The 60,948-nt window shown below is 47.1% G+C and overlaps 1 pseudogene; it reads left to right on the forward strand.

The window, feature by feature from the left end:
* The first annotated feature begins 11,167 nt into the window (after positions 1-11,167).
* Positions 11,168-54,649, forward strand: LOC130338368 (oocyte zinc finger protein XlCOF7.1-like; annotated as a pseudogene).
* Positions 54,650-60,948: the final 6,299 nt, after the last annotated feature.

Raw genomic sequence — 60,948 nt, forward strand, 5'->3', positions numbered from 1 at the left:
CTCCGCCTCATCAGCATCATCTCCAGTCTTTTCATGGCGCCGCTGATCAATGGGATCAGCGGCACCAATACAAAACAAACGTTTTTCTTCACTTTTGGGAGTGTCCGTTATGCCCTTTGCTACCTCCGGCACTGAGTCACCCCCCTCTCCCACAGGGGAGCGAACTACAGCACCGGAGTCTGCCTCTCTGCCCACCGCTGGGCTGCCCTCACTGTACGGCCTTTCGGCCGATGCCTTCTCTGCTCCATCCCTGCTACTGCAAACAGGCATGGAGCTCTGCGCCCTTTTAGTATCTGTACTCTCCCCGCACCTTTGCACCGAGTCCACCACAGAACACGGGCTGGGCTGGGTAACGGGGCTTGCACAATGAGCTGACCCTGCGGCCGACTCAGGGTATACAGGGAGGGGGGTGTAGATGTAACTCACCACTTATTGCTGCTTTGGCTTGGTCTTCTTTTTCTTCTTACCCCCAGGTGCCTCATTTGGGAGCTCATCTCCAAACATCAGGTTCCAGCATGCGGATCTGGGCCATTAGCGCCCCTCCCTGGTAGCTGCTGTCACTGTCCTCCCCTGAGTCGGCAGGTGATACTGCTGGTTGCTGTGCAGGGGGCCCACTGTACGGGGCCTGCTGCTGTTGCCGCAGGCCACCAGGTGGATCTGGCTGTTGTTCTTCCTCCATCTCCTCCACATCATCCACCAGGCTCTCAGGTTGCAGCCCCATCAACCTTTTATTTTTATCTTCTTCTTTCACCCTGAAGCGCTCCTCATTTTCCAGTTTCTCTTTAAATGGACCACTCTTCTCCAATAATTCGGCTCTCCTCTCCTCCAAAACTTGTATTTCAGACATTAGTGTCTTTATCTGCCCCTGGATCTCCGTCTTTTTCTTTTTTGGAGTTACCTTAGCCCTGGCACGGGCACAGCGCAGTTCCTCTCGGAGCCTCCTGATGGCCTTACAGGCGTCTTCATACTCACGGAGGTGACTTTTTACCCGGGAGGTATAGGTGGAAATAGACTCCCGGGTCCTCAGCACTCCCCAGCCTTCCTCACTGAGGTCGGCTTCACCTCCGTGAGCACTCTGCCTTCTTCCTGATGAACCCAGCTTTCCGCTGGAAGCACCCAGCTTTCCCGAGGTGGATCCAGCCTTGGAGCTTCTCGCCTCTGTGGGGGGAGTTGGAGCAGCATTGCTGCGACTCCTGGTGGAACGCCTCACCCCCAAATCCTCCGATGTTCCGGCCGCTTGCTGGCTTCTACTGCTCCCCTGCGGCCTATTCCGAGGAGCAGAAGCCTGGGCCTCGCCTCCCTCACTCATGCCTGGAAACCCACTCCCTCCCTGGGGAGGAGGAAGCAGGCCCCAGGTGGAACAGATGGTAATTCCCTGGAGCTCAGGAGACACAGCAGACACACACAGCACAGCTGAAGCACGACCACACCCGCAACTAATTGGTCAGCACTCCAGAGCTGTACTCACTATTCTGCTGGTGAGGTCACTGTGTACATACATTACATTACTTATCCTGTACTGATCCTGAGTTATATCCTGTATTATACTCCAGAGCTGTACTCACTATTCTGCTGGTGAGATCACTGTGTACATACATTACATTACTTATCCTGTACTGATCCTGAGTTATATCCTGTATTATACCCCAGAGCTGTACTCACTATTCTGCTGGTGAGGTCACTGTGTACATACATTACATTACTTATCCTGTACTGATCCTGAGTTATATCCTGTATTATACCCCAGAGCTGTACTCACTATTCTGCTGGTGAGATCACTGTGTACATACATTACATTACTTATCCTGTACTGATCCTGAGTTATATCCTGTATTATACTCCAGAGCTGTACTCACTATTCTGCTGGTGGAGTCACTGTGTACATCCATTACATTACTTATCCTGTACTGATCCTGAGTTATATCCTGTATTATACTCCAGAGCTGTACTCACTATTCTGCTGGTGAGATCACTGTGTACATACATTACTTATCCTGTACTGATCCTTAGTTATATCCTGTATTATACTCCAGAGCTGTACTCACTATTCTGCTGGTGGGGGTCACTGTGTACATACATTACATTACTTATCCTGTACTGATCCTGAGTTATATCCTGTATTATACTCCAGAGCTGTACTCACTATTCTGCTGGTGAGGTCACTGTGTACATACATTACATTACTTATCCTGTACTGATCCTGAGTTATATCCTGTATTATACTCCAGAGCTGTACTCACTATTCTGCTGGTGAGGTCACTGTGTACATACATTACATTACTTATCCTGTACTGATCCTGAGTTATATCCTGTATTATACCCCAGAGCTGTACTCACTATTCTGCTGGTGAGATCACTGTGTACATACATTACATTACTTATCCTGTACTGATCCTGAGTTATATCCTGTATTATACTCCAGAGCTGTACTCACTATTCTGCTGGTGGAGTCACTGTGTACATACATTACATTACTTATCCTGTACTGATCCTGAGATATATCCTGTATTATACTCCAGAGCTGCACTCACTATTCTGCTGGTGAGGTCACTGTGTACATACATTACATTACTGATCCTGTACTGATCCTGAGTTATATCCTGTATTTTACTTCAGCGTACCTGTCTGATCAATGTTCTATGTTGCTCAATACCTTATCCTGATAAAGTACATTTACTTTTTATGTGTATACAACCTACATTTCTCTGAGAATTAGCTTTTTTTTCTGATATAACTTAATTTTGCCCAACAGAAGCAGGGGGGGGGGGGCGGGTCTCTCACTGTTATAACAACTCCCCCTCCTCCCCTCCCTTACTCTCCTCAGTCACCATGTGCCTACAGCTGTGTTTCTAACCATGATGCATCCAGATCTTGCAAAACTACAACTCCCAGCATGTCAGAAGGCTAACCGGGCATGCTGGGAGCTGTATTTTTGCAGAAAATGGAGGCACTGCAGACCTGTCAATCATGAGGCAAGTCCATGACATAGGTGCTGATGCAGGGACACAGCCCGGCTGGAATGTATCTTAGGAGGCAGGGGGCAGGTTTTGGATTTTTCACTATGAAATACTGAATTTTTTTAATGACAGCAATTACACAAGCATTTGATTTAGCATGCTTTACAACATCTCATACGTTTTTACATCTGACAGTGCCCATTTAGGAGCTGTACTCACTATTCTGCTGGTGAGTTCACTGTGTACATTTATTATTTTTAGGTAAGGCTGGGTTCACATATCATTGTTGGACATCACCGTTTCCCTCTAGCGCGCACTGGAGAGAAACAGTTCCAATAACTTATCCAATACGTCAGATATAAACCCAGCATAATGATCCGGACTTATTAATCTCAAAACGGACTCGTGACTTATCACAGATAAATTTATACCAAGAGGGGGAAATAATGAATCATGACATGAACTATTTTTGATCACACAAGAGAAAAAAAATTGTCCGTATTGTTTTCTGTCACTCCTGCTGTATCGCCAACTAAGGCTGGGTTCACATATGTCCGGAATAGGGGAACTCAGCCTAAATCTCAACACAATTGTTGTCAGAACAGGTGACAACTTGTCATCATTTGTGTGGCATCCGACATCCATTGATTATGGCCAATGAACAGGAGAATGCAGAAAGCTGCGTTCCCATGTCCAGTGCCCTCCGGCGTGTCCAACCATCCTGCTTAAAAATTGAGACGCCAGATGATTGTGAACTGTCTAAGGGTTCAATCACATATATCAGGCGTCAGGAGGGAAAGTGATGCTAGAACTGATCCCATTATTTTATATGGGACTGTTCACAATCATCCGGCGTCTCAATTTTGACGCCAGATAGTTGTACACGCCTGAGGACACTGGACATGGGAACACAGCTTGCTGCGTTCCCCTGTTCATTGCCCAGAATCAATGTATACCGGATGCCACACAGATGATGACAAGTTGTCATCAGTTGTGGTATAAGTTGTGTCGAGATTGCCGGACATATGTGAACCCAGCCTTATTGTGTGTTCTGAAATGGTTTAGACTTGTTTTTCCTAAATGATGATAGTCCAATAAAAAGGTATTACAAGATACTGCTACATGAAAAGATTGTGAATTTTGCATCACTGGACTAATAGGGCAACTCAAATATAGTTTATATATATATTTAGTATTTGTATGCAAACCAACCTGTATAGATCTGTGGTCGTCAAGAACCAAACAGCAAAATCCAAGTCAATATTAACCTGAAAAAATAGAATAACAAATATAAATATATATGTACATGTTTTTATCTGTCTCTCTGTTTCTCTCGGTATTTATTAAAAAAATTAATTATAGGTTTTTGAAAATCTTTCTCTAAATCCAACACAGGAAAATTATTTTCCAAAGATACTATGAAATATAATATAATAAAATAATAATAATACACAATTTACAGCACTGATATGATAAGTTACTAGACATTGTAAATATGGGTTAAGTTAGGAATTTTAATTTCCCTGGTTTTGTAGCATACATTTGTCTCAGAGTTTGTCTCAGTTGCTGTTATTAGACTAGTCATCGCAACGTTTGCTTTATAAGGGTTTTCACATGGAGTATACCAAGTCATGGTTACAATTGATATAATGCAGTGGTCATGAATTTATCATGTGAGACTTTATCATGTCAGTTAGTCGCACCTTTTGGCGCTACTTTGGTAACCTATGCGCAAATCTAAACCAGCACTGACTTGGCTTACAGAACTGTGGGTGGACCGCATTTATAAACTCATTCGGGGACATTTATCATCGTTGCTTTGATAAGCGAGTTCTGTAGTCATTTTTTTCTTGCTTTTGCTTATGTATGACATTTATCATACTATCACAGGGGGTGATAAGCAAAAACCAATTAATGACTACAGAACACCACTTTGAATCTTTTTTTAAAAAAAAGTGCTATATATATATATATACACACACACAAAACAAAAGGGAAGAAGCCGCACAACTCAGAGATGCCAGATGCAAGCCGGTACAGGCTTTTTGGTACGGATATCCAAAAATTTGAAATCCAGCAGCACACCAATATAGTCTTACTATGGGTGAATAAACTTCACAAACAGTTTTTCACTATATTGGTGAGCTGCTGGATTTCTCATTTTTGGATATATATATATATATATATATATATATATTCATGTGTGTGTGTGTTTAATACATTATTTTTAACACTGTTTTTTCTCCATAAATGTACTTATTTAAATTTTTTTTTTTTACTTCTTATTTCAGATGCGTGTATCCTGTGGACTCCTTCGGTGGACTACTTTTGAAGACCGGCGTTTTTCTTTGCTTGATGTTAATAAAATGGTTAACGAGGGCTTGCGGGGGGAGTGTTTTTTTGTAATAATTTTTTTTTTTTTAAACCTGTTGTTTTTTTAAATGTTACTTTACAGGCTTTGTAGGGGAAGCTGTCTTATAGACGGAGTCCATTACTAAGCCGGGGCTTAGCGTTAGGCACAAAAACAGCTAGCGCTAACCCCCAATTATTACCCCGGCACCCAACGCCACAGGGGTGCCGGGAAGAGCCGGTACCAACAGGCCCGTAGCGTCAAAATTTGCGCTCCTGGGACTAGGCGATAACATGCTGGCGTTATTTAGGCTGGGGAGGGCCAGTAACAATGGTCCTCGCCCACCCTGGTAACGTCAGGCTGTTACTGTTTGGTTGGTATTTGGCTAAGAATAAAAATAGGGGGGACCCTGTTACTGCCTAGGCCCAGGAGCGCCATTTTTGATGCTCCGGGCCTGTTGGTACCGGCTCTTCCCAGCACCCCTGTGGCGTTGGGTACCAGGGTAATAATTGGGGGTTAGCGCTAGCTGTTTTTGTGGCTAACGCTAAGCCTGGGTTAGTAATGGACTCCGTCTATAAGACAGCTTCCACTGCAAAGCTGTAAAGTAAAGTAAGAAAAAAACACAACAGGTTTAAAAAATTTATTACAAAAAAACACTCCCCCCCACAAGCCCTCGTTAACCATTTTATTAAAATCTAACAAAGATAAATGCTGTTCATCGAAGTAGTCCACCGAATCCGAACAAGTCCACAGGATACACAGATCTGAAATGAGAAGAAAATAAAAACCATGAAAAATGGGTTAGTAAAATGGTGGAGTAAATTTAGTCAATTTTTTAAGGTAGTTCCGACTTTTTATTGCGCAGTTGCGACTGTCACAGTTAATAAATAGCGGACTAAAGTAAATTCCTTTTGAAAAAAATACTACGTAAGCAAGTTGGAATTTTTAACTAGACCCTAATTCATCATTCTTTGACAAGTCGAGATAAGAAAGTATTCTGTAATGTTTCTTGCCATAAATTATCATTAGGTCAGTAGATTCTTTGACCATGACTCAGACTTGACAGAGTCTTCACTAGACATCCGGACATTAAAGGGTGTAGCCTTGTAGGTCAGGTTGTTTTTACACTATTTATTTTAGCATACATGAACAAACAGATGTAGGCACCCTGTACAGAAAACAATAATGTCTATTATATGTAGTATATTATTGTGTGCGTATATATATATATTCTTCTAGGTATACCTGCCATTATATATTTCCTAATACTGCGCCTAAGGCTGTTTCACAACTACAACTCCCAGCATTCAGTGATAGACAAAAGCTGTGATGTCATGCATGAAGTTGTAATGTCAAACAGCTGGAGGCACACGGTTTTGAAAACACTCATGTCATGGATATATACTATGTTTTATATCTATGCCCAGAGTGTTTTACTTAAAGTGTGTCTCCAGCTGTTTCACAATAAAAAAAATTCTGCATTGGCTAAACTATTGGCTATCCCTGAATGCTGGGAGTTGTAGTTGGGAAACATCATTAGGCGTCCTATTAGGAAATATATAATGGCAATAATATATAGGAAAATACATAGACATACAAACACACATATATACAAACACACATGCATATATACATATATATATATATATATATATATATATATATATATATATGTGTATTCTACTATATATTCCTGCCATGATACATTTCCTAATATTTCCCAACTACAATTCCCAGCATGCCATGATTGCCATTAGCTGTCAGGCCATGCTGAGAATTGTAGTTGTGAAACAGCTGGAGGCCCCCTATTAGATAACACTCATGCCAGATGTATATATAGTATATCATTACATACAAATATATCCAAATATATATATATGTATGTATGTATGTAATGATATACTATATATACATCTGGCATGAGTGTTATCTAATAGGGGGCCTCCAGCTGTTTCACAACTACAATTCTCAGCATGGCCTGACAGCTAATGGCAATCATGGCATGCTGGGAGTTGTAGTTGGCAAACTACAAGAAGAATCTTTGTAAATATTTTAATTGATGCCAGATCCCAAACAAAACAATTTCCGGCCGTAATTTGTAAAGTTTGTAAAGTAATATAAGACCTCAGATCAGACTTACCCATCCGGAGGATCAGCGCAGCAATGAGTGCGCGCGCTGCCTCCGGACAGGGTAACGGGGGCGTGTGGGGTTGCGCGCGAAGCCAGTGTAGCTGGCCAATGCGCGCAGCCCCAGCTATCAGCGTGCTCGCTCTCTGTTTGATTGACAGGCGGGAGCGAGCACCGCACTGAATTTCGACTCATTGCCAGGATTAAATGAGTCGAAATTCTGTAGTGATGTCACTGCCGAATGCATTCGGCCACTAGGAGGGCGACCCCTAGTGGCCGAATTTAAAAGTGATTTTAAACTGGTTTAAAATCACTTTTTTAAATTAAAGTATATTAGAGATATGTTGTAGTACTTAAGTACTACAACATATAAAACATTTTTTTCATGACAGCGCCCATTTAAGTGATATTTCATAGTATCACTGCTCCCCTCCCCCGGGACTATATAGATGGCTGCTTACTGTCTGGCCCCTAAGGATAGAATTGGCAGTGCTGTGCGCCACTTAACCCTAGCTAGACTGGTTGTTCTTATCCCAGCGAGTAAAGGGACAATAAGCAGCTATCTGTATAGTATGTGGCCCCAAAAAAGTTAAGTGGCAATGCATCACCACCATTTAACTCCTTCATGGCTGACTGGGCAGGAGGTATATAATGTATAGCCATGGGTCCAGCTCCGGAGCAGGAGACGCATCAAATCTGGCATATCTTCTGCTCTTGTGCAGGAAAACCCTTTCAGAGCAGGGACTCCTGTCATTAAAGTGATAAGATTTGGAAGGGAGGTAGGCTGCTGCCAGTCTATGACGCACAGTCAGGAATTCAGCACGATTCATAGTCCCTAGGTCCTACCTGCTATCAGCATCTGGGACTCATTGCTAATGCCGGACATCACCAATGCCAAAAATCTATTTCCGGTAGCTCAGTGGAGCTGATAAGGACACCTACAGTGAAATAGCGGGGTCCCGGTCAGCTGAGAGAACGGGTGGAGGTCCCTAACCTCGCTCCACGCTGTCTGAACGACGCTCCAATCCTGCAGGCAGCCTCAGCATCACAGCATTGATCAGTGTATGTAATCTATAGATTCCATGTAATAGTCTACTACGGGGACTAAAAAACTGGGAATAAGGTAAAAAGAACATTAACTTACTGTGAATAAGCCCCTCCCCTAATAAACGATTGAATCTTCCCCATTTACCAATTATTTTTAAAATAAAATAATGTAAACAAAAATAAATCTAAACATATGTGTAACCGCACGGTCAATGGCGTAAACGTAAAAAAATACAACTTCATGGACCAGAAAAAAATTCTTAAAAAGCGATCAAAAAGTCTCATCAAAACTAAAGTGGTTCCGATAAAAATTACAGATCACGGCGCAAAAAATGACTTTCATACATCCCCGTATACGGAATAATAAGAGAGTTATAGGGGACAAGGTAGGACAATCTGATACATAATCATTATTGTACAAAAAGTTCGAATTTTTTTTATATTTTAAAAGTGTTAAAATAAAACCTATATAAATCATTTATCATTGTAATTGTTTGGACCTACAGAATAAAGAGAATTATTACCGTAATGTGCACTGCGTCCAAACAGAAGAACCCAGATTAAAAAAATAACTTTCACCCAACAATTCATATTTTTTTGGCCCTTGTAGATTTTGAGGTAAAATGAGTGATGTCATTACAAAGTACAAATCTGTGGTGAAAAAAAACAACAACAACAAGAAGCCTCATATGGGTTTGTAAGGAGGAATTTGCAATCATTATGGCTATTAGAAGGGAAAAAAATTTAAAAAGAGAAATCACTGTGTCCTTAAGGGGTTAAAACTCAAAACTACCGAGTCCTGAAGGGGTTAATAGTTCAAAAACCCATCTGACAGCCTCCACATGTGACCACACACATACCTCCACCTGCAGAGCTGTACAGGAGCCACTTATAGGACCTGCATGATGTCACCGTCATGTGATCAGTCACATGGAGGAGGAGGAGTCACATGATCAGGGGCTGCAGCTCTAGGCTCATCTGCTCAGTGTATGCAGGACTCTGCTGTCACATGACCATTATCACAGGTCCTTCAACTACAATCTCTTCTATCCTGCACTTCTGAGCTCCGCCCACTCCTGTCACATGATCCACCCCACAGGTCCTTCAGCCACAGTCTCATCTATACTGCTAAACTTCGCCCCAAAATGTACTGGTCACATGATTGTGACATCATCACAGGTCCTACACCTCCAGCATGTAGCGGATACAGAGCAGGTCCTGGTGGGGCAGTCACTGCTGTTGTGTTGTGTGTGGAGATCTCTCAGAGCAGCAGCCCCGATCATGTGACTCCTCCATCTCCATGTGACTGATCACATGACGGTGACATCATCGCAGGTCCTGTAAGCACACGGCTCCTCTACAGATACAGGTATGTGTGTGCGGTCACCATCAGATCAGGATTATTGGGGATGTTTATTATTAACCCTTAAGGACACGATGTATATTTACATTCTGTGCCCCATATGGGACTTTGAGGTGAGCTCAGGAGCTATAAGCAGCCAGGACTCACCACTAATGACGCTCATCATCATTAACCCGTTAGATTCCATGATCAACATCGATTGCAGGATCTAATATTAGTAAAATGCAGTTGTTGGGGGGCGGAGTCTAGATCAGCTGAGATGACGGCCGGAGGACCCCTTACCGTGCTCTGTGCTCAGATCGGTGCTCTAAGTATACAGACACCTCCACAGCCTGTATAAGCCGAGCACCGATAACACTGATCACTATGGCAGAGCGTTATTCAGGGTTTGTAATAGAAGCCCCTCCCCTAATAAGTTTATATCCCATTTCTGTAATAAAATAATGTAGGTGGGCGTGGCTTAGACATGGCGCTGTACGGTTGTTTTTCTAGGGAGCGCCGTGCCGACCAGCGGTTGTTTGCCTGATTTCCTACCTATACTGCCCCCAGGGGATGTCTGGATGGTGAAGGTATCAGGTCACTTACCCGCCCATCCTGTCACCTGATCAGTCTCTTTTCTCCGGGTATCAGCCACTTCTTCCATACAGGACTATGTAAGCATCAGGTTTTTTAAGTTTCTCCCGCGCCCCTATTATTACTTAAGACAGTGTTTCCAAACCAGCGTGCCTCCAGCTGTTGTAAAACTACAACTCCCAGCATGCCCTGACAGCCAAATGCTGTAACAGCTGGAGGCACCCTGCTTGGGAAACACTGACTCCGGTGGTGGCCCAGACCCTGCGTGTGTAACGGTATATGATGCTCGGCCTCTGCTGCAGGTAATAGCAGGTTCTTCCGGGGGGACATATCACAATTCACATAAAATCCTGATGTAATTGTGATGTATATTGTGCCCCCTAGTGGACACATTTCACTATTCTTCATTGGACAATGTCATATTGAATCCCTCTATTCTTCTCCCTGCTCTGATGAAGACGTTCTGAATACACCGCAGCCTCAGAGATTAGGAGAAATGGATTCACAACGTCTTCAGCAGAGCAGGGAGAGCGACCTCAGAAGACCTGGAGGACCAGAGCGCCACCACTGGACGGGAGAGGGGAGTGCGCTCTAGTCTCTTATTTTACAGCCCTCGGACAATGGATTTTGTTTTATAGAGAAATGTGAAAACTCCTATAATGTCTCCTCAGATGTTTCCCCAGATTATCTCCAGGAAATGGATTTTATTTCTCCATAGAATCTGGTGCGGTTTATCATCGTCTCCTCTTCTTCCCTTCAGGTTTCTCCAATCCAGGATCCTCCGCTGATATCTTCTATATAAGAGAATTCTCCTGGATGACCCATCAACCATGGAGAGAGACAGGAACAAGATGGCCGACAGGATCATAAACCTCACCCTACAGATACTCTTCCGGCTTACTGGAGAGGTGAGGGATTCTGGGAGTGATGTCACATGACCTCATTCTTATCTATGTAATAACAGATGGATATGACTGGAGAGGTAAGGGATTCTGGAAGTGATGTCACATGACCCCATTCTTATCTGTGTAATAACAGATGGATATGACTGAAGAGGTGAGGGATTCTGGGAGTGATGTCACATGACCTCATTCTTATCTGTGTAATAACAGATGGATATGACTGGAGAGGTGAGGGATTCTGGGAGTGATGTCACATGACCTCATTCTTATCTATGTAATAACAGATGGATATGACTGGAGAGGTGAGGGATTCTGGGAGTGATGTCACATGACCTCATTCTTATCTATGTAATAACAGATGGATATGACTGGAGAGGTGAGGGATTCTGGGAGTGATGTCACATGACCTCATTCTTATCTGTGTAATAACAGATGGATATGACTGGAGAGGTGAGGGGTTCTGGGAGTGATGTCACATGACCTCATTCTTATCTATGGAATAACAGATGGATATGACCGGAGAGGTGAGGGATTCTGGGAGTGATGTCACATGACCTCATTCTTATCTATGTAATAACAGATGGATATGAGTGGAGAGGTGAGGGATTCTGGGAGTGATGTCACATGACCTCATTCTTATCTATGTGATAACAGATGGATATGACTGGAGAGGTGAGGGATTCTGGGAGTGATGTCACATGACCTCATTCTTATCTATGTAATAACAGATGGATATGACTGGAGAGGTGAGGGATTCTGGGAATGTATGTAGTGATATTAATGTGTCTCTCCATACACAGGATTACACAGTAGTGAAGAAGTCCTCTAGTGGGCGCTGTCGGGCCCCTGTGTGTGAAGGATGGGGAAGAACCCTGAGCCCAATCCCGGGGCCCCCACCTCACTCCCTGATACATGAGGAAATGGATGAACAGAAGATCCTAGAACTCATCAACAAGATGATGGAGCTGCTGACTGGAGAGGTGACCCTGCTGGGACATTATACAGTAATGGAGGGGTCTGGTGATGACTGGAGAGGTGACACTGCTGGGACATTATACAGTAATGGAGGGGTCTGGTGATGACTGTAGAGGTGACACTGCTGGGACATTATACAGTAATGGAGGGGTCTGGTGATGACTGGAGAGGTGACACTGCTGGGACATTATACAGTAATGGAGGGGTCTGGTGATGACTGGAGAGGTGACACTGCTGGGACATTATACAGTAATGGAGGGGTCTGGTGATGACTGGAGAGGTGACACTGCTGGGACATTATACAGTAATGGAGGGGTCTGGTGATGACTGGAGAGGTGACACTGCTGGGACATTATACAGTAATGGAGGGGTCTGGTGATGACTGGAGAGGTGACACTGCTGGGAATGCTGGGACATTATACAGTAATGGAGGGGTCTGGGGATGACTGGAGAGGTGACACTGCTGGGACATTATACAGTAATGGAGGGGTCTGGGGATGACTGGAGAGGTGACCCTGCTGGGAATGCTGGGACATTATACAGTAATGGAGGGGTCTGGTGATGACTGGAGAGGTGACACTGCTGGGACATTATACAGTAATGGAGGGGTCTGGTGATGACTGGAGAGGTGACCCTGCTGGGACATTATACAGTAATGGAGGGGTCTGGTGATGACTGGAGAGGTGACACTGCTGGGAATGCTGGGACATTATACAGTAATGGAGGGGTCTGGTGATGACTGGAGAGGTGACACTGCTGGGACATTATACAGTAATGGAGGGGTCTGGTGATGACTGGAGAGGTGACACTGCTGGGACATTATACAGTAATGGAGGGGTCTGGTGATGACTGGAGAGGTGACACTGCTGGGACATTATACAGTAATGGAGGGGTCTGGTGATGACTGGAGAGGTGACACTGCTGGGACATTATACAGTAATGGAGGGGTCTGGTGATGACTGGAGAGGTGACACTGCTGGGACATTATACAGTAATGGAGGGGTCTGGTGATGACTGGAGAGGTGACACTGCTGGGAATGCTGGGACATTATACAGTAATGGAGGGGTCTGGTGATGACTGGAGAGGTGACACTGCTGGGACATTATACAGTAATGGAGGGGTCTGGTGATGACTGGAGAGGTGACACTGCTGGGACATTATACAGTAATGGAGGGGTCTGGGGATGACTGGAGAGGTGACACTGCTGGGACATTATGCTGTAATGGAGGGGTCTGGTGATTACTGGAGAGGTGACACTGCTGGGAATGCTGGGACATTATACAGTAATGGAGGGGTCTGGTGATGACTGGAGAGGTGACACTGCTGGGACATTATACAGTAATGGAGGAATCTGGTGATGACTGGAGAGGTGACCCTGCTGGGACATTATACAGTAATGGAGGGGTCTGGTGATGACTGGAGAGGTGACACTGCTGGGAATGCTGGGACATTATACAGTAATGGAGGGGTCTGGTGATGACTGGAGAGGTGACACTGCTGGGACATTATACAGTAATGGAGGGGTCTGGTGATGACTGGAGAGGTGACACTGCTGGGACATTATACAGTAATGGAGGGGTCTGGTGATGACTAGAGAGGTGACACTGCTGGGACATTATACAGTAATGGAGGGGTCTGGTGATGACTGGAGAGGTGACCCTGCTGGGAATGCTGGGACATTATACAGTAATGGAGGGGTCTGGTGATGACTGGAGAGGTGACACTGCTGGGAATGCTGGGACATTATACAGTAATGGAGGGGTCTGGTGATGACTGGAGGGGTGACACTGCTGGGACATTATACAGTAATGGAGGGGTCTGGTGATGACTGGAGAGGTGACACTGCTGGGACATTATACAGTAATGGAGGGGTCTGGTGATGACTGGAGAGGTGACACTGCTGGGAATGCTGGGACATTATACAGTAATGGAGGGGTCTGGGGATGACTGGAGAGGTGACACTGCTGGGACATTATACAGTAATGGAGGGGTCTGGTGATGACTGGAGAGGTGACACTGCTGGGACATTATACAGTAATGGAGGGGTCTGGTGATGACTGGAGAGGTGACCCTGCTGGGACATTATACAGTAATGGAGGGGTCTGGTGATGACTGGAGAGGTGACACTGCTGGGACATTATATAGTAATGGAGAGGTCTGGTGATGACTGGAGAGGACACTGCTGGGACATTATACAGTAATGGAGGGGTCTGGTGATGACTGGAGAGGTGACCCTGCTGGGACATTATACAGTAATGGAGGGGTCTGGTGATGACTGGAGAGGTGACACTGCTGGGACATTATACAGTAATGGAGGGGTCTGGTGATGACTGGAGAGGTGACACTGCTGGGACATTATACAGTAATGGAGGGGTCTGGTGATGACTGGAGAGGTAACACTGCTGGGACATTATACAGTAATGGAGGAGTCTGGTGATGACTGGAGAGGTGACACTGCTGGGACATTATACAGTAATGGAGGGGTCTGGTGATGACTGGAGAGGTGACCCTGCTGGGACATTATACAGTAATGGAGGGGTCTGGTGATGACTGGAGAGGTGACACTGCTGGGACATTATACAGTAATGGAGGGGTCTGGTGATGACTGGAGAGGTGACACTGCTGGGAATGCTGGGACATTATACAGTAATGGAGGGGTCTGGTGATGACTGGAGAGGTGACACTGCTGGGACATTATACAGTAATGGAGGGGTCTGGTGATGACTGGAGAGGTGACACTGCTGGGACATTATACAGTAATGGAGGGGTCTGGGGATGACTGGAGAGGTGACACTGCTGGGACATTATACTGTAATGGAGGGGTCTGGTGATTACTGGAGAGGTGACACTGCTGGGAATGCTGGGACATTATACAGTAATGGAGGGGTCTGGTGATGACTGGAGAGGTGACACTGCTGGGACATTATACAGTAATGGAGGGGTCTGGTGATGACTGGAGAGGTGACACTGCTGGGACATTATACAGTAATGGAGGGGTCTGGTGATGACTGGAGAGGTGACACTGCTGGGAATGCTGGGACATTATACAGTAATGGAGGGGTCTGGTGATGACTGGAGAGGTGACACTGCTGGGACATTATACAGTAATGGAGGGGTCTGGTGATGACTGGAGAGGTGACACTGCTGGGACATTATACAGTAATGGAGGGGTCTGGTGATGACTGGAGAGGTGACACTGCTGGGACATTATACAGTAATGGAGGGGTCTGGTGATGACTGGAGAGGTGACACTGCTGGGACATTATACAGTAATGGAGGGGTCTGGTGATGACTGGAGAGGTGACACTGCTGGACATTATACAGTAATGGAGGGGTCTGGTGATGACTGGAGAGGTGACACTGCTGGGACATTATGCAGTAATGGAGGGGTCTGGTGATGACTGGAGAGGTGACACTGCTGGGACATTATACAGTAATGGAGGGGTCTGGTGATGACTAGAGAGGTGACACTGCTGGGACATTATACAGTAATGGAGGGGTCTGGTGATGACTGGAGAGGTGACCCTGCTGGGAATGCTGGGACATTATACAGTAATGGAGGGGTCTGGTGATGACTGGAGAGGTGACACTGCTGGGAATGCTGGGACATTATACAGTAATGGAGGGGTCTGGTGATGACTGGAGGGGTGACACTGCTGGGACATTATACAGTAATGGAGGGGTCTGGTGATGACTGGAGAGGTGACACTGCTGGGAATGCTGGGACATTATACAGTAATGGAGGGGTCTGGTGATGACTGGAGAGGTGACACTGCTGGGACATTATACAGTAATGGAGGGGTCAGGTGATGACTGGAGAGGTGACACTGCTGGGACATTATACAGTAATGGAAGGGTCTGGTGATGACTGGAGAGGTGACACTGCTGGGACATTATACAGTAATGGAGGGGTCAGGTGATGACTGGAGAGATGACACTGCTGGGACATTATACAGTAATGGAGGGGTCTGGTGATGACTGGAGAGGTGACACTGCTGGGACATTATACAGTAATGGAGGGGTCTGGTGATGACTGGAGAGGTGACACTGCTGGGACATTATACAGTAATGGAGGGGTCTGGTGATGACTGGAGAGGTGACACTGCTGGGACATTATACAGTAATGGAGGGGTCTGGTGATGACTGGAGAGGTGACACTGCTGGGACATTATACAGTAATGGAGGGGTCTGGTGATGACTGGAGAGGTGACACTGCTTGGACATTATACAGTAATGGAGGGGTCTGGTGATGACTGGAGAGGTGACACTGCTGGGACATTATACAGTAATGGAGGGGTCTGGTGATGACTGGAGAGGTGACACTGCTGGGACATTATACAGTAATGGAGGGGTCTGGTGATGACTGGAGAGGTGACACTGCTGGGACATTATACAGTAATGGAGGGGTCTGGTGATGACTGGAGAGGTGACACTGCTGGGAATGCTGGGACATTATACAGTAACACCACTGGAGGGGTCGGGGTGATGACTGTGTCATTATGTGTCAGGTTCCTATAAGGTGTCAGGACGTGGCGGTCTATTTCTTCATGGAGGAGTGGGAGTATGTAGAAGGACACAAGGATCAGTACAAGGATCAGGTGATGATGGAGGATCAGCAGCCCCTCACATCACCAGGTAATAGACATGACTATATACACACGTCCTCTCATTATTTGTATGTAAAGAATGAATTCAGTCTCTGTATGTGTCCCCTACAGTCAGATCCAGTAAGAGAACAGCACCAGAGAGGTGTCCCCGTCCTCTTCTTCCACAGGATGATCAGGTAGATGGAGATATTCCCTATGATCTGTAGAAGGGCTGTGAAGCTCTTGTGGTCAGTCCCCTCACCCTCCATGACTCCTCATCTCCTGCTCATCTATAACATCCCACGTGACTTATCCTACTGTCTAATGACGTTTACTATATTTCTTCCACATCTTATGAATCAGGGTGAAGATCTGAACAATATTAATGCTCCAGAGACAGATGTGAGCGGGGATGAGCAGTATAGGGAGGACATTCCAACAGGGAAAGATCTGAACAATATTAAGGCTACAGATATGAAGGAAGAAGAGACAGATGTGAGCTGTGATGAGCAGTATAAGGAGGACATTCTGACAGGAAAAGATCTGAACAATATTAATGCTACAGATATGAAGGAAGAAGAAGAGACAGATGTGAGCGGTAATGAGCAGTATAAGGAGGACATTTCAACAGGAAAAGATTTGAACAATATTAAGGCTACAGATATGAAGGAAGAAGAGACAGATGTGAGCTGTGATGAGCAGTATAAGGAGGACATTCTGACAGGAAAAGATCTGAACAATATTAATGCTACAGATATGAAGGAAGAAGAGACAGATGTGAGCGGTGATGAGCAGTATAAGGAGGACATTCCTACAGGGAAAGATCTGAACAAGATTAATGCTACAGATAGGGAGGAAGAAGAAGAGACAGATGTGAGTGGTGATGAGCAGTATAAGGAGGACGTTCCTACAGGTAACCGCCCAGGTGAGTAGTAACAACTTAATATAGAGCAGAGTCACAGATTCTTCTGCTGTAATAATTGTGTAGAATTCTTTAATCTCTCTGTCCTGTCTCTTGCTGTATATTCTTCTATTTAGCCAAAATGCAAACTAATATGATACTACAGCTGGAATATGGAGAAGAAATATCCCTATGTGTACGAGGCCATCACACCCGCTCCCATAGACTTAATGTGGGGGATATGCCACTCTTGAATCGTTTTAATTCCTGTTGGCCCACGAGGCACCTCTTTAACTGTCCCAGGGGATCATTTTACACTGTGGTTTAGGGGTTTATTGTCATTTATTATTCACTGTAACGTATGTAATGCCATTTGTTGTTCTTCTGTGCCAATGGTTGTGTTACACCGCACCTCTACGGTTCCTTCTAGGGATTGCCCGGTTTTGTACTATTCTTGCTGTTTAAGGGTAGTGGTTGGGTAATCTCCTCCGGTCATGAGTTTCCCCGTGTTTCACTGAGGGATCCCCTTCCTATAGGTACCCATCTAGTTATAGTTGCTGTAGGATTCCCCTGGAGGCCCCTCTTTACGTGTATATTCTTCCCCTTTCGTTTAAGCCCAGTTGATTGGTTTATGTCGGGGGTCTGGGGTGGGAGTTCTAGCCACCCACATGTCCGAAAAAAGTGGAGTCCTTTACCCAATTTATGGCCGCCCCTATTCTATTCTGTGGATTGGTCTGTCTGTCGATTTTTATTTTTCTGTTCTTGCCCTTTTTCGGGTTGTCTTTGTTTGTTTCTGTGCCTCCCCCATGTTCTTCTCATGATGTCAGATCCTTTTCTGTTTTACCTTCCTTGTATTTCTGGTTCCATCCAATGTTTCCTCCTCGCCTTCACCCATCTTTGGTCCTCTTGTCCATCATGCTCTCCTCACCCTCATAGCTATTGTCTCCTCAGTATATGTTCCCCGCTGCATTCTCTTGCCCCCCGGGGGACGTTAGCGCACCATGTGTAAGTTGGTGACGTGGAATGTTAAGGGTTTATGCTCCCTACAAAAATGCATGAAAATTCTGCGCTTTTTGAAACGCCTGCGTCCGGACATAGTCCCTCTCCAGGAAACACATCTAACGGAGCAGGATTTCCAGAAGTTGTGGGTGGGCAAGGTGTTTGGCAGCGCAGCGGCGGACGGCAAATCAGGAGTTGTAACGTTGCTTCACAAGTCTTTCTTGTACCACATTCTCTCACACGAAAGGGATGACGAGGGGTGTTTTTCTCATTTTCATCTAGTCCATAATGGTACCACATATCACGTTTATAATGTTTATTCTCCTAGTGGTGATAATTCTTCCTTCTTTGCATCTTTAGCAGATACAGTCAATAGCTCTAATGGAGCGCACACCATCCTGGGAGGGGACTTAAATACAGTGAATAGACGCTCAGCTCACATATCTACCATCCCACATCAGAGTGACAGGGTCCTCCCACCTTTCCTGACACAGACGGGGTTGATAGACTCTTAGCGGCATTTACACCCGGACGGTCGTGAGTACACGCACTTCTCACGTACAGGGTTCATGCATTGACCATTTCCTAGTCAGTCCCCTTGTGTGCTCTCGCTTGGGAGAGGTGGACATACGGAACCTGGTCATTTCGGATCATGCACTGGTGGTCTTGGAGCTCCTGCCATCATGCACAAAGGGTTCTGACATCTTGTGGCGGTTTTTGTCTTATTTAACGAAAGATTAATCTTTTCTCTTCTCAGGGGGTGGTAGCTGGATTTTCAAACGGACAATGCATCTGACAATCCCTCTCTGTACTGGGAAACTGCTAAGGTGGTACTTGGGGATAAAATTATGTGTTATAGTAATTCTGTCAAAAGGAATACTCTGGAGGGTCATGCAATGGCAAGCGCAGCCTTAGCGGAAGCTTACTCCTGCTTTTTAGAGTCCCCCACCGTAGATCATAAACTCAAGTGGCAGGCAGCAAAATCCTTGTATGAACTCTGGTTGGATAAGAAAGAGAGAATCCATAGGTCTCACTTTGAAGTAGTTATGTTTTGGCAGGGCAATAAGGCGGGACGTTTGCTAGCGCGTATAGTGAAGGAGTCACGCGTGCCTGCGCATGTACTGACGTTGTGTGACTCATTGGAGCAAGTAATGCATGAGCCGCACTCAGTTAATGGCGTCTTGGACTCCTACTATGCTGCTCTCTATTCTTCTCCCCCCGCTCTGAGGAAGGGGCGCGGTTTCTGGAGGGGCTCACCCTACCATCTTTATCTGATGAGCAGCAGCAGGAGCTCAACGCGATGTTCCAATGGAAGAAGTAGTCACTAGTATACGCGCTTTGGCAAATGGGAAAGCGCCAGGGCCAGACGGCTATCCTGGCAAGTTTTGCAAACCCCTGATTGATCAGGTTGTTTCCCCCTTATGGCATATTTTAACAAAATGGCACAGGCGTACACTCTCCGGCTGCATAACTAGCATATATTAAGGTACTCCCCAATCCTGACAAGGACCCTTTAGAACCTGGTTCTTATCGCTCTGATCAACCAGGATGGGAAGTTATTATCTAAGATCCTGGCAGATCGCCTGCCTAGATTTTTACCTTCCCTTATTGTTGACCATCAAGTGGGGTTCGTGAAAACCCGTTCAGCGGTCATGAACATTAGGAGGGTACCGGCAGTACTGGATAGTGTTTGGGGCCAGTCCCAGACAGCAACCCAACCCGCATTGTTTGCTTTGGATGCTGAAAAAGCTTTTGACAATGTTCGGTTTGACTGGCTGCGGCTGGTCCTGACAAAGTTTGGGATTGTAGGTCGATTTAGCTCCTTTATAGATGGCCTATGTGATGGTCTCAGGGCTAGGGTACATACCCCAGGCATCTTATCCACTCCCCTCCAGTTAGCGAAAGGAACATGTCAGGGTTGTCCCTTATCTCCTTTATTGTTTGATCTGGCGATTGAACCTCTGGCCCGCTATTTGATCTCCTCTGATATCTACAGGGGTATAGCCGTGGGCACCCAGGAGATCAAATTGTCCATGTGTGCCGATGATGTATTACTTTACCCAACCACCCCAATGAGGCTGTCCCTAAAATTCTGAACTTTCTATCTTATACCGGAAGCTTCACGGGCTACAGGGTCAATGCCGCCAAGAGTATGCTACTGCCTTTGGGTGCGACTCCTCCCAGGTGGCTTCTTGATGCGAATGCCTTGGGTGCTAAAGTGGCCTCTTCTTCCATAACGTATCTAAGCATTCGCATAGGGAAGACTCCTGACATGCTCTATTCACTCAACTACACACCCCTCTTTCAGCGTATTTTTGTGGAGTTGAAGCGCTGGGAGACCTTGCCCTTATCTTTCCTGGGTAGATGCCATCTCGTTAAAATGATTAGTTTCCCCCGCTTGATGTACCCCTTGCAAACTCTCCCACTTCTACTTCGGCATGATGACATTTGACACCTCAACGCAGCCTTTTAATCCTTCCTATGGCAGGGCAAGTGCCCGCGCATAGCTTTACAGAAGCTCATGCTTAGCAAGGTTGAGGGGGGGTGTTCATTTCCCAAACATCAGGGGCTATAATTTGGCTTGTTTGTTTCGCCAAGCACTTGAATGGCTGCACTCCTCTGACTACTTCTCCAATCTAGCGGTGGAAACAGCACTGGCCGCCCCATGGTCTCTACCGACACTGCTTCACACTTCATAAGCTATACTTCCGGTAGGGATCAGGGGCTCAGTGCTACTGCGAGATACCATAGTGACCTGGAAGTAAGTGCGAAAAGTTTTTGGCCTTCCGTTTCTGGTATCCAAAAGGATGCCCTTGCTTGACCACCCAGAATTCCTGCAGGGTAAATCTTCTCTGTGGTTGAAATTGTGGCTTTCTAGAGGGGCTCGGACGGTGGGGTAACTGATTCATAGTGATGACCATAGATGGCTCAACCCTGGAGAAATGCTCCGTGTGTTTGACCTCCCCTGTCCCACACTCTTTATGCCAATCAGGTAACGTCTTTTGTTCTTCTAGATATCGGAATCTCTCGAAGGAAGCCCCAAACAACATTTTAGATGACATTATAGGCAATGAACCCCAGAGAAGGTCGATCTCTGACCTGTAAGCAGCCTTCTGTAAACGCTTCCTAAAACTTGATCCTAAACATGTATTTCGGACGTGGGAAAGATGGACAGGGGACACAAGCATTACTGATGTAGTGTTGAGCGGGTGGGCATCTGTACGAAAATTTTTTATCTATGAGAGGTGGAGGGAGACCTACTTCAAGGTCGTGAATAAACAGAGCTATAGATGATTTAAAAAAAAACAGCATTTTAACATGTTTCGCTACCAAAGTGACGTCTTCAGAGGTTAGGGAACCATTGTTCCCTAACCTCTGAAGACGTCACTTTGCTGGCGAAACATGTTAGGAGGGACAGTGTGAGAGTATTTTAAATATCAGCATAGCACCCTTAATCAGCACATTCTGCAGATGTGCTGAGTAGATCCTATAATTCCAGTTGGTCCCTAGGGACAACAAGTTACATCAATACATGTGGTGCTTAAAATGCTGGGTTTTTTAAAATCACCTATAGCTCTGTTTATTCACATTATTGTTTAACTATTTAAAAATAAAAGTTAAGTTTTATCAAAGTGAGGGATAAAAAGTGGACTTTTTGCTCAGTCCTTTTGGGCTGAGTTGAGGTTAATAAATAAACATATGTTTAGTCCACCCCTCACTAGGGTCATTGATCCTTGTGATCATTAATTTTGAGTTATACTTCAAGGTCGCTCACGCTGCCCTATATGGCTTCAACATCTTGCCCTCCCATCTGGCTTCAACATCTTGCCCTCCCATCTGGCTTCAACATCTTGCCCTCCCATAACTTCCCAGATAGGATCACTCATTGCCCTAAATGAAGTACCCCACTTACAAACATGTATCATGGCATCTGGGAGTGCTCACACTCAGCGATATACTGGAGTCTCATACAATCGTACATATGGGATCATTGGAAGGTGCGGGTCCCTTTTACACCGCAATCGCTCCTATTTCACCAATTGCGCCCACCGGAGGGAGGAGGGGAAGGGGAGGAGAGGTTTCTTTGGTTTGTCCATATAGTCCATTTAGTTGCCATGCGTTGTCTAAATGGTTAGATACTACCACTCCAAATTTGCCTATGCTGATTGCCCAATTGAAATCGTTTCTAGACGTAGATCACTTAGATGCCGAGAGACATTCAGAAACTGGCACTAAATGTTTTTTCTAAAAATGGAAATCCTTTCTTGTTGCTCACTTTGAATCTCGGGGGATCGTTGAGATTGTACGACCATTTAGATACAACCACATGGTACAATGTGGAATCTCTGAGAGGTTCTCTAGGGGCGCTAAGATTTCCAGATACATAATACTGAATACAGGCTGACCATTTATTTTGAGCACTATGGCTCTCGGTTTGGATGCCCTGGGAGTCAGAGGAGCACCAGCAGGGTCCGAGTGAGGCTCCCATAGCGAGGAGCTGCACTTTATGCTTGTCTACATGGTTTGGGGCCGGGGGAGGCATTTGGTAACTCTGTCTCCCCATCGACAACACCTATTTCTTACCAGATGATGACTGCGTGGTGATCGATGTCAATTTCTCCTAAGATGCCTTAGTGCACTTTTCAAGGACGTTGAGAGACTATGCTCTTTTCTATTTTTTGTTTGGGGGAGGAGGGATTTATATTATAGGGATTATGGTACCTGAGTGAAGAAGCTTTATGCGCTTTTTACATAAGTGGCCAAAACAGTTATAAGTGACCAAAACATCAGCCAGAAAGCATAGGAAAGGAGAAGTGGTCTGTGGTCACCACCTGCAGAACCACTCCTTCATTGAGGGTGTCTTGCTAATTGCCTAAATTTTCCACCTGTTGTCTGTTCCATGTGAAATTGATTGTCAGTGTTCTTCCTGAGTGGACAGTGGGATTTCACAGAAGTGTCAGTGACTTGGAGTTACATTGTGTTGTTTAACCCCTTAAGGACCAAGGACGTACCGGTACGTCCTTGGTCCTGCTCTTCTGATATAACGCGGGGTTACACAGTAACCCCACGTCATATCACGGCGGGCCCGGCATCATAGTGAAGCCGGGACCCGCCTCTAATAGCGCGCAGCGGCGATCGCGGCGCAGCGCGCTATTAACCCTTCAGCCGCGCGCTCAGAGCTGAGCCGCGCGGCTAAAAGTGAAAGTTCCCGGCTAGCTCAGTCGGGCTGTTCGGGATAGCCGCGGCTAATCGCGGCATCCCGAACAGCTGACAGGACAGCGGGAGGGCCCCTTCCTGCCTCCTCGCTGTCCGATCGCCGAATGACTGCTCAGTGCCTGAGATCCAGGCATGAGCAGTCATCCGGCAGAATCGTTGATCACTGGTTTCTTATGAGAAACCAGTGATCAACATAGAAGATCAGTGTGTACAGTGTTATAGGTCCCTATGGGATAACAATGATCAGTGTGTGCAGTGTTATAGGTCCCTATGGGATAATAATGATCAGTGTGTGCAGTGTTATAGGTCCCTATGGGACCTATAACACTGCAAAAAAAAAGTGAATAAAGATCATTTAACACCTCCCCTATTAAAAGTTTGAATCACCCCCCTTTTCCAATAAAAAAAAACCACAGTGTAAATAAAAATAAAAATAAACATATATGGTATCACCGTGTGCGGAAATGTCCGAATTATAAAAATATATCATTAATTTAACCGCTCGGTCAATGGCGTGCTCGCAAAAAAATTCCAAAGTCCAAAATAGTGCATTTTTGGTCACTTTTTAGATCATTTAAAAATGAATAAAAAGCGATCAATAAGTCCTATCAATGCAAAAATGGTACTGTTAAAAACTTCAGATCACGGCGCAAAAAATGAGCCCTCATACCGCCCCATACACGGAAAAAAAAAAAAAGTTATAGGGGTCAGAAGATGACAATTTTAAACGTATTAATTTTCCTGCATGTAGTTATGATTTTTTCCAGAAGTCCGACAAAATCACCTATATAAGTAGGGGATCATTTTAATCGTATGGACCTACAGAATAAAGATAAGGTGTCATTTTTACCAAAAAATGTACTACGTAGAAACGGAAGCCCCCAAAAGTTACAAAACAGCATTTTTTTTTCAATTTTGTCGCACAATGATTTTTTTTCCCGTTTCACCGTAGATTTTTGGGCAAAATGACTGACGTCATTACAAAGTAGAATTGGTGGCGCAAAAGATAAGCCATCATATGGATTTTTAGGTGCAAAATTGAAAGAGTTATGATTTTTTAAAGGCAAGGAGCAAAAAACGAAAATGCAAAAACGGAAAAACCCCCGGTCCTTAAGGGGTTAAGTGAATCCTTTATTTTTATGTATTCAAATATAGGGGGCGATTTTTTTTAAAACCTGTCCAGAGGAAAAGTTACCCAGTTGCCCATGGCAACCAATCAGATGGCTTCTTTCATTTTTAACCTCTGCAAAATGAAAGCAGCGATCTGATTGGTTGCTATGGGCAACTGGGGAACTTTTCCTCTGCACAGGTTTTAATAAATCTCCCCCATAATGTTTATGATTCCGCATGATGAACATCATAAATGTAAAACATTACCAAACACCAAAAATGCGGATTTTTGGGTCCATCATATGTATAAGCCGTCCTGAATATAAGCCGAGGCCCCTAATTTCACCCCAAAAACCCAGGAAAAGTTATTGACTCGACAATAAATAAGCTTAGGGTGGGAAATACATCATCCCCCCCCATGTCATCATCCCCCCCTGTCATCATCCAATACATCATCCCCCCCCATGTCATCATCCCCCCCCCCTGTCATCATCCAATACATCATCCCCCCGTAATTAACACCCCATCATTATCACCCCCCGTCATTATCACCCCTTGTCATCATCACCCGTGTCATCATCACCCGTGTCATCATCGCCCCCGTCATCATCGCCCCCGTCATCATCGCCCCCGTCATCATCCCCCCCCCCCCCCCCCCCGTCATCCCCCCCCCGAGGGCCTCCCGGTGAAGATGGACAGCCCGGAACGACTAACCCTCCCCACCAGACGGTCCCTGCAGCACAGATAATGGCCCGGACCAGCTCACCCTTCTTTTCCACCGAGGGGAGGTGAGTAGAAAACTAAAGGGGGGTCTGGATGATGATGAAGGCCTCAGTGGTCTTCGACCTGCGGACCTCCAGATGTTACAAAACTACAACTCCCAGCATGCTGGGAGTTGTAGTTTTGCAACATCTGGAGGTCCGCAGGTTGAAGACCACTGAGAAGGTATTGACAGGCAGAGATGGACGGGCCGCACCATCCCCTCACAGCTAAAGCCAGAAAGTTTTTTTTGTTCACTCGAGTATAAGCCGAGGGGGGCGTTTTCAGCACGAAAAATCCCTGAAAAACTCGGCTTATACTCGAGTATATACGGTATCTGAAAAAAGTTATCAAAAAGTCAGATATATGATGGGTAATGGTCCTGATAAAAACTACAAATCACAGCGCAAAAAAATCCTCCTCATCCATCCCCGTATACGGAAAAATAAGAGTTATAGGGGTCGGAATACGGCAATTTTATGAATAACTCATTTTGTAAAAAGTATAATAGTAAAACTTATCATATTTACCACAGAATAAAGAGAAGATGTCATTTCTAAGACAAAACCACACAAAAATAGCAAAAGTGTTTGTTTTCCATTTTCCTCACAAATAGTAATATTTTGGTTCTGTCGTACATTTTAGGGTACAATAAAAAAGTGTTATTACAAAGTAAGATTTGTCCCTCCAAAAAAACAAGTTCTCAAGCGGCTCTGTATACGGGAAAATAAGAGTTATGGCTCTAAGGAGAGGAGGAAGAATGACAAATGCAATAGTTTAAAGGTCCTGGGTCGTTAAGAGGTTAATACTGATAATAAAATCTGTGTTATTCTCTGCAGATTCTTGTAGCAGGAGATCAGAGGAGAATCTTCTATCTTCAGATTATAAAGCAGATGATGATATCACACAAGATACATATGAAGAAGATTCCATTATCCCAGATACACCCTCAGCCCTTCACAGCCAAGATCTGTCATCTCATCCTTATATACAGGTCCTGTCTTCTCAGTCATCACAGGATGTTCAGCAAAATAAAGGTCACAGAAAGAATGATGGACATCAACGAGCTCATACAGGAAAGAAACCATATTCATGCTCAGAATGTGGGAAATGTTTTACTCAGAAATCAGGTATTGTTACACATCAGAGATATCACACAGAAGAGAAGCCATTTTCATGTTCAGAATGTGGAAAATGTTTTACTAAGAAATCAGATCTTGTAGTACATCACAGAACTCACACAGGGGAGAAGCCATTTTCATGTCCAGAATGTGGGAAATGTTTTATTACGAAATCACATCTTGTTAGGCATCAAAGAACTCACAAAGGCAAGAAGCCATTTTTATGTACAGAATGTGGAAAAGGTTTTACTAAGAAATCAGATCTTGTAATACATCACAGAACTCACACAATAAAGAAGCCATTTTCATGTTCAGAATGTGGAAAATGTTTTAATAAGAAATCACATCTTGTTGAACATCACAGAACTCACACAGGAGAGAAGCCATTTTTATGTTCAGAATGTGGGAAATGTTTTACTCAGCAATCACATCTTTTTAGGCATCAAAGAACTCACACAGGATGGAAGCCATTTTCATGTACAGAATGTGAAAAATGTTTTACTAAGAAATCACATCTTATAGTACATCAAAGAACTCACACAAGGAAGAAGCCCTTTTCATGTTCAGAATGTGGAAAATGTTTTAATAAGAAATCACATCTTGTTGAACATCACAGAACTCACACAGGGGAGAAGCCATTTTCATGTCCAGAATGTGGGAAATGTTTTGCTAAGAAATCAGATCTTGTTAGGCATCAAAGAACTCACAAAGGCAAGAAGCCATTTTCATCACAGACTATTAACCTCTTAAGGACTGAGTGCGTATCCATACACCCCCGTTTTAAAGTCCTTAAGGACTGAGGGCGTATAGATACGCTCGTGGGAATTCCGGTCCCCGACGCTCGCCGGGCGGGGACCGGACTGGGATGCCTGCTGATATCGTTCAGCAGGCATCCCGGCATATTGCCCAGGGGGGTCCTGAGACCACCCCCCCATGTCAGTGATCATGGCAAATGGCAGATCAATTCAGATTGTCCATTTGCCGCTGATCAGGTCTCTGATGACCCGATCGCCCGGAAAATAGGGATGATCGGAGCTGTCAGTGACAGCCCCGATCATCCTAAGGGATAGGAGCGCGGTTGCAGTGGTGCCACCCCCTCCTATCTCCTGCCATTAGTCAGCAATGACTACTGACCAGTGGCAGTTGAAGACAGGGGGTTACCATGGAAATCCCCCGCTCTGCCCACCCCTGGATGTCGGGCAGAGCGGGGGGAGAAGATGGCGGCCGGTACCTGGGGACTTTCATGCGGTGGGGACCGGCGATCATCGGTGGCATCATTGGAGATCAGCGGTGGAGGTAGGGAGGCGACGGCGTGGAGCATCAAGGAAGGTGGCAGGAAAGCGATATTTACTGCTGCCTTCTAGTGGTCTAGTCGAGTTTTGCAACATCTAGAGGTCACAGTTTGGACACCACTATACAGTGGTGCCCAAACGGTAGCCCTCCTGATGTTGCAAAACTACAACTCTCAGCATGCCTGTATTTCTCTCTTCACATACACCAAAAAGCTACGCCAGGTCTGGGATGGTGTCGTTTTAGACACTTTTCAGTGGCTTGCCGCCTTTTTTGCGCCTTTTTACAAAAACTTTTTATACAGAAAGTTCATAAATTTCAGTCCACGGCATACGCTGAATTGAAAAGCATGTACTGCTACTCCAAAACATCTGGAATGACTAAAATATTCTACCACCAAAAGGCGCAAAATAACATACAGTGCGCCAAAATAGCGCCTTTTGTACGGAGAAAAAAAGGTGTAAACTCATTGATAAATGTCGGCCAGAGTATTTGTGAATCAATATATCATTTATTTGGAAAATCCATTTTCCTTACAAGCAGAGAGTTTCAAAGTTAGAAAAATGCAAAGTTTTCATGAAATTTCGTGATTTTTCACAAAGAAATGATGCAAGTAACGAAGAAAATTTACCACTAACATAAAGTAGAATATGTCACGAAAAAACATTCTCAGAATCAGAATAATCGGTAAAAGCATCAGAGTTATTGGGTGACAGTGGTCAGATGTGCAAAAAAGGGCTCAGTCCTTAAAGGGTTAAATTTTATAAATAAATAAAATAATTATATATAATGTAACCCCTTAGGGACTCAGCCCTTTGTTGCATTTCTGACCACTGTCACTTTATTAACCCCTTCCCGCAAATTGACGTTTATAAACGTCCTAAGTGCGGTCCCTGTCTATAACGCGGGGTCCCGGCGGGACCCCACATCATAGCGGGATGGTCCCGGCACCTATTCACAGCCGCGATCGTTCGGCCACGCGCTATTAACCCTTCCGATGCGGCACAGCTCGAAAGTGAAACTAAATGCTTCCCGGCTGCTCAGTCGGGCTGATCGGGGTCATCGCGATAAAATCGCGAGGCCCCGATCAGCTACCCGGAGAGAAGAAGGTCTCTTACCTTCTCCGGCGGCGTCCGGGCTCCGATTGATTACTCCCAGCCTGAGTTACAGGCTGGAGCAATCAATCACCGATTTCACTGATTGTTGCCATGCAACGGCAAGGCAGCAGTCTGTGAATGAAATCAGCCATTGCAAGCTCATAGGTCTCTATGGCACCTATCAGCTTGCAAAAAAAGTGTAAACAAAAAGTTAACCCTTTCAGTTATTCCCTTCTGAATTAATAGTTTAAATCACCCAGCATTTCCTAGTAACAAAATAAAACAGTGTAAATAAAAATAAACATATGTGGTATCACCGCGTGCGGAAATGTCCGAATTATAAAAATATACCACTTTTTAAACTGCATGTTCAATGGCGTACGCGCAAAAAAATTCCAAGGTCCAAAATAGCGCATTTTTGATCACTTTTTATACCACAAAAAAGTGAATAAAAAGTGATCAAAAAGTCTGATCAGAACAAAAATGGTACCGCTAAAAAACTTCAGATAACGGCGCAAAAAATTAAAAAGTTATAGGGGTCAGAAAATGACAATTTTAAACGCATACATTTTCCTGCATGTATTTATGATTTTTTTCTGAAGTAATGCACAATCAAACCTATATAAGTAGGGGATCATTTTAACCATATGTACCTACAGAATAAAGATAAGATGTCACTTTTAAAAAAATGTACTGCGTAGAAACGGAAGCCCCCAAAATTTACAAAATGGCATTTTTTTCTTCATGTTTGTTGCACAATGAATTTTTTTTCCATTTTGCTGTGGATTTTTCAGTAAAATGACTAATATCACTGCAAAGTAGAATTGGTGGCGCAAAAAATAAGCCATAATACAGATTTTTAGGTGTAAAATTGAAAGGGTTATGATTTTTTAAAGGCAAGGAGGAAAAAACGAAAATGCAAAAACGTGAAATCGCTCACTCCTTAAGGGGTTAATAACTCTGATGCTTTTACCTTTTATTCTGATTCCGAGATTGTTTTTTTCCTGACATATTCTACTTTAACATAGAGGTACATTTTTGTTGTTACTTGCATCCTTTCTTGGGGAAAAATCACGAAATTTCATGAAAATATTGAAAATTTTGCATTTTTCTAACTTTGAGACTCTCTGCTTGTAAGGAAAATGGATATTCCAAATAAATGATATATTGATTCACAAATACAATATGTCTACTTTTATGTTTCCATCATAAAGTTGACATGATTTTACTTTTTGAAGACATTAGAGGGCTTCAAAGTATGGCAGCAATTTTCAAAATTTTCCAGTTGTTTGAAGTGGATTTAACCCCTTAATGACAATGGACATAAATGTATATCATGGTGCCGTGCTACTTAACGCTCCATAATGTACATTTATGCTCCACCATGACCGCGAGCACTGGACCGGTGCTCGTGTCATGCGCGGCAGGTCCCGGCTGCTGTCAGCAGCCAGGGACCCACCGGTAATGGCAGACATCCGCGATCGCTTGTATGTCCGCCATTAACCCCTCAGATGCCGTGATCAATACAGATCACGGCATCTGCGGCAGTGCGGTACTTTAAATGGATGATCAGATCGCATGCAGCGCTGCCGCGGGGATCCGATCATCCAACATGGCAGCCGGAGGTCCCCTCACCTGGCTCCGTCCTTCTCCCGGGGTCTTCTACAGACCAGAGCAGAAGATGACCGATAACACTGATCAGTGCTATGCCCTATGTATAGCACTGAACATCGTTAGCAATGAAATGATTGCTATAAATAGTTCCCAATAGAGACTAGTAAAGTGTATTAAAAAAAAAAGTTAATTGAACTATCAAAATATATTGTTAATTATCCTGTACGGTGAACGGCGTAAACGTAAAAAAACTAAAAATTACAAAATTGCTGCTTTTTTTTCACATTTTATTCCCCCCAAAAATTTATAAAAAGTAAAAACGAAGCAAAAGTTCCAATGAAAACTACAGATCACGGCGCAAAAAATGAGCCCCTCATACCGCTCCGTATACGGAAAAATAAGAAAGTTATAGGTGGTCAAATTAGGGCAATTTCAAACATACTAATTTTGTTAAAATAGTTTGAGATTTTTATAAAGCGGTACAATTATAGAACAGTATATAACATGGGGATCTTTTTAATCGTATTGACCCACAGAATAAAGAAAACGTAATTCTTACCGTAAAGTGAACAGCGTGAAAACAAAACCTTCCAAAATTTGCTAAAGTGCGGTTTTCTTTTCAATTTTCACACATAAATAATATTTTTTGGGTTGCGCCGTACATTTTATGGTAAAATGAGTGATGTCAATACAAAGTAAAATTGGTGATGCAAAACAAGTCCTCATATGGGTCTGTGGATGGAAATATAAAAGAGTTATGATTATTAGAAGGAGGAAAAAAGGAAAATGCTAAAATAAAATGTGCCTGGTCCTTGAGGGGTTAAGGGGCCTTTCTGTGAGAAATACCCCATACATTACCCCATTATAGAATCTGCACCCCTCAAAGTATTCAATATGACATTCAGAAAGTTTGTTAACCCTTTAGGTGTTGCATAGGAATAGCAGCAAAATCTAAATCTGCATTTTTTACACTAACATGTTCTTGTATTTTTTCATTTTTAAAAGTCGTATAAGGAGAAAAAGACCCCAAAATTTGTAGCCCAATTTCTCTCGAGTATGGAAATACCTCATATGTTGACATCAGGGATGTGGAAATTTCTTAAAAAACTACAGTGACCCCCCCCCCCCCCCGACCTACGATGGCCCCGACATATGATCAAATTGACATACGATGGCCTCTCAGAGGCCATTGCATGTCGATGTCGACATACAATGCTTTTTTTATGTCGGGCCATCGCATTAAGTGCTATCCGGCAGCGCCAAATGCTTAAGCTGCTGCCGGATAGCAGCTTAATGTTCCCCGTGTGGAGCGGTAAGTATTACTTACCCCTCCACGATGCTCCGGGGTGCCCTCCGGGTCCAGCGCTGGTCTTCCGGTGTCTTCTCGGCCCTCTCCGATGACGTCAATACGCTGCTGCGCACGTCATCCAATAGGAATGGCGTACGCAGCGGCGTAATGACGTCGCTACGCAGGCCCAGTAAGGCCTTGCGGAAGACAGCAGAGGACCAGAGAAGACAGCAGAGGACCGGAGAAGACAGCAGAGGACCGGAGAAGACAGTGGAGGACCGGAGAAGACAGTGGAGGACCGGAGAAGACAGCGGAGAGCCCAGCGGAGGCCGGGGTCAACATCGGGAGCGGCGGAGACACCATCGCGAGCGACGGGGACAGGTGAGTAAAGCTTCCTATACTTTACATTGCACGGATCCCTCAACATACGATGGATTCGACAAACCATGGCTCGTTTGGAACAAATTACCATCGTATGTTGAGGGACGACTGTACTTGTCCACGGGACTAAAACGGAGCAAAATCTACTTGTCCCTCATGACGATCCACTTGTCCGGGCCAATTTTCGCTTTTACACTCTCGTTTTTTCCTCCTCGCCCTATAATAGCCATAACTTCCTACTATAATGAACCTTTTAATTGTTCCATAACATATTCTCCGAACCGAAAACAAAAAAATATTGGTGAAGTGAAATTGAAATAGTAAAAGATAATTTAGCAAATGTGATGATTTTCTTTTTTATGCCATTTACCTTGTGGTTGAGCTAACATGTATACTTTAGGTCGTGCTGATTACAGCAATGCCAGATTTGTATAGTTTCCGTCATGTTTTACTAATTAAAAAAATATTCTGAAGTTTTAGAATTATTTTTTTATTGCCATTTTCTGACCCCTGTAGCTTTTTTTTCCCCCCCGCATATGGGGCTGTATGAGGGCTCATTTTTTGCGCCATAATCTAGTTTTTTGTATCGGTATCATTTTGGTATTGATTTGACTTTTTAATCGCTTTTAACTTTTTTTCTGGGAAATTATAAAAATTGTAATTCTGTGTTTTTTTTATTTGTGATTTACCATAGGGGGATACATAATGTTATATATTTTTTGTGAAATAGTTTTTATTAAGCATTTTTCAAAGTTATACAACAGGCCAGGAGATCCCGGTAAGGGTGATGGTACATAAACAGTAATGAACAGTAGTAATACAAAAACAAAATGGGTGAATAATCGTATATCCTACGCGTATACAATATAGAGGACATCTGCTAGTAAAAAAAAATAAGAAGAACCTTGTGCATAGCTGCGGTAAAAGAGGTAAACAATGGTCTAAGGTGTTGGGGAGAGAAACCTAATGTTACTAAGAACACAAATATTCACTATTAATCCTTCACAGTGAAGGGGGATTGGAACCAGAGCCGCCACTTGTTGAGAAAGGCCGGGTGAGTGCCGTTCCCGTAGGAGATAATTCTTTCATATACGCACATAGGATTCATTTCTAGTTGGAGGGCTGCAAAATCTGGAACTGCCTCCGATTTCCATTTATGGAGCAGAATATTCTTAGCGACAGCACATATTGTACACATGAGGGCTCTACTATTTGGTGGCATATCAGAGATCCCAATGAAAAGAAGGGCCGGTCGCAGGGTCCACACTATTGGCCCAGGGAGAACTTTTCCTAGCAATTCTTTGCAATTTCCCCAATAATGTCGTATTAGGGGACACAACCAAAGTATATGTAGCAAGGATCCCCCACCCCCGCAACCCCTCCAACATCTATCCGAGGCTGAAGGGTACATTAAAGAAAGACGGTCTGGAGTGTAATACCACCGGAATGGGGTTTTGTTGACAGATTCAATATGTGATGTACATTTGAGGTATAAACGCGACATTTTAAATGCCTTTTGCCACTCATCAATTGAATATTCAGATTGCAAGTCTCGTTCCCAACTACGCATCAGATGAGTTTTCCCACAGCCAACGTCCCGAAGCAAGGCAGCATAAAGGGGTTTCAGCCCCCTACGTGAGGAGGATATGTGGAGGCATGCTAATTCATCTAGTTTGAGCCCCGAGGGGTGTAATCCCCCCAGCAGGTGTCAGACTTGGAGATATTTAACCCCTTAAGGACCAGGCCATTTTACACCTTAGGACCCGGCCATTTTTTGCACATCTGACCACTGTCACTTTAAGCATTAATAACTCTAAGATGCTTTTAGTTATCATTCTGATTCTGAGATAGTTTTTTCGTGACATATTTTACTTTATTTTGGTGGTAAATTTTCGTCGTTACTTGCATCCTTTTTTGGTGAAAAATCACCAAATTTCATGAAAATTTTGAAAATTTTGCATTTTTCTAACTTTGAAACTCTCTGCTTGTAAGGAAAATGGATATTACGAATACATTTTATATTGATTCACAAATACAATATGTCTACTTTGTGTTGACATCATAAAATGGACATATTTTTACTTTTTGAAAAAACGAGAGGGCTTCAAAGTAGAGCAGCAATTTTAAAAATGTCATGAAAATTGCAAAATCTGAAGGGACAGATGTTACAGAACTACAACTCCCAGAATGCCTGGACAGTCTGGGCATGCTGAGAGTTGTAGTTTGGCAACATCTGGAGGGCCACCGTTTGGGCACCACTGTAACAGTGGTCCCTAAACTGTGACCCTCCAGATGTTGCAAAACTACAACTCCCAGCATGCCCAGACAGCCTTTGGCTGTCTGGGCATGCTGGGAGTTGCAGTTTGTCCTTCCTAGTGGTTGCCACAGTAAAGATCACATTACTTTCAATTTCGTCGTTCCCCCCCACGTGTTTCCCTACCTGAGTCGGGATCTCCGTAGTCTCCAGGAGGATCTTCGGTCTCCACGCCATCTTCAGGTAAGGTACCTGGCCTCCATCTTCTTCCCACGATCCCCTCGACATCCAGGGGTGGGCAGAACGGGGGTTGCCATGGCAACCCACTGTCCTGCTCTGCCATTGGTCTGAATCAATTCTGACCAATGACAGGGGATGGGAGGAAATCGCAGCATTGCGACTTCACTCCTACCCTGCAAGATGATCTGGGCTGTCACTGACAGGTCAGATCATCACAATTTTCCGGGTGATCGGGTCACCAGAGACCCGATCAGCCCGGAATAGGAGAAAATCGCATGTCTGAATTGACATGCGATTTTCTGCGATTGCCGACATGGGGGGGCGGGGGTCCCGGGACCCCCCTGGGCATTTGCACGGGATGCCTGCTGAACGATTTCAGCAGGCATCCCGGTCCGATCCCTGCCCGGCGCACGGCGGGGACCGGAACTGCCCATAATGTAACTGTAAGTCATGGGTCCTTAAGACCCAGGGTGTCGGGACGTAACGTTACATCATGGGTCCTGAACGGGTTAAAGAAATCGGCAGGTGGCAGTGAGAATTTTGCTCAGATATCTCCAAAAGTCAATAGAGTATTGGATGAGTGAATGTCCCCTACTGAGGCCAAACCTTTATCTATCCAAGCCCTTAAATCAGGATGTGGAAGCAGTGCGTTGAGAAGGGTGATGGATATACTAGATGCCTGGGGGGGGGTACTCCTGTGTCAGACATTCTGTGGAATATTGTCCAAGCTCTGATAGAAGCCGACATCGTTGGGCAGATGTCTTTAGGAGGTGGTAAGTTCCAGAATGGCAACTGCAACAGGTCTTTCAAGGTGTATGGCAAGGCCAGCGAATGTTCTATGTGTACCCATGTAACCTCCAATGATCCCAGAATCCACCCCCCCCCCCAGCACAGAGACCAAGGTGGCTATGTAATAAAGTCAGGCAATGCCAGGCCACCCGCATCCCTCTGCCTAGTTAGAATGTGTCTTGCTATTCTGGGCTTTTTGTTGCCCATAATGTTATATTTTAATAGTTTGTACAATTACGCACGCTGTGATACCAAATATGTTTGTTTTTATTATGTTTATATGTTTTTATATTGGAAAAGGGGGTGATTTGAACTTTTAATATGGAAGGGGTTAATGTGTGTCTTTTAAACTTTTAATAAAACATAGTTTTTTTTGTTTTTTTACACTTTATTAGTCCCTTAGGGGACTTTTAGGAGGAATCATTAGATTCCTCATACAGGTCAATAGAGTTCTATTGAATCTGTGTGCTCTGCGATCCATTGATAGAGCCTAGTCCAGCCAGGATCTATCAATGACAGAGCCGCGGGACAGCCGCGGTACAGCAGGGAATCAGAGGTAAGCCCACGTGCTGCGGGGGGGAGCGATCTAGCCCACCAGGGAGCATTCACATGTCTCTTTAGACGCGCTGTCAGCTTTGACAGTGGCGATCTAAAGGGTTAATAGCCAGCCGCGGCGATCGGGATCACCGCATACTGGCTATTAGCGGCGGCCCCGGCTACAGAGAACAGCCGGGGGCTGCAGAGTACGGGAGCGGTCACGAGTCGGGAGCCCGATCCATACTCCCCTGTGGGCGTCGCCGTGAGGTGCACTGCCGTGCTTATCGGTGGTTTCCAGGTCCAGCCCTGCTTGCCCGAAGCCGGGCTAAGGACCTGAAAAATTCACCTGCCCGGCGCCCGGAACTGCATGTCCCGAGCGTCGGGTGATAGGAATTCCACATCCCTGAGCAATGTTCCGGTGTGAGGTGCAAAACTGCGCACTGTGCATTTTTGTGTTAGCTCCTCCCCTCAGCTGTCCAGAGATTTCAGAACATACAGCGAGGGAATGGGGAAGGCAAAGCTGTGCAGGACGCAGTTCTGCACCTCCCTCCCCCGCTCCTTGACGTAGACTTTGACAGCTGAGAAAATCTACGTCCAGGGGCTGTGTGAGCGGCTGTGCACCTCCCCCGGCATTAGAGGGATTCTCACAGGCCTGCTCCTGAATGTAGATTCTCATGCACCTCCCCCGGCAGGAGAGGGATTCCCACAGGCCTGCTCCTGGATGTAGATTCTCATGCACCTCCCTCGGCAGGAGATGGATTCTCACAGGCCTGCTCCTGGATGTAGATTCTCATGCACCTCCCCCGGCAGGAGATGGATTCTCACAGGCCTGCTCCTGGATGTAGATTCTCATGCACCTCCCCCGGCAGGAGAGGGATTCTCACAGGCCTGCTCCTGGATGTAGATTCTCATGCACCTCCCTCGGCAGGAGAGGGATTCTCACAGGCCTGCTCCTGGATGTAGATTCTCATGCACCTCCCCCGGCAGGAGATGGATTCTCACAGGCCTGCTCCTGGGTGTAGATTCTCATGCACCTCCCCCGGCAGGAGATGGATTCTCACAGGCCTGCTCCTGGATGTAGATTCTCATGCACCTCCCCCAGCAGGAGAGGGATTCTCACAGGCCTGTTCCTGGATGTAGATTCTCATGCACCTCCCCCGGCAGGAGATGGATTCTCACAGGCCTGCTCCTGGATGTAGATTCTCATGCACCTCCCCCGGCAGGAGATGGATTCTCACAGGCCTGCTCCTGGATGTAGATTCTCATGCACCTCCCCCGGCAGGAGAGGGATTCTCACAGGCCTGCTCCTGGATGTAGATTCTCATGCACCTCCCTCGGCATTAGATGGATTCTCACAGGCCTGCTCCTGGATATAGATATTCATGCAACTCCCCCGGCAGGAGATGGATTCTCACAGGCCTGCTCCTGGATGTAGAGTCTCATGCACCTCCCCCGGCAGGAGATGGATTCTCACAGGCCTGCTCCTGGGTGTAGATTCTCATGCACCTCCCCCGGCAGGAGATGGATTCTCACAGGCCTGCTCCTGGATGTAGATTCTCATGCACCTCCCCCGGCAGGAGATGGATTCTCACAGGCCTGCTCCTGGGTGTAGATTCTCATGCACCTCCATTAGGAGGAGAGGGATTCTCACAGGCCTGCTCCTGGATGTAGATTCTCATGCACCGCCCTCGGCAGGAGATGGATTCTCACAGGCCTGCTCCTGGATGTAGATTCTCATGCACCTCCCCCGGCAGGAGAGGGATTCTCACAGGCCTGCTCCTGGATGTAGATTCTCATGCAGCTCCCTCGGCAGGAGATGGATTCTCACAGGCCTGCTCCTGGATGTAGATTCTCATGCACCTCCCCCGGCAGGAGAGGGATTCTCACAGGCCTGCTCCTGGATGTAGATTCTCATGCACCTCCCCCGGCAGGAGAGGGATTCTCACAGGCCTGCTCCTGGATGTAGATTCTCATGCACCTCCCTCGGCAGGAGATGGATTCTCACAGGCCTGCTCCTGGATGTAGATTCTCATGCACCTCCCCCGGCAGGAGATGGATTCTCACAGGCCTGCTCCTGGATGTAGATTCTCATGCACCTCCCTCGGCAGGAGATGGATTCTCACAGGCCTGCTCCTGGATGTAGATTCTCATGCACCTCCATTAGGAGGAGATGGATTCTCACAGGCCTGCTCCTGGATGTAGATTCTCATGCACCTCCCCCGGCAGGAGATGGATTCTCACAGGCCTGCTCCTGGATGTAGATTCTCATGCACCTCCATTAGGAGGAGAGGGATTCTCACAGGCCTGCTCCTGGATGTAGATTCTCATGCACCTCCCTCTGCAGGAGATGGATTCTCACAGGCCTGCTCCTGGATGTAGATTCTCATGCACCTCCCCCGGCAGGAGATGGATTCTCACAGGCCTGCTCCTGGATGTAGATTCTCATGCACCTCCCCCGGCAGGAGAGGGATTCTCACAGGCCTGCTCCTGGATGTAGATTCTCATGCACCTCCCCCGGCAGGAGATGGATTCTCACAGGCCTGCTCCTGGATGGAGATTCTCATGCACCTCCCTCGGCAGGAGATGGATTCTCACAGGCCTGCTCCTGGATGTAGATTCTCATGCACCTCCCTCGGCAGGAGAGGGATTCTCACAGGCCTGCTCCTGGATGTAGATTCTCATGCACCTCCCTCGGCAGGAGAGGGATTCTCACAGGCCTGCTCCTGGATGTAGATTCTCATGCACCTCCCCCGGCAGGAGAGGGATTCTCACAGGCCTACTCCTGGGTGTAGATTCTCATGCACCTCCCCCGGCAGGAGATGGATTCTCACAGGCCTGCTCCTGGATGTAGATTCTCATGCACCTCCCTCGGCAGGAGATGGATTCTCACAGGCCTGCTCCTGGATGTAGATTCTCATGCACCTCCCTCGGCAGGAGAGGGATTCTCACAGGCCTGCTCCTGGATGTAGATTCTCATGCACCTCCCCAGCAGGAGAAGGATTCTCACAGGCCTGCTCCTGGATGTAGATTCTCATGCACCTCTCCCGGCAGGAGATGGATTCTCACAGGCCTGCTCCTGGATGTAGATTCTCATGCACCTCCATTAGGAGGAGATGGATTCTCACAGGCCTGCTCCTGGATGTAGATTCTCATGCACCTCCCCCGGCAGGAGATGAATTCTCACAGGCCTGTTCCTGGATGTAGATTCTCATGCACCTCCATTAGGAGGAGAGGGATTCTCACAGGCCTGCTCCTGGATGTAGATTCTCATGCACCTCCCCCGGCAGGAGAGGGATTCTCACAGGCCTGCTCCTGGATGTAGATTCTCATGCACCTCCCCCGGCAGGAGATGGATTCCCACAGGCCCGCTCCTGGATGTAGATTCTCATGCACCTCCCTCGGCAGGAGATGGATTCTCACAGGCCTGCTCCTGGATGTAGATTTTCATGCACCTCCCCCGGCAGGAGATGGATTCTCACAGGCCTGCTCCTGGATGTAGATTCTCATGCACCTCCCCCGGCAGAAGATGGATTCTCACAGGCCTGCTCCTGGATGTAGATTCTCATGCATCTCCCTCGGCAGGAGAGGGATTCTCACAGGCCTGCTCCTGGATGTAGATTCTCATGCACTTCCCTCGGCGGGAGAGGGATTCTCACAGGCCTGCTCCTGGATGTAGATTCTCATGCACCTCCCTCGGCAGGAGAGGGATTCTCACAGGCCTGCTCCTGGATGTAGATTCTCATGCACCTCCCCCGGCAGGAGATGAATTCTCACAGGCCTGTTCCTGGATGTAGATTCTCATGCACCTCCCCCGGCAGGAGATGGATTCCCACAGGCCCGCTCCTGGATGTAGATTCTCATGCACCTCCCTCGGCAGGAGATGGATTCTCACAGGCCTGCTCCTGGATGTAGATTCTCATGCACCTCCCCCGGCAGGAGATGGATTCCCACAGGCCCGCTCCTGGATGTAGATTCTCATGCACCTCCCTCGGCAGGAGATGGATTCTCACAGGCCTGCTCCTGGATGTAGATTCTCATGCACCTCCCTCGGCAGGAGATGGATTCTCACAGGCCTGCTCCTGGATGTAGATTTTCATGCACCTCCCCCGGCAGAAGATGGATTCTCACAGGCCTGCTCCTGGATGTAGATTCTCATGCACCTCCCCGGCAGGAGATGGATTCTCACAGGCCTGCTCCTGGATGTAGATTCTCATGCACCTCCCCCGGCAGGAGATGGATTCTCACAGGCCTGCTCCTGGATGTAGATTCTCATGCACCTCCCTCGGCAGGAGATGGATTCTCACAGGCCTGCTCCTGGATGTAGATTTTCATGCACCTCCCCCGGCAGGAGATGGATTCTCACAGGCCTGCTCCTGGATGTAGATTCTCATGCACCTCCCCCGGCAGAAGATGGATTCTCACAGGCCTGCTCCTGGATGTAGATTCTCATGCATCTCCCTCGGCAGGAGAGGGATTCTCACAGGCCTGCTCCTGGATGTAGATTCTCATGCACTTCCCTCGGCGAGAGAGGGATTCTCACAGGCCTGCTCCTGGATGTAGATTCTCATGCACCTCCCTCGGCAGGAGAGGGATTCTCACAGGCCTGCTCCTGGATGTAGATTCTCATGCACCTCCCCCGGCAGGAGAGGGATTCTCACAGGCCTGCTCCTGGATGTAGATTCTCATGCGCCTCCCCCGGCAGGAGAGGGATTCTCACAGGCCTGCTCCTGGATGTAGATTCTCATGCACCTCCCCCGGCAGGAGATGGATTCTCACAGGCCTGCTCCTGGATGTAGATTCTCATGCACCTCCCCCGGCAGGAGATGGATTCTCACAGGCCTGCTCCTGGATGTAGATTCTCATGCACCTCCCCCGGCAGGAGATGGATTCTCACAGGCCTGCTCCTGGATGTAGATTCTCATGCACCTCCCCCAGCAGGAGAGGGATTCTCACAGGCCTGTTCCTGGATGTAGATTCTCATGCACCTCCCCCGGCAGGAGATGGATTCTCACAGGCCTGCTCCTGGATGGAGATTCTCATGCACCTCCCTCGGCAGGAGATGGATTCTCACAGGCCTGCTCCTGGATGTAGATTCTCATGCACCTCCCTCGGCAGGAGAGGGATTCTCACAGGCCTGCTCCTGGATGTAGATTCTCATGCACCTCCATTAGGAGGAGATGGATTCTCACAGGCCTGCTCCTGGATGTAAATTCTCATGCACCTCCCTCTGCAGGAGATGGATTCTCACAGGCCTGCTCCTGGATGTAGATTCTCATGCACCTCCCTTGGCAGGAGATGGATTCTCACAGGCCTGCTCCTGGATGTAGATTCTCATGCACCTCCCCCGGCAGGAGATGGATTCTCACAGGTCTGCTCCTGGATGTAGATTCTCATGCACCTCCCCCGGCAGGAGAGGGATTCTCACAGGCCTGCTCCTGGATGTAGATTCTCATGCACCTCCCCCGGCAGGAGAGGGATTCTCACAGGCCTTCTCCTGGATGTAGATTCTCATGCACCTCCCTCGGCAGGAGATGGATTCCCACAGGCCTGCTCCTGGATGTAGATTCTCATGCGCCTCCCCCGGCAGGAGATGGATTCTCACAGGCCTGCTCCTGGATGTAGATTCTCATGCACCTCCCTCGGCAGGAGAGAGATTCTCACAGGCCTGCTCCTGGATGTAGATTCTCATGCACCTCCCCCGGCAGGAGAGGGATTCTCACAGGCCTGCTCCTGGATGTAGATTCTCATGCACCTCCATTAGGAGGAGAGGGATTCTCACAGGCCTGCTCCTGGATGTAGATTCTCATGCACCTCCCCCGGCAGGAGATGGATTCTCACAGGCCTGCTCCTGGATGTAGTTTCTCATGCACCTCCATTAGGAGGAGATGGATTCTCACAGGCCTGCTCCTGGATGTAGATTCTCATGCACCTCCCCCGGCAGGAGATGGATTCTCACAGGCCTGCTCCTGGATGTAGATTCTCATGCACCTCCCCCGGCAGGAGATGGATTCTCACAGGCCTGCTCCTGGATGTAGATTCTCATGCACCTCCCTCGGCAGGAGATGGATTCTCATAGGCCTGCTCCTGGATGTAGATTCTCATGCACCTCCCTCGGCAGGAGATGGATTCTCCCAGGCCCGCTCCTGGATGTAAATTCTCATGCACCTCCCCTGGCAGGAGATGGATTCTCACAGGCCTGCTCCTGGATGTAGATTCTCATGCACCTCCCCCGGCAGGAGATGGATTCTCACAGGCCTGCTCCTGGATGTAGATTCTCATGCACCTCCCTTGGCAGGAGATGGATTCTCACAGGCCTGCTCCTGGATGTAGATTCTCATGCACCTCCCTCGGCAGGAGATGGATTCTCACAGGCCTGCTCCTGGATGTAGATTCTCATGCACCTCCCCCGGCAGGAGATGGATTCTCACAGGCCTGCTCCTGGATGTAGATTCTCACAGGCCTGCTCCTGGATGTAGATTCTCATGCACCTCCCCCGGCAGGAGAGGGATTCTCACAGGCCTGCTCCTGGATGTAGATTCTCATGCACCTCCCTCGGCAGGAGATGGATTCTCACAGGCCTGCTCCTGGATGTAGATTCTCATGCACCTCCCCCGGCAGGAGATGGATTCTCACAGGCCTGCTCCTGGATGTAGATTCTCATGCACCTCCCTCGGCAGGAGATGGATTCTCACAGGCCTGCTCCTGGATGTAGATTCTCATGCACCTCCCCCGGCAGGAGATGGATTCTCACAGGCCTGCTCCTGGATGTAGATTCTCATGCACCGCCCTCGGCAGGAGATGGATTCTCACAGGCCTGCTCCTGGATGTAGATTCTCATGCACCTCCATTAGGAGGAGAGGGATTCTCACAGGCCTGCTCCTGGATGTAGATTCTCATGCACCTCCCCCGGCAGGAGATGGATTCTCACAGGCCTGCTCCTGGATGTAGATTCTCATGCACCTCCCCCGGCAGGAGATGGATTCTCACAGGCCTGCTCCTGGATGTAGATTCTCATGCACCTCCCCCGGCAGGAGAGGGATTCTCACAGGCCTGCTCCTGGATGTAGATTCTCATGCACCTCCCTCGGCAGGAGATGGATTCTCACAGGCCTGCTCCTGGATGTAGATTCTCATGCACCTCCCCCGGCAGGAGATGGATTCTCACAGGCCTGCTCCTGGATGTAGATTCTCATGCACCGCCCTCGGCAGGAGATGGATTCTCACAGGCCTGCTCCTGGATGTAGATTCTCATGCACCTCCATTAGGAGGAGAGGGATTCTCACAGGCCTGCTCCTGGATGTAGTTTCTCATGCACCTCCATTAGGAGGAGATGGATTCTCACAGGCCTGCTCCTGGATGTAGATTCTTATGCACCTCCATTAGGAGGAGATGGATTCTCACAGGCCTGCTCCTGGGTGTAGATTCTCATGCAGCTCCCTCGGCAGGAGATGGATTCTCACAGGCCTGCTCCTGGATGTAGATTCTCATGCACCTCCCCCGGCAGGAGAGGGATTCTCACAGGCCTGCTCCTGGATGTAGATTCTCATGCACCTCCCTCGGCAGGAGAGGGATTCTCACAGGCCTGCTCCTGGATGTAGATTCTCATGCACCTCCCCCGGCAGGAGAGGGATTCTCACAGGCCTCCTCCTGGATGTAGATTCTCATGCACCTCCCCCGGCAGGAGAGGGATTCTCACAGGCCTGCTCCTGGATGTAGATTCTCATGCACCTCCCCCGGCAGGAGAGGGATTCTCACAGGCCTGCTCCTGGATGTAGATTCTCATGCACCTCCCCCGGCAGGAGATGGATTCTCACAGGCCTGCTCCTGGATGTAGATTCTCATGCACCTCCCTCGGCAGGAGATGGATTCTCACAGGCCTGCTCCTGGATGTAGATTCTCATGCACCTCCATTAGGAGGAGATGGATTCTCACAGGCCTGCTCCTGGATGTAGATTCTCATGCACCTCCCCCGGCAGGAGATGGATTCTCACAGGCCTGCTCCTGGATGTAGATTCTCATGCACCTCCCCCGGCAGGAGATGGATTCTCACAGGCCTGCTCCTGGATGTAGATTCTCATGCACCTCCCTCGGCAGGAGATGGATTCTCATAGGCCTGCTCCTGGATGTAGATTCTCATGCACCTCCCTCGGCAGGAGATGGATTCTCACAGGCCTGCTCCTGGATGTAAATTCTCATGCACCTCCCCTGGCAGGAGATGGATTCTCACAGGCCTGCTCCTGGATGTAGATTCTCATGCACCTCCCCCGGCAGGAGATGGATTCTCACAGGCCTGCTCCTGGATGTAGATTCTCATGCACCTCCCTCGGCAGGAGATGGATTCTCATAGGCCTGCTCCTGGATGTAGATTCTCATGCACCTCCCTCGGCAGGAGATGGATTCTCACAGGCCTGCTCCTGGATGTAGATTCTCATGCACCTCCCTCGGCAGGAGATGGATTCTCACAGGCCTGCTACTGGATGTAGATTCTCATGCACCTCCGCCGGCAGGAGATGGATTCTCACAGGCCTGCTCCTGGATGTAGATTCTCATGCACCTCCCCCGGCAGGAGATGGATTCTCACAGGCCTGCTCCTGGATGTAGATTCTCACAGGCCTGCTCCTGGATGTAGATTCTCATGCACCTCCCCCGGCAGGAGATGGATTCTCACAGGCCTGCTCCTGGATGTAGATTCTCATGCACCTCCCCCGGCAGGAGAGGGATTCTCACAGGCCTTCTCCTGGATGTAGATTCTCATGCACCTCCCTCGGCAGGAGATGGATTCTCACAGGCCTGCTCCTGGATGTAGATTCTCATGCACCTCCCCCGGCAGGAGATGGATTCTCACAGGCCTGCTCCTGGATGTAGATTCTCATGCACCTCCCCCGGCAGGAGAGGGATTCTCACAGGCCTGCTCCTGGATGTAGATTCTCATGCACCTCCCTCGGCAGGAGAGGGATTCTCACAGGCCTGCTCCTGGATGTAGATTCTCATGCACCTCCCTCGGCAGGAGATGGATTCTCACAGGCCTGCTCCTGGATGTAGATTCTCATGCACCTCCCTCGGCAGGTGATGGATTCTCACAGGCCTGCTCCTGGATGTAGATTCTCATGCACCTCCATTAGGAGGAGAGGGATTCTCACAGGCCTGCTCCTGGATGTAGATTCTCATGCACCTCCCCCGGCAGGAGATGGATTCTCACAGGCCTGCTCCTGGATGTAGATTCTCATGCACCTCCCCCGGCAGGAGATGGATTCTCACAGGCCTGCTCCTGGATGTAGATTCTCATGCACCTCCCCCGGCAGGAGATGGATTCTCACAGGCCTGCTCCTGGATGTAGATTCTCATGCACCTCCCTCGGCAGGAGATGGATTCTCACAGGCCTGCTCCTGGATGTAGATTCTCATGCACCTCCCCCGGCAGGAGATGGATTCTCACAGGCCTGCTCCTGGATGTAGATTCTCATGTACCGCCCTCGGCAGGAGATGGATTCTCACAGGCCTGCTCCTGGATGTAGATTCTCATGCACCTCCATTAGGAGGAGAGGGATTCTCACAGGCCTGCTCCTGGATGTAGATTCTCATGCACCTCCCCCGGCAGGAGAGGGATTCTCACAGGCCTGCTCCTGGATGTAGTTTCTCATGCACCTCCATTAGGAGGAGATGGATTCTCACAGGCCTGCTCCTGGGTGTAGATTCTCATGCAGCTCCCTCGGCAGGAGATGGATTCTCACAGGCCTGCTCCTGGATGTAGATTCTCATGCACCTCCCCCGGCAGGAGAGGGATTCTCACAGGCCTGCTCCTGGATGTAGATTCTCATGCACCTCCCTCGGCAGGAGAGGGATTCTCACAGGCCTGCTCCTGGATGTAGATTCTCATGCACCTCCCCCGGCAGGAGAGGGATTCTCACAGGCCTGCTCCTGGATGTAGATTCTCATGCACCTCCCCCGGCAGGAGAGGGACTCTCACAGGCCTGCTCCTGGATGTAGATTCTCATGCACCTCCCCCGGCAGGAGAGGGATTCTCACAGGCCTGCTCCTGGATGTAGATTCTCATGCACCTCCCCCGGCAGGAGATGGATTCTCACAGGCCTGCTCCTGGATGTAGATTCTCATGCACCTCCCTCGGCAGGAGATGGATTCTCACAGGCCTGCTCCTGGATGTAGATTCTCATGCACCTCCATTAGGAGGAGATGGATTCTCACAGGCCTGCTCCTGGATGTAGATTCTCATGCACCTCCCCCGGCAGGAGATGGATTCTCACAGGCCTGCTCCTGGATGTAGATTCTCATGCACCTCCCCCGGCAGGAGATGGATTCTCACAGGCCTGCTCCTGGATGTAGATTCTCATGCACCTCCCTCGGCAGGAGATGGATTCTCATAGGCCTGCTCCTGGATGTAGATTCTCATGCACCTCCCTCGGCAGGAGATGGATTCTCACAGGCCTGCTCCTGGATGTAAATTCTCATGCACCTCCCCCGGCAGGAGATGGATTCTCACAGGCCTGCTCCTGGATGTAGATTCTCATGCACCTCCCCCGGCAGGAGATGGATTCTCACAGGCCTGCTCCTGGATGTAGATTCTCATGCACCTCCCTCGGCAGGAGATGGATTCTCACAGGCCTGCTCCTGGATGTAGATTCTCATGCACCTCCCTCGGCAGGAGATGGATTCTCACAGGCCTGCTCCTGGATGTAGATTCTCATGCACCTCCCCCGGCAGGAGATGGATTCTCACAGGCCTGCTCCTGGATGTAGATTCTCATGCACCTCCCCCGGCAGGAGAGGGATTCTCACAGGCCTTCTCCTGGATGTAGATTCTCATGCACCTCCCTCGGCAGGAGAGGGATTCTCACAGGCCTGCTCCTGGATGTAAATTCTCATGCACCTCCCCTGGCAGGAGATGGATTCTCACAGGCCTGCTCCTGGATGTAGATTCTCATGCACCTCCCCCGGCAGGAGATGGATTCTCACAGGCCTGCTCCTGGATGTAGATTCTCATGCACCTCCCTCGGCAGGAGATGGATTCTCATAGGCCTGCTCCTGGATGTAGATTCTCATGCACCTCCCTCGGCAGGAGATGGATTCTCACAGGCCTTCTCCTGGATGTAGATTCTCATGCACCTCCCTCGGCAGGAGATGGATTCTCACAGGCCTGCTACTGGATGTAGATTCTCATGCACCTCCGCCGGCAGGAGATGGATTCTCACAGGCCTGCTCCTGGATGTAGATTCTCATGCACCTCCCCCGGCAGGAGATGGATTCTCACAGGCCTGCTCCTGGATGTAGATTCTCACAGGCCTGCTCCTGGATGTAGATTCTCATGCACCTCCCCCGGCAGGAGATGGATTCTCACAGGCCTGCTCCTGGATGTAGATTCTCATGCACCTCCCCCGGCAGGAGAGGGATTCTCACAGGCCTTCTCCTGGATGTAGATTCTCATGCACCTCCCTCGGCAGGAGATGGATTCTCACAGGCCTGCTCCTGGATGTAGATTCTCATGCACCTCCCCCGGCAGGAGATGGATTCTCACAGGCCTGCTCCTGGATGTAGATTCTCATGCACCTCCCCCGGCAGGAGAGGGATTCTCACAGGCCTGCTCCTGGATGTAGATTCTCATGCACCTCCCTCGGCAGGAGAGGGATTCTCACAGGCCTGCTCCTGGATGTAGATTCTCATGCACCTCCCTCGGCAGGAGATGGATTCTCACAGGCCTGCTCCTGGATGTAGATTCTCATGCACCTCCCTCGGCAGGTGATGGATTCTCACAGGCCTGCTCCTGGATGTAGATTCTCATGCACCTCCATTAGGAGGAGAGGGATTCTCACAGGCCTGCTCCTGGATGTAGATTCTCATGCACCTCCCCCGGCAGGAGATGGATTCTCACAGGCCTGCTCCTGGATGTAGATTCTCATGCACCTCCCCCGGCAGGAGATGGATTCTCACAGGCCTGCTCCTGGATGTAGATTCTCATGCACCTCCCCCGGCAGGAGATGGATTCTCACAGGCCTGCTCCTGGATGTAGATTCTCATGCACCTCCCTCGGCAGGAGATGGATTCTCACAGGCCTGCTCCTGGATGTAGATTCTCATGCACCTCCCCCGGCAGGAGATGGATTCTCACAGGCCTGCTCCTGGATGTAGATTCTCATGTACCGCCCTCGGCAGGAGATGGATTCTCACAGGCCTGCTCCTGGATGTAGATTCTCATGCACCTCCATTAGGAGGAGAGGGATTCTCACAGGCCTGCTCCTGGATGTAGATTCTCATGCACCTCCCCCGGCAGGAGAGGGATTCTCACAGGCCTGCTCCTGGATGTAGTTTCTCATGCACCTCCATTAGGAGGAGATGGATTCTCACAGGCCTGCTCCTGGGTGTAGATTCTCATGCAGCTCCCTCGGCAGGAGATGGATTCTCACAGGCCTGCTCCTGGATGTAGATTCTCATGCACCTCCCCCGGCAGGAGAGGGATTCTCACAGGCCTGCTCCTGGATGTAGATTCTCATGCACCTCCCTCGGCAGGAGAGGGATTCTCACAGGCCTGCTCCTGGATGTAGATTCTCATGCACCTCCCCCGGCAGGAGAGGGATTCTCACAGGCCTGCTCCTGGATGTAGATTCTCATGCACCTCCCCCGGCAGGAGAGGGACTCTCACAGGCCTGCTCCTGGATGTAGATTCTCATGCACCTCCCCCGGCAGGAGAGGGATTCTCACAGGCCTGCTCCTGGATGTAGATTCTCATGCACCTCCCCCGGCAGGAGATGGATTCTCACAGGCCTGCTCCTGGATGTAGATTCTCATGCACCTCCCTCGGCAGGAGATGGATTCTCACAGGCCTGCTCCTGGATGTAGATTCTCATGCACCTCCATTAGGAGGAGATGGATTCTCACAGGCCTGCTCCTGGATGTAGATTCTCATGCACCTCCCCCGGCAGGAGATGGATTCTCACAGGCCTGCTCCTGGATGTAGATTCTCATGCACCTCCCCCGGCAGGAGATGGATTCTCACAGGCCTGCTCCTGGATGTAGATTCTCATGCACCTCCCTCGGCAGGAGATGGATTCTCATAGGCCTGCTCCTGGATGTAGATTCTCATGCACCTCCCTCGGCAGGAGAGGGATTCTCACAGGCCTGCTCCTGGATGTAAATTCTCATGCACCTCCCCCGGCAGGAGATGGATTCTCACAGGCCTGCTCCTGGATGTAGATTCTCATGCACCTCCCCCGGCAGGAGATGGATTCTCACAGGCCTGCTCCTGGATGTAGATTCTCATGCACCTCCCTCGGCAGGAGATGGATTCTCACAGGCCTGCTCCTGGATGTAGATTCTCATGCACCTCCCTCGGCAGGAGATGGATTCTCACAGGCCTGCTCCTGGATGTAGATTCTCATGCACCTCCCCCGGCAGGAGATGGATTCTCACAGGCCTGCTCCTGGATGTAGATTCTCATGCACCTCCCCCGGCAGGAGAGGGATTCTCACAGGCCTTCTCCTGGATGTAGATTCTCATGCACCTCCCTCGGCAGGAGAGGGATTCTCACAGGCCTGCTCCTGGATGTAGATTCTCATGCACCTCCCCCGGCAGGAGATGGATTCCCACAGGCCTGCTCCTGGATGTAGATTCTCATGCGCCTCCCCCGGCAGGAGATGGATTCTCACAGGCCAGCTCCTGGATGTAGATTCTCATGCACCTCCCTCGGCAGGAGAGGGATTCTCACAGGCCTGCTCCTGGATGTAGATTCTCATGCACCTCCCCCGGCAGGAGAGGGATTCTCACAGGCCTGCTCCTGGATGTAGATTCTCATGCACCTCCCCCGGCAGGAGATGGATTCTCACAGGCCTGCTCCTGGATGTAGATTCTCATGCACCTCCCCCGGCAGGAGATGGATTCTCACAGGCCTGCTCCTGGATGTAGTTTCTCATGCACCTCCATTAGGAGGAGATGGATTCTCACAGGCCTGCTCCTGGATGTAGATTCTCATGCACCTTCCCCGGCAGGAGATGGATTCTCACAGGCCTGCTCCTGGATGTAGATTCTCATGCACCTCCCCCGGCAGGAGATGGATTCTCACAGGCCTGCTCCTGGATGTAGATTCTCATGCACCTCCCTCGGCAGGAGATGGATTCTCATAGGCCTGCTCCTGGATGTAGATTCTCATGCACCTCCCTCGGCAGGAGATGGATTCTCACAGGCCTGCTCCTGGATGTAAATTCTCATGCACCTCCCCTGGCAGGAGATGGATTCTCACAGGCCTGCTCCTGGATGTAGATTCTCATGCACCTCCCCCGGCAGGAGATGGATTCTCACAGGCCTGCTCCTGGATGCAGATTCTCATGCACCTCCCTCGGCAGGAGATGGATTCTCACAGGCCTGCTCCTGGATGTAGATTCTCATGCACCTCCCTCGGCAGGAGATGGATTCTCACAGGCCTGCTCCTGGATGTAGATTCTCATGCACCTCCCCCGGCAGGAGATGGATTCTCACAGGCCTGCTCCTGGATGTAGATTCTCATGCACCTCCCCCGGCAGGAGATGGATTCTCACAGGCCTGCTCCTGGATGTAGATTCTCACAGGCCTGCTCCTGGATGTAGATTCTCATGCACCTCCCCCGGCAGGAGAGGGATTCTCACAGGCCTGCTCCTGGATGTAGATTCTCATGCACCTCCCTCGGCAGGAGATGGATTCTCACAGGCCTGCTCCTGGATGTAGATTCTCATGCACCTCCCCCGGCAGGAGATGGATTCTCACAGGCCTGCTCCTGGATGTAGATTCTCATGCACCTCCCTCTGCAGGAGATGGATTCTCACAGGCCTGCTCCTGGATGTAGATTCTCATGCACCTCCCCCGGCAGGAGATGGATTCTCACAGGCCTGCTCCTGGATGTAGATTCTCATGCACCGCCCTCGGCAGGAGATGGATTCTCACAGGCCTGCTCCTGGATGTAGATTCTCATGCACCTCCATTAGGAGGAGAGGGATTCTCACAGGCCTGCTCCTGGATGTAGATTCTCATGCACCTCCCCCGGCAGGAGTGGGATTCTCACAGGCCTGCTCCTGGATGTAGTTTCTCATGCACCTCCATTAGGAGGAGATGGATTCTCACAGGCCTGCTCCTGGATGTAGATTCTCATGCACCTCCATTAGGAGGAGATGGATTCTCACAGGCCTGCTCCTGGGTGTAGATTCTCATGCACCTCCCTCGGCAGGAGAGGGATTCTCACAGGCCTGCTCCTGGATGTAGATTCTCATGCACCTCCCCCGGCAGGAGAGGGATTCTCACAGGCCTGCTCCTGGATGTAGATTCTCATGCACCTCCCCCGGCAGGAGAGGGATTCTCACAGGCCTGCTCCTGGATGTAGATTCTCATGCACCTCCCCCGGCAGGAGAGGGATTCTCACAGGCCTGCTCCTGGATGTAGATTCTCATGCACCTCCCCCGGCAGGAGATGGATTCTCACAGGCCTGCTCCTGGATGTAGATTCTCATGCACCTCCCTCGGCAGGAGATGGATTCTCACAGGCCTGCTCCTGGATGTAGATTCTCATGCACCTCCTTTAGGAGGAGATGGATTCTCACAGGCCTGCTCCTGGATGTAGATTCTCATGCACCTCCATTAGGAGGAGATGGATTCTCACAGGCCTGCTCCTGGATGTAGATTCTCATGCACCTCCCCCGGCAGGAGATGGATTCTCACAGGCCTGCTCCTGGATGTAGATTCTCATGCACCTCCCCCGGCAGGAGAGGGATTCTCACAGGCCTGCTCCTGGATGTAGATTCTCATGCACCTCCCTCGGCAGGAGATGGATTCTCACAGGCCTGCTCCTGGATGTAGATTCTCATGCACCTCCATTAGGAGGAGATGGATTCTCACAGGCCTGCTCCTGGATGTAGATTCTCATGCACCTCCTTTAGGAGGAGAGGGATTCCCACAGCCCCCTGGACGTAGATTTTCACAGCTGTCAAAAGCGGGGAGGGAGGTGTAGAACGGGGGAGGATTTTTGGGGAAAACACAGGTTTGCACGGGCAGAGCAGGAGGAGAGAGGAGGTACATATGACTACCTCCTCACAGCCCATGGAAACCCACGTCCGGAAAATTCAGGCTGGGCTGAGAAGGGGAGATGAGGAGGGAGTCATATGTACCTGATCTCTCCCCCTGCTCTGCCCGTGCAAACCTGCGTTCTCTGAGGTGGAGCAGAGGGAGGGGAGATAAGGGAGGCGCGTATCTCTCTGCTCTGTCTTCGCTCTTCCCTCCCCCCAGCTCTAGTTTCGGAAATCTGAGGGGAGGAGCAGAAGCAAGTTTACATGGGGCACAAGTTTGCACCTCACACCAAATTGGCTTCTCACGAAGGAATCACGCGGATGTGATCCATTATTATGTCAGCCCGAAGCCTTTGTCACTGCCAGGACTCTGCTATTGATACAACCTGTCTATGGTCAGATCTAATGGGTTAGTGCAGTATTTATGCTGCATTAATTTGTATGAGCAATCGACTAAACCCCCTCCTCAATAATAATTTTTTGTTGTTGTAATTGTTATAGAAAAGCAGTAAAGCTTAAAGAAAACTATGTAAATTAGATATCGTTGTGATCGTAGTCACCTGAAAAACAATTTTACCACACACTGAATGAAGGGTGTCATAACAACGAAAGATCGGTCCCGCAAAAAACAAGATCTCAAATTATGTAAAAATATAAGAGTTATGACTCTGAGGAGAGGGGGAAAAAATTTAAATGCAAAAGCTTAAAATTATCTGGGTTGTTAAGGGGTTAATACTGATAATAAAATCTGTGTTATTCTCTGCAGATTCTTGTAGCAGGAGATCAGAGGAGAATCTTATATCTTCAGATTATAAAGCAGATGATGATATCACACAAGATACATATGAAGAACATTCCATTATCCCAGATACACCCTCAGCCCTTTACAGCCAAGATCTGTCATCTCATCCTTATATACAGGTCCTGTCTTCTCAGTCATCACAGGATGTTCACCAAAATAAAGGTCACAGAAGGGATGTTGGACATCAACGAGCTCATACAGGAAAGAAACCATATTCATGCTCAGAATGTGGGAAATGTTTTGCTAAGAAATCACATCTTGTTCAACATTGAAGAACTCACACAGGGGAGAAACCATTTTCATGTTCAGAATGCGGAAAATGTTTTACTGACAAGTCAAGTCTTGTTAAACATAAAAGAACTCACACAGGAGAGAAGCCATTTTCATGCTCAGAATGTGGAAAATGTTTTACTGTCAAATCAGATCTTGTTAAACATCAAAGAACTCACACAGGGGAGAAGCCATTTCCATGTTCAGAATGTGGAAAATGTTTTACTGGGAAAACAAATGTTGTTCTACATCAAAGAACTCACACAGGGGAGAAGCCATTTTCATGCTCAGAATGTGGAAAATATTTTACTCAGCAATCACATCTTCTTAAGCATCACAGAACTCACAAAGGAGAGAAGCCATTTTCATGTTCAGAATGTGGAAAATGTTTTACTGAGAAATCAATTCTTGTTCAACATCAAAAAGCTCACACAGGGGAAAAGCCATTTTCATGTTCAGAATGTGAAAAATGTTTTACTGACAAATCAAGTCTTGTTAAACATAAGCGAACTCACACAGGGGAGAAACCATATTCATGTTCAGTGTGTGGGAAATGTTTTTCTGACAAATCAAATCTGGTTAAACATGAAAGAGCTCACACAGTGGAGAAGCCATTTTCATGTTCAGAATGTGGAAAATGTTTTAATGACATATCAAGTTTTGTTATACATATAAAAATTCACACAGAGGAGAAGCCATTTTTCTGTGCAGAGTGTGGAAAAGGTTTTATTGTGAAATCAAATCTTGTTCAACATCAAAGAACTCACACAGGGGTGAAGCCATTTTCATGTGCAGAGTGTGGGAAATGTTTTAATCATCAATCAGGTCTTGTTAAACATCAAAGAACTCACACAGGAGAGAAGCCATTTTCATGTGCAGAATGTGGGAAATGTTTTACTCAGCAATCACATCTTGTTAAACATCAAAGAACTCACACAGGAGAGAAGCCATTTTCATGCTCAGACTGTGGAAAATGTTTTACCCAGCATTCACATCTTGTTAAGCATCACAGAACTCACACAGGAGAGAAGCCAATTCAGAGCCGTAAATGATGCAGATAACACATCTATATATTATCCATGTACATAGGATATCTGACATTTATACATATCATATACTGCATCTCCAAACTTGTTACCAATTGATAATAAAAGTTTTCTTTCTCATATGATTTATTATTCTTATATTCATCTCCGCACACTGGACTTATAATAAATGTAATATTGTCCCTGACGTTGTATATAGGGAATGTAATGCGTCAGTGTTGTCCCCGCCCCCTTCTCATTATGATTATAGAGACTTTAATTCAAGGCATCAGACAGGATCCGCGCGTCTCCCTTGAAGATCGTCTCTTCTGAACATAAGACGCTGCAGATACTTTTATTTATCACAAACCCTAGACGAGCGTTTCCCGTCTAGGGTAATAAATAAATAAAAACGCATAGGGTTCCCGTATTTTTATTCTCAGCCAGATTCTAACCAAGCAGCAACAGCCTGTGGTTACCAGGGTATGCGAGGAACATTGTTACTGGCCCTCCCCAGCCTAAATAAAGCCAGCCTGTTACCACCCTACGCCCTGGAGCGCCATTTTTGACACTTGGGGCACGTTGGTGTACCGGCACCACTGTGGCGGTGGGTACCGAGGTAATAATTGGGGGTTAGCGTTAGCTGTTTTTGAGGCTGACGCTAAGCCCCGGTTTAGTAATGGATTCCTTCAATAAGACGGCTTCCACTACTAAGCCTGAAAATTAAATTTAAAAAAACAGGACACATTGGAAAAATTATTTTATTTAAAAAATAACACTCCCCCACAGCCCTCATTAGCCATTTTATTAAAAAAAAAGAAAAAAAATCTAGTTCATTGCTGCAATCCACCGAATCCGCCATAATCCTCTGCATACATGCATCTGAAACGAGAAAAAAAAACACAAAAAATTTGTTAGTACATTTTTGGAGCACTCCGCCCGGGAGAGCGCCCATAATGCAATGTCTTCCCAAACAGGGAGCCTCCAGCCTTTGGCTGTCTGGGCATGCTGGGAGTCATAGTTTAGCAACAGCTGGAGTCTCCCTGTCCGGGAAGACACTGCCAGAAGGGTCTGTTCACATTATACAAAATGTACAATGTGAACAGAGCCTCAGACTTACCACTCTGCCTCCCGTCTGTTAAAATGATGTCATCACTAGGGGCGGAGCTACATGGACCCCACAGGGAGTGAGGGAGGTAAGGGGATCTCCTCTTCTGTATACACTAAATACAGCTATAAGGGGCTATAGGAACAGGGAGTCCTATCAGTCTGGTGACAGGATTCCCTGCTCCTGTATAATATACACGTGTATACTATGCCCCCCTGTATACTATATGGCGGGGGAGGTGAGTAGTGACGCTATACATCACTCATCACCTCCTTACACTCCATGGAGCGGGCGCTCAGCATCCGACCCACAGAGCGGTACCTGAAGACAGTGAAAAAAACTGCCACAGGGGACAAAACTGTCTGTTTCCACACTCCGGAAAAAAAACAGAAAAAAACTGCCAAAACGCAGAAAAAAGCGGTGACAGTTTTTCTGGCGTTTTTGCTGCTGTTTTTAAGGTCTAAAAAAAAAAAAAAAAAGTGAAAACTTCTCCTTAGTCATACAACGTTTACACTGAATTTCTCCAGTTAAATAAGGGAAATGAGCCGGGGGAGATAGATAACACCTATGCCAGAACATTTAACCCCTTAAGGACCCAGTCAATTTCCAGTATAGGACCCGGCCATTTTTTGCACATCTGACCACTGTCACTTTAAAGGGGTACTACCGTGCTGACAACTTATCCCCTATCTAAAGGATGGGGACTGCTGGGGACCCCCGCGATCTCGCACACAGCACCCTGCCTCTCATCAGGCCCCGGGGTGAACATCCGCTCCGTGTCTGATGACGGGGCCGGTGATCGTGATGTCACAGCTCCGCCCCCTCAATGCAAGTCTATGGCAGGTGCGAAACAGCTGTCTCGCCCCTGCCTTAGACTTGCATTGAGGGGGCGGAGCTGTGACGTCACTATACTCCGGCCCCGTGATCGGCAGTCATCAGACCCGGAGCGATGTTCGCTCCGGGACCTGATGAGAGCGGGGTGCTGCATGCGAGATTGCGGGGGTCCCCAGCGGGACCCCGCGCAATCAGGCAACTTATCCACTATCCTTTAGATAGGGGATAAGTTGTCAGCACGGTAGTACCCCTTTAAACATTAATAACTCTGGGATGCTTTTACCTTTCATTCTGATTCCGAGAATGTTTTTTCGTGACATATTCTACTTTTTGTTAGTGGTAAATTTTCGTCGATACTTGCATCATTTCTTGGTGAAAAATTAAAAAATTTCATGAAAAAATTAAAAATTTAGCATTTTTCTAGCTTTGAAGCGCTCTACTTATAGAGGAAATAACATAGTAACATAGTTCATAAGGTTGAAAAAAGACCAAAGTCCATGAAGTTCAACCTATATCCCTAATGAGTCCCTACTGAGTTGATCCAGAGGAGGCAAAAAACCCTCATACAAGAGGTAAAAATTCCTTCCCGACTCCAAATATGGCATCAGAATAGATCCCTGGATCAACGTTCTGTCCCTATAAATCTATTATACATAACCTGTAATGTTATTATTCCCCAAAAATGCATCCAGACCCCTTTTAAACTCTTTTACAGAGTTCCCCATGACCACCTCCTCAGGCAGAGAATTCCACAGTCTCATTGCTCTTACAGTAAAGAACCCTCATCTGTGCTGGTGTAGAAACCTTCTTTCCTCTAGACGTAGAGGATGCCCCCTTATAGATACAGTCCTGGGTATAAATAGATCATGGAGAGATCTCTGTACGGTCCCCTGATATATTTATACATAGTTATTAGGTCTCCCCTAAGCCTTCTTTTTTCTAAACTAAATAACCCTAATTCCGATAATCTTTCTGGGTACTGTAATCCTCCCATTCCCTGTATTACCCTGGTTGCCCATCTTTGAACCCTCTCCAGCTCCACTATATCTTTCTTGTACACTGGTGCCCAGTACTGTACACAGTATTCTATGTGTGGTCTGACTAGTACTGTACACAGTATTCTATGTGTGGTCTGACCAGTACTGTACACAGTATTCTATGTGTGGTCTGACTAGTGATTTGTACAGCGGTAGAATTTTTTTCTTGTCGTGGGCATCTATGTCCCTATTGATGCCCCCCCTGATTTTATTTGCCTGACACTGATCACTACAGCTAAATTTACTGTTAACGAATTCCTTTTCCACATCAGTCGTCCCAAGTATTCTCCCATTTAACACATAATCCCAGCCCGGATTTTTCCTCCCAATGTGCATTACCTTAAATTTATCAGTGTTGAACCTCATCTGCCACTTCTCAGCCCAAACCTCCAACCTATCCAGATCCATTTGTAGCAGTGCACTGTCCTCTATTGTGTTTACCGCTTTACAGAGTTTAGTATCATCTGCAAAGATTGCTTTACTATTCAACCCCTCTACAAGGTCATTAATTAATATATTAAATAGAACAGGACCCAAGACGGACCCCTGTGGTACCCCACTAGTAACAATCACCCAATCAGAATAAGTACCATTAATAACTGAAGAATAAATAGTCCTGCGTGCTGATTGACAAGCTTTAGGCTTTAGCGGACAAACTTCACAAGCCACTTCCAGAAATCCAAGAGTATATTTAATTCACACCAAAAAGGTTAAATACAGGCATGGAGTAAATAATGTACAAAGAAAGAGTTCCTTACATAAAATGATTGAAGATAGAAAAGTTCATATCTCCTGGTCCTTGAGCATTCCTTCATGTGTAGGAGAGATAGCGTGAGTTGTGAGGCCGGCAGAGGGAATGTTGTTGTTCTTCCTTGTGTTATCCTCCTCGTGTTAACCTCCCCACTAGGTTCTAATGGCCTTCTTATATACTAGTAGCTTAGGCCTCATTGGATACATAACAAGTCCTTAAATGTATAGATTCTATTTCAGCTTATGTGGTAATGCGGCAAACCTACAAATATGGTCTTAGGTTGTTTCTCCCTAATTAGTGACTAACTATAGAATATAGCTGACACCACTAAGTTGTATATTTGGAGTACTGCACGTGGTTACATGACAGCCCTCTTGACTTTCACTAACCTTCAGTATATATAAGATACAAAGTGATCTCTTATCAATGATTACATATGGTCTTATGTTAGGGGTAAGTAAGTTTTGTTAATTATGTTAATTATGATATTACATTTCCCCCTGATGATAGGATTAATATCCTTATCATAACATTCAAACTTTAACATTTACTCTCCATTCGTATCACAGTCGTCCTCTATCACATCACACTGTCCCTGGGACCATATGGTAATCTTTGACATGAGATGCCTTCTTCTCTATGTTCACAATGGAATGAGAAGATTGTGCTCTTTTTTATCATTTCCCTTAAAATTCCATCTCCCTTATTAACTTCTTTCTTAACTTGTTTATATAATTTACTTATCCTAAACATAAGAAATAGTTGATATAAAATACATAATATAACAATAATAGCAATAATAACTATTGGATTAGATAATACATGCCCAGCAATGGATTGTACAGAAGATTTTGACCATAAGTTAACAGATTTCTTAAAATTTGACCACCAATTAACTCCCGACATATCATTCCATTGATGATGAACCTGATCTAGTTCTCCCTGTTGATGTATAAACATAATTTCTGCATCTTTTAACTGTTGTTTTAAAATTGCCAATAAACCTTTATCTTTCTTTATTTCTTCAGTCCATGTTTTCCAAGGAAAATGATCTATTTGTGTAAGGTTAAAGTGTACTGGTAGTGTTCTTAAACGTTCTGTGTCTATGGTGGAAACATTGAATACCCTCCCATCTATCTCCAATTTTTTCAATTCTCCTTCTATGCAATACAATCCTCTGTGAAGAGTTTCACGATGCAATACAGACTTCCTTATCACACCCCAACCATTTATTTATCCACAAGTCAATATGATTTAGACTAAAACTTTATTTTTCTGGAAGACTTCTCAACAATCCCAGAGGTGTGACGCCACTCTGTAAAGCCTGTGCCATCATCTTCAGATTAGTAGAATACTCTACTTGTATTTCCAAGCATGCTCTAGAAACCTGAACTTCCTGTTGACTCTCTATCAATTCCAATGTTGCATCTTGGAGATGAGATACAGATGATCCTATCACAGTAGAAGTGTTTAAAACCATTTTTTCCAATAATTGGTTCAAGCCCTTCTGAACTGTTACTCCCTTACTACCGATGTATCCTATGGATCCCAAGTCTGATTTAAGTGTGTTTATGTCCATAGTGTTTAGTAAGCTTCCTATTGTACCAACACCCCCAAGATTCCCTCAACCACACCTCTCTTGTCTCTTTGAGTGATAAGCGGATGTTGTCCAAACCATTGGGCAAGTCCCATTTCCAAATTAGTCAGGTGTGATACACATTGAGGAAACCTTGTGGATATCTTCCAATCTGTCATGTTAAAAGTCCAGACTAAGGTTTCAAACGATTCATTTCTCAACAATGGCTTGGAATGAAAGTAATTAATTTGAAAAGGATTGGATGGTTTGATTGTAATTCCAGTGCATAAATGATCTTCTAGAGACCAAATACTAACATTTGCTCTGTCACAATGTTTGTAATGTCCTCTAGTTAATACACAACATTCATATATCCCAGTGTTTTTACGTGTAGGATTATCTAATTGAAACCCAAAGTTTGTACCATTCCAATAAACATTTCCAATTTGACTTTTATGAAGTACATGAATTTGGTTGTTTGTAAAGCTGCCCAAAGACACCTTTCCAAAAGACCAAACCAATGATGCTCCCAGAGGTAGAGGTAATCTTATTCCACACTGTAGCTCTATGGAATTTATGTCTACTTGACTCCTAAAACTGTGTGGAGTGACTCTAACTTCAGGTGCTATTGAGTTGGATACTGTAAATACAAAATAAACTTTTACTATAGCCAATTCCATTCCACCTGAAAGTTCCAACTACGAGTCCAATCCCCATCTCCAGCTGAGATTGGAAGAAGAGAAGGATCCAAAAGTTTGTCATAAGACTTAGTCTTATACCAAATTTCTGTCATGGACCTCCCAATCCTTCCTGTATCTAACATGTTATTTGTCACGTCCCCAGTCCATTGAGATGGTTCATCACCTTTGATTGTTATAAACCAAAACATGGAATCATCTGGATGACATTCCCATATTCCTTATTGATTATTTAGTGTATATGTTCCTTGAGCCTGTGTAAAATACATTTTTGGTCCCACTGTTATGTGAACCATTATTTCTGCACAATGTTTAAAAAATAAATACACACAAGGTGGTT

The sequence above is a fragment of the Hyla sarda genome, unplaced genomic scaffold (genome assembly GCF_029499605.1).
Source record: "Hyla sarda isolate aHylSar1 unplaced genomic scaffold, aHylSar1.hap1 scaffold_518, whole genome shotgun sequence".
NCBI lineage: Eukaryota > Metazoa > Chordata > Amphibia > Anura > Hylidae > Hyla > Hyla sarda.